General features: G+C 47.4%; 1 protein-coding gene across 1 annotated transcript; it reads left to right on the plus strand.

Moving 5' to 3' along the window:
* The first annotated feature begins 19,067 nt into the window (after positions 1 to 19,067).
* On the plus strand, positions 19,068 to 57,659 carry SFRP5 (secreted frizzled related protein 5). The gene is made up of 3 exons (XM_078855490.1): positions 19,068 to 20,270; positions 25,290 to 25,367; positions 56,718 to 57,659. Exons 1-3 carry the CDS (start codon positions 19,640 to 19,642, stop codon positions 57,041 to 57,043), a joined length of 1,035 nt encoding a protein of 344 aa, XP_078711616.1. The 5' UTR covers positions 19,068 to 19,639; the 3' UTR covers positions 57,044 to 57,659.
* Positions 57,660 to 72,089: the final 14,430 nt, after the last annotated feature.

Raw genomic sequence — 72,089 nt, forward strand, 5'->3', positions numbered from 1 at the left:
ACGCATTGTTAAATATATAAATGCACGCGAGTGCTGCAAATACCTCGGTGGGAGTAATTAACGGACAACCCTAATTTTGAATGCAAGTATACATTCAGATTACAGCGTGTAAACAGCTGACCTTTTACCCCCTGCGCTGGCTTTTGAGGAAGCATTTAAATCCAACGAATCAACAATTGTTTGGCAGCTTTATTGTTCCAACTTAAGCCCATCCTGAAAAGGGATTAATGCAGGCAATTAACCATTAGCGGGCCATTCTTATTAGCTGGGCCAGTAATTGAGTGCTAATTGCAAGGGGTGAATATGACAATTAAGTGCGAGCTTTGGGGGTTGGAACTCGGAAGAAACTGCCCGTGGACTTGCGTCTGGAGCGGAGGGGGCTGGGGGAGGTGGTTGGAGTGGTTGGTGGGGGGGTGGAGGGGATTGAGCGACCTCCTATCCACTACAAGCGATGGTGTTTTCACAAAACTGGTGGGAAGAGGTCTCATTCGCAGGGGGTGGGAGGGGGTCCTCCTAATCCCCCCGGCATCTTTGCCTCGCGGCTTCACACAGAAGCGCCATTCAAGCTCTCTCTCTCTCCCCTTCCCGCTGTTATTAATTTCCACCCCGGCTTTCTCCGTCTCACCTGTTCGGCTCCCCGCCGATGCCGCTAATCCCATTGTGCCATGTGGTCTCATCCTTTGTTTTTTGAGTTTCCACCCCCGGGCACTGCCAACGGTCGGCACAGGGCTCCCCCCCCCCCAACACCCCCCACCCCACTACCTCTCCCCCCCACCAGCACCCCCTCCCCCCACCCCACTACTTCCCCCCCGATCCCCCCCAACCCCGCCCAACACCCCCACCCCACTACCTCCCCCCCGAACCCCCCCCCCCACCCCCCATGACCCCCCCCCCACCAGCACCCCCCCACCCCACTACCTCCCCCCCGAGACCCCCCAACCCCCCCCCCACGACCCCCCCCCACCAGCACCCCCTCCCCCCACTCCACTACCTCCCCCCCGAACCCCCCCGACCCCCCCACCAGCACCCCCACCACCCGCGCCGTCACCTTACGTTGACCGTTTTAGCAGATTCATGCGGGATTTGACAATAGTTTTATTTTAACACGTCGGAGGCTTTCGCAACCAATATTATCCGCAATAAGGTTTTCTTTTGGATTAGATCGCGTAAATATAAAATGTGTCCTTAAACCCGCCACCACCCGACATAGACAATTAGTAAGGTTTGTCATGTAAACAAAACGTACCAATCAGTTACTTGTAACTAAAACGTACCAATCACGGAGGGTTGCTTGACCATACTTCACCACTCTGGTCTGTGCGGGCTGGTGGACGGGGCATATCTGTGACAGGCTGCTGCACGTCTACTCGATTGATGCGCGTTCAGTGTATACCTGCAGAAGACATCGTTTAATAAGGTCAACATGCAGCAGCTTGTCACATTAACGAATGGTAACTAATGGAATGGCAATCTTTCGTAACTGATGGAAAGATTTTGTTTTAATAGATGTAAGTCAACTTGGGAAATCTTTTAAATACGAATACATTTTATTGTTTTCTTTGCTCCTATGTTACAGTTCGTCGATAAACACCACTCTAAGTAGTTTTTTTTTATCGAGCAGGCTTAAGGAAATTTCATGATTAATTCACCTTCGTGTCGTGGGAAAGGAATGAAGTAACTTTTAAAACTACTCTCGTTATTACTGGCGAACAGCTAAGTCCAATCTATCTTACAGACAATATCACAATGACTCACAGTTGAATTACACGTGTTCCTACCCCGCACTGACGAATGTGGTGAAGCATGGTCTAATAATGCTCAATGACCCACGCGACATGAAGAAGCCTTCAAAAGAGCCGTTTATGTGCGTGTAAAAATATATACAATGTATAATAATAACAATTATTGAATATGACTTAAATTGTATAGCTGCTTTTCTGATTATTTTATGTAAATATACGTACAGATTTTCTCTGAATGGACATCCATAAATGTAATTGCACACCAGTGCATTGCTTACAGATATAAACTAAAACGAAGTCTTTAAATTTTATAAAACTAAACTAGGTAAGACCCACTGAGCGATATGACTCGTTTTCAGAAGCAACTTTGCCACAAATAATAGCTCAACGAAGTGGCTTATCGTGTGGAAATTTATAGCAACCAAATGCTCTTAAACGCGTGTTTCTAGATGTGGAGGGAAAACCCGGATGATCCGGAGAAAGATTCACGCGACCACGGGGAGAACACACAAACTCCAAATATACAGCAGGCGTCAGGGTCGGGATGGAACCCACGACCTCCTGTATACCAGGCGAGGTAGTTAACATCTCGCCACCGGAACGATAGCATGGCAAAATATTGTCAAACAAAAACAAGGATAAAGATCCCCCATATAGACTGAACAGACTTTTGGGGCAAGTGCTGTTAGCACCTATGAAGACCAGCACGGCACAAGGGGGTAGGTGACCAACACCACACCCGGCCACCTTTATCTCCCAAGCAGTGATGCTTACACAATGAGCCAGGTACTCAATAGAGGCTGAGTCAACCCAAGGGAGGCCCAGCACCGGTTCAGATAATTGTCATTGGTGTTGGCCGTGAACGGGAATCGAACTCCGGTCGTCGGGTTTGTAGTGCGGCGCATTGAACGCCTCTCGCTGCCGATCCCCACAACCTACAGCGCCAAGAGGAGGCCCTCCCTCATCCAGCAGTAGACTGACAAAGACCTGTAAAAAGAAAAAGTATCTGATTCATAAACAAAATAAATCAAACCATTTGTGACCAAACAAAAAAAAATGTCTGGAATACCACAATCACATACGATGTTTAAAACAACCCACTAACATTCTGACACCTAATTAATTGTGTTCACAGTCTTGTCAAATGTGTAAATAAAAAGGGGCTCAGGAAGAATCCCAGATCCTCTGGTGGTGGCTGAAGGACGCTTTAATGTCACGGTGTCTAAATCTGTACGGGGGTGGGGGGGGCAGCGTTGCGCCTTTGTTGCATTTAAAAGGGCTACCACCCCGGGTTCTTAATCACTGACCCTGTTTACTCCCCAAACTTTGCGTGGCACTGCTGGGAATGCAAAATGAGCAACCCACATGGATGTCCTGAGTCTAAACAAACGTCGGCTGTGCAGGGAAAATCACTCATCCACCCGGGGTCGTTTTCTCAGCCGAACCCCTCTCTCCGCTCTTTCTCTCTCTCGCGAACCCCGAGGAGAGCGGAATGGAATTTATTTCCCCCCCCCCCTGCCCTCCACTCACACCCACATCTGGGGCCTTTTATCTGTCGCGTTCGAGCGCCTGACCGCCTTGTGCGCGCGTTAAGCCTCGGCGCGCAAATCGGCGGCATTAGAGAGGCTTTGATTGTTGTTTATTTTGAGCAATTAAGTTAACCGGCGACGTTGCAGGGAGGGGAACGTGGGCGCGGTGGTTCACACACTGCGCTGTGAACCCGCGGCTATCTGAGTTTGATACCCGGTCATGGATAACAGTGGCGAGTGACATCCGAACCAGTCTGGACCTCTGCAACCCCGTTACCAACCTGCATTGACGATGGTGGCAAAGTATAGCAGCATAATTAAACCAAATGACTGACATGGGTGTGAGATTTTCATCCTGATAAAGAGCTTACAATCATTTCGATTTAAAGCTTTCGTGACTGCAGGGATTCATCTTCTTGGTTCTTTCGGTAAAGTCACGTAGAAGGGAAATAATAAAATAAATAAAATAAAACATAATACATTTTTTAAATTATGTTTTATTTAATAATAATAGAAAATTATTATGTTTTATTTGTATTAATTTATTATTTCCTTTCTACGTGACTTTACCGAAAGAACCAAGAAGCTTACAATCATGTTTCACCAATTATATTAAGCGGAGGAAATTTTATTGACTGCATTCTCATTCAATCATCCGACCCACCAACATTGTTATGAGCGTTGAACTAATAGTGCTTGTGGACTTGAATTTATGGCAAGCAGTCGTGCATGCAATCATTTCAACACTACAATGAAACATTGAAGAATATAGATAGAAATACACTTACACGAAGAATGTCTGCATGGAGTTTCGGGCGTAAACAAGTTATATATGCGTTTGTCAAACACTCGGGCTGGAGCGATTCAGCCCACAGGCCGTTTGTTGGATTTTTTCGCAACTTCGGTGCCACGATTCCACTCAACGATTGACCCACTTTGCCACATTGTGGTGAACAGCAGCAGCTACTCGAGGGCAGCGGCTCTCAGCCGATGCAAACATTTCCACGGGCCACCCAGCCCCCCTGGGAACACAGCGCATGCACTTCTCTCTCTCTCTAAATACCAGGAATATAAAATTATTCACTTTACCGAAATGTAAAAAAACTTTATTTTTAAACGCAGCGATTAGGTTTTCTTTTTTTGGGAGGGAATTTTAGAGCTTAGGATTATGGCAGTTGAGTAAGGGGAGTTAACACCTAACTTCATTTTTTTACAATTAACTATCATAAGTAAAATTAAAAAAAATCATTAATGTCCGAAACAAAATGTATAAACATTTTCTTGGTTCTTTCGGTAAAGTCACGTAGAAGGGAAATAATAAAATAATAAAAATAAAACATAATAAAATACAATTCTCACGACGTTTCGGCCACAACGCAAAGCAGCCGTCCTCAGGTGAAGAACAGGGCTGTCGGAAAGACAGCGTCTGAATGAAAGACAGCGTCTGAATTCAGACGCTGTCTTTCCGACAGCCCTGTTCTGCACCTGAGGACGGCTGCTTGCATTGTGGCCGAAACGTCGTGAGAATTATATTTGATTATGTTTTATTTGTATTATTTTATTATTTCCCTTCCACGTGACTTTACCGAAAGAACCGAGAAGATGAATCCCTGCAGTCACGAAAGCTTTAAATCGAAATGTATAAATATTGCCATTATTGTCAGCATTAACCTCCGCTTGCATCACAGCCCCGCGGAGCACCTGGAAGACCGTCGTGGATACCACCCCGTTGGGTACCGGGGTCCGCACTGCCCCAGAGGCTTCAGAGGAGACGTGAGTCTGTTACACAACACGTGCTCCAACCGTGAAACATTGATTCTTACACTCGTGATTCAATGCCTGTATCATGAGGATCCGAATTGATATTAATTGATGAATCATCGATGCGAACCCCCTGCAATAAGCCACTTTTACTGCACGATTCAACGGTGCTAAAAAAAATGTTTTACCAAATCGTGCGATGTTTACGTAATTCCACCGAGGCATCGCAATTCTGCTCGGCGCACAACACATTTGTTCACAATTTAAAGTGCAGGACTTTATTTTAACAAGTGGTCCAGAAAATAATAATAATTCACCTCTGGCAGGTCCTGTGAGCAATCATGAATCATTTTGTTTAAGATACTTTTTTTCAAACTTGCTCAGAAGGTTTTGTTTAAGAGTGGATACCATTCTTTGTTTCAGAGTGTATACCATTCTTTCCTTTCTTTCGAAACGTGGTCCCAGAACGCAATTTCAATTATTTAAAGTGGACGGAATGGCACGTCCGCAAATTGGGTTGTTTTTTTTATTTAGATTAACACGATTTAAATTGAAACACAAATATTTATAATCTGAAGAACATGGAGCCACACGTCAGGGCTTCATATTTAGTTTTAGGCCATGACATGGACCGAATTTTCAATACGAATTTTTTGTTCAAATAAGTGCCATTTATATATGTAACCTAAAACTAAACTAAAAGTTTGTAACATCAACAAGACAATTAGGAAGATACACATGCTTCCGAAAGAAGCTTGTCCTACTCACGCATACGATGACACAAACGATGTGATATTTATATATTTGTACGATACATTTATATAGGAATACACATTAATCTAATACAAATAAGCTCAAATCAATTACAGACAGTTCCAATCAGGATGCGACCATGAAAGCAAACGCATTAATCACAGCGCACAATGTCACTAGTGGCCGTTACCAAGATACTAAACTTGTTCAAATAAAAACATAGGCATTTAGATTCAAGATGTTTCTCTGGCTGAATGATGGCAACCACAAACTAAAAACTGAACCGCAGCCAATGGAGGCAGTTCGTTTTACGATCCGAGGACCTCATGAACCAGAAATAAAAATAAAAAATGTATAAACCCACAACGTTTATACGAATGATCTCAAACAACAATATTACCAAATGTTGGCTATGTAATGAAACAATAAAAAAAGTACGTATTATCCACGTAACAACTCATGCTAGTTCAGTATTTATCAAAATGTGCGTCGTCTGATGTTTGACCAACCACAATGAGGAGGATGTTTGCTGGGCAGTGGCTATGCTATGACCACCTGAGTTTGATTCCCCGGTCATGGCTAACATCAGTGGGTATTGGTATCTGAACTGGCCCCGAGCCCAACCCTCACCGCAATAAACATGCTTCGGTTGGGCCAACGTAGCCACGCGGTTGCATCGGCAGCCAACGTTGGAGCAACGATGACCCAGCGTTTGCACGTTTGCTGTTGCCAACTCGCACCGGCCACCACAGTCAAGTATAGCCAAACAACCCCCAGAACCCACAACGAGGAGGCCCTCGTCCAGTGGTGTATTGACAAAGATTTGTAATATTCTTGGTTCTTTCGGTAAAGTCACGTAAAAGGGAAGTAATAAAATAATAAAAATAAACATAATAAAATAATTTTCACGACGTTTCGGCCACAACGCAAGCAGCCGTCCTCAGGTGAAGAACAGGTCTGTCGGAAAGACAGCGTCTGAATGAACACCACCACGCTTGGCAGAGTATATTTAAGCTGGGTTGGTGGGAGAAGAGCGCCTTGACAAAGGAATTTGCATATCAAGAGGAATTTAGCATATTTATGGGAAATGCAGATATGGGATTAGTCACTACTTGTGGAATGTGTAGGCGGTGGGCGGGGGGTTTCAAAGTCATATTATGCCCGTGCATTATGCAGTATGCAGGATTATCAGTAACAAAGGGCGGGAGTAGGGTTAGCATTAATAAAGATGTGTAAATTACAATGCTCGTGCTTTAAATTTGACAGGATAGGCTCGTGCAAATGAAAGGCTTAGAACATCGCTGAACCGGGAAAGTTGTGAGGGGGACATCGCTTGTACTCAACCTCAAGTTGTTCCACAAAACCAGTCTGGGAACTGGTCTCCTAGGACAATTCCAAGCCACAGTCCAGAAGAAGTGAGCTAAGAACCCACAACTTTGTCTACTGCCTGATTGACGACATTGTGGGACCAGTTCTGGACACCAGCTTTAAATGATCAGCTACAAATGTAGATTTTTTTTTGGCAGAAACCAAAAAAACAAGTGTATTAATATTTTAATGTTACTGGTTGCATCATCATTTACACACAAAGTGCTTTCCGGCCGTCTGGAACGCTCTTCATTTCGATATCAGGAAGCCATTGGAGCTATGCACTTTTAAATCTAGATTGAAAACTAATTTCTTTAGAACTGCTTTTTTGCATTTAGTTTGTCCCCCCTCCACACCTCCGATTAGAGCGGTTGGCTATGTACAGTGCGAAAGAAGTTCAACAAACAAAAACATACGTACATCAAGTGTGCAAGAGAAGGCCAAATAACCCTCTCTTAGGTGATCTATAACCCACTGTAGCGGAGGCTCCTCTGTCAAAAGTAATGTGAGGAGGTGATTGCAGGGCTGTACCTTTACCCTTTGTGTCAACAAATGGAAAAGCGATATGTATTCTGACTTTTAAAAAATACATATTAATTATTCATTATTTTGTCAGTGTGCATCCGGTGATATTATTTACGTTCTGAATCATGCTTCAAATATTCTGGATGTTACAGCATGGAGGTCATATAATAAAATAATAATAAAAACAACAGAAATGTCATCAACAAAGCACTCAAGCACAATTCAATGACATTATTTATGAAAACCCACACAATGCCCTCCACAAAATAAATGTGCCATGCAACGTTAAAATGTCAGTTTGTATTGTATAAAAAATAAAACAATATAAATGTTCCAATATTCTTAGAACATCATATCCCATGGAATTTTAATGTCAGTGCCTTTTTCCCCCCTGGCGTATGCTCCCCATGACTTTTGCGCGCCCTGCATTTGAGAATCCACAACACATTCTTGTATGAAAATGATAGATTTGTGGGCAAGTTATTGGCATCCAGGCATCAAATCCAAGAGCACTGTTCGGTCCTAACATGTGGTCACAGGATTTCAGTGCCTTGTATAAACATGCTTAGCGGGTAGAGTTGAAGCCTAATGCTGTGGGTACTGAAATATTCCTGCAAAACATGATTCACTTCCAAATGTACACTCTGCTCACAAACACATGGTTCCGTTAATGGTGGACGGTAAATCAGTGTGTGGCGCTTCAAGGTTATTTAAGAGCCTCAACAGGTGGAAATTAACCCCATCAAAAATCACCGCATGCTTCGCGTGTATTGCTCAATATGATTAAGGTAATTGTTAACTAATTGTTCACAGACTGGAGCAAGTCTTTACATTACGGCTTTGCGAAATAGTTTTTTTTTTTACTCCTTCTAAAACTTGATTTAGGGTGAATTAACATGGCTCTTCCCTTTCCCATTTTCTTTCTCTCCAGACTGCGTGTGCGCACGCCTGTCTTTGTCAAGCCCAGTGGTTCTTCACCTGGAGCCTCGTGCTCCTTCGGTTCTTAATCGCTTACGAAAAAATGTATAACGTTAACAAATACATAGGGGAATTTAACACGTAGGCTTTCGCGACCAATATTATTAATAATAAAGGTTTTTGGGTCAGATCGCGTTATTTATAAATGTGTCATAACCCTCCACCACCCGACACGGCCAAACAGTAAAAACGAAAATGTGTCACGTTTTCAAAGGACAAATTAATTGACTTATTTAGCTCACCGGTGTGCTGAAGAGAGAATCAACAGCATTTAAACAATTTGAGTACGACGTTTCGCTGATAATTACAATCAGCTTCATCGGGCAAGAATGGTGAAGCTCTCCTGTTGCTTCCGGTCTTAAATAGAGCAGCATCAGGGTGACGTCATCATTTAATTCAATTCAAATACATAGGGGGTTTGATGAGACAAAGTAAGTTGTAACTTGCGTGTCCGTGCTTAATTTGTGTGCTTTCGATTATTTACCTTCTCAAACAGATCTGGCCACGTCTCGCGCCGCCAGAAAGGGCATCTCGCACCCCCAGGGAGTGCGTGCACCCCGGGTGAAGAAGAACCACTGGTCAAGCCGCTTCTGAACGAGGCCTGCGGGTCACGATGGCTGTTCCACCATAGACGCTGTCGCCTCGACAGACCTGGTCTTCACCTGAGGACGGCTGCTTGCGTTGTGGCCGAAACGTCGTGAGAATTATTTTATTATGTTTTATTTTTTATTATTGTATTACTTCCCTTCTAACGTGACTTTACCGAAAGAACCAAGAAGATGTTCCACCATACTTCACCACGCTGGCCGACACACGTCGGCGAAGGCGTGGAGCGTAGATATTCGCGCGTAGTACAGCACAACTGTGGGTTTTCTCCTGCGGTGCCTTCTGCTGACAACCATAGCCCGCAGCAGCCCGACAGCACCTGCCTTTTTATTTTAAATGCATGGTGGTCACCCGTGGCACAAATCCTGCTTGGCTTCTGAGATATGCCAAGATCCGGGGGTGCATTCCGGGTGATTTGTTCACAAAGCGAAACTTTGTTCATGTAACGAGATTTCCTCCCACACCCCTTTTGTGATTTCTTAGACGATTGCATCCTAGGCGAGCCTGTGGGAACGTGGGTGTGAAGGAGGAATGCAAAATCTTGATGGTACGCACCGATGCTAAAGTACTGTGAGGTGTAGTTTTTTTAAAGTTGGGATAACAACTTGTTCCGTAGCCATGGATACGACGTTTTCACTCTGCGAAGGTGCACGTTCAATTTGTGTGTACGGTGCAGCAATCGATCGCACTGTGCTGGCCCCTCAGCTATTCCGCACCTCCGATCGGCACGGTTGGCTACGTACGGGGCGAAAGAAGTTCAACATACACATTGATCTTATTTACAGCATAGGAAGATACAAGGAGGAAGTTAAAAGAACATTCCCTGTAAATTGTGGGAAGTGCACAACCTTTATAAGAAACTTAATTGAGCAGTCAGTCGCAGCGCTCGACTTATTTCATCCGTACAAAGATGATGAAGTTCTGACACTGATCAGAAGGAACCATTTTGAGCTATAATAGTCAGATCTACTTTCATCTTTGTCATCGTCAGCCATGATCTGTCCACTTCTGGATGAGATAATCCCCCGATGGGTTCAAAATCATTCGTGGACATGCAATGCGACAGTCCACCCAGTTCCTCCAGATGGAAGCTGCCCCGAGTATGATCCCTCCTTTGCCTGCCACTCCGTAATTAATCTCGACCACCGGCCATCATCCTGTTTAATCTTCTTCTTCTTTCTGTCTCTCGTCATGCCCATGTCTCCGATGCATACGCAATAGCAAAGGCCCATCCTACTACTAGTCAGGGGCATACTCTTTGGTTCATTCGGTAAAGTCACGTGACTTTACCGAAAGAACCAAAGAGTATGGATCCTTGCAGTCACGAAAACTTCAAATCTAGAATTAGTCAGGGGCAATTTGAACGCTGCTTCTGTAAACACATCTCAATGAACCTGTCAAAAATATGACGCAAGACAGAACCATATTATAAAAAGCCAACTATGTGCAGCATCGCGGACTCTATATTGATTTTAAAGATGGCATCCAATGCACATGCCTACAAGCGAACCACCTTGCAGGGGAGGTTGACAGGGGGGTTTGCGATCAACTCGTGGCGTTTCTTCCAGCACCAACCAGGACAGAACGAAAGGGCAGGGAATTAAAACTGGAAGTAACGTTACGAGCGTTTCAGTTTAAGCTGACCGGAGCGACACCCAACCGGTGCTATTGGAATCATTACACTGTCACCTTCCACTCGAGACTTTTTGAGTTCACGTTTTCCGAAGGCGCTTGAATGCAGGCTGAAATGGAGGAGAGCGTTGACCACGTCTCTTAACCTCTGTCTGAGGGTCTAAGTCGATACCTCAAGGCTGAGCCCTCGTGTGTCGTAATCTCATGGGTCACATGGACCGAGCTCTTATCGTCGTATTGACTTTTCCCGTCGAGTGGTCGGCCCAGGAATTTTTGGGGCAGCTTTGTGCCAGCTGATAAAGGGCGTGAGCCACAATATGGGGTGACAAATTGTTAAATATCCGTGACTAAGTGGAGGCAATGCAGACAACGTTTTGGGGAGTGTGTGTGGTGGGTTCGGGCGGGGCGAAGAGCAGATGGGGCATGGAGAAGCCAAAGGTCAGAGGTGAAAGAGCATGACTTGGCATGTACCGCTTTGACTTGTGGCTCCAGTGGTCTGTCTGCTGCCTGTCTCACGCTCATTCCTGTACCAGAGATAAACAAACACGGCAGTTTACGGTGAGTGTTCGTGATAAAAAAAAATTGCATTTTATTGAGGTTCCTTATTAGAACTTTGGTAGCAATCGCATTCTGTCGTGCCGTCGTCCGTGACCTTTGAATCTGCGTGAGCAGTGAAGGCTCCTTCTCAGCAAATCTTCAGACTAGCACACGCAAACTTTTATTACGATTCTTTTATCTACAAAATAAACGAGATCTCATCTGATCATTAAAAACATTTGAAGTGAACATCACAGTTAGATCCGCGCGCGCGCGCTCGCACGCACGCACACGCACACACACGTATTGCTCATGCATTCAAATCACGAGATAATAATCGACGGCCATGCCGCAATCATTCATGCAGTCTCCTGGTTTAAGATATAAACATCCACCCGGTGGGTTTTGTCTTTTTGTCTCTCTTCCATCTTTAGGGTTGCCCTTTGACCCCCGACAAAGTGCCACACAATCGCTTTCTTTAAGGGCCTCCTAACCTAACCCTCTGAAACGTGAGACCCCCCCCCCCCCCCCGGCTAAGGACTTGGGCAAACGTTATTTTGTTGTGTTCGTGCCCCAGCGCAACCATAAGTATCAGTGAAAGAAAAATAACGGCCCCCTTCCAGCCGATCTATAAAACAGTCCTGCCCTGTCTGCGGAAATCTGGTGAAACCGACTCTGCGGATCACTATTTAGCGCACGCAAAGCGACCGGCCGCCTTCCCCGTCGTGAAATATCGCTCGGCCGAGCAAAGGGCGTCTGGCACAACACGTGATCCAACCGAACGAGCGATTTATGAACGAGCAATATATCAATCTGAATGAGCGATTTATCAATTTGAATGAGCTATTTATCAATCACTCCTTCAGAATGTGTTAAAGGTTAAGGATAATAACTGACGGTCACACGTTTCGAGAATGCGCAATCGTGGTCAAAAACACCTCTTGCGCCTCTGCGTGGCCACGAGGTAACAGGTGAGTTTTAAGGTCCCGTTTCAATTTTAAAGGGAAAGACAGAGAGAGACGTCGTTTGTCTTGCAGTTGATTGGGCACGCGGGTCCTTGTGATGAGTCCAGCGACGGAGGAAGCACATGCCCAGGGGCCGGATTGTTTGTATGTTAAACTTATTTTGCACCGTACATAACCCACCGCGCTAATCGGAAGGCCAACGAACTAAACACAAAAAGCTATTTTAAAGAAATTCGTTTTCAATCGAGATTTAAAAGTGCATAGCTCCAGTGGCTTCCTAATGTCGAGAGGAAGAGCGTTCCAGACGGCCGCAGAAGCACACCTAAAAGCGCGCGATGCAGTGGCCGTCTTTGTTTGATGGCTAACCAAAAGTCGCGTGATGTAATAAGTGCGACCTTAAAATGATGATTGTGACATTGCTGGGGCCCAAAGCTACGTCAAGATTCGGGTTCGTAAATATCGGAATGAAAATAACCGCTTTAGAGAGTAGTTTTTCCCCATCTCCTTTATTTTTCAACCGATTATGTAAAACTTGAAGCTTTCTATTATGAATTTTTCGTGTTTAGAGGCCCCTTGTAATATGAGGCCCGAAGCTGTAGCTTACTTAGGCGATGCCTAAATCCGGCACTGCATGTGGTGACACGACTACACCTCGTGCTAAAGTTACACGACACAGGCAAGATGAAACGAGAGAGTTTCTAAGTTAATAAACAAATGAGGACAAAAAAATATGATTTCAGTCAATGTTCCAGTCTGGGTGTATGGTTTGTGAGAGCAAGGCGTCCATCAACAATGACAAAAGTAATTGCCCGTTGCCAAATATTCCAAAAACCTTTGACGTCTTTCCACTGCTTATCCTCAGCTGTCCGCGTGCTCATTTTGCAGACATCGTAACTTAAAGAAAAATGTCTACGTGGCAGAATTTACAACTATTCTTCCAACGCTTTCCAGAAACCGATGTAAATACGTCTTCCAACGGCGGGGTTAGTGTTCTCATATTCTCTCCCCGCTCTCTCTCTGTCTCTCTAACGCTCGTTTTTTTTTCTTTCAACATTTTGCTTCTACAATTACTAAAGAAATAATGACCAAACAGTGCTTTTCTGATCCACAGAAGCCGCTCACTCTCCCACCCCCTGACAACCGAGTCCCATTGTTTTTTTTGTGAATACAGCGCGCGTAGGTTCTTTTCTTTCTTCGTTCTCAAGTCTATCACGGGGCCTCTCGGAGTAGACTGACATTTCTCTGAGCTCCTGCCAGTCTCCCTTTTGTTTCCCTTCAATCTCCGCTGACAGCTTGTGTTAAGGTATGGTGGTGGTGGCGGTGGTGGTGGGGGGGGGAGCCACTGGGAAGGAGAGAGTAGGGGGAGCATTCAGAACCGAAGCACAGCTTTCAGCGGAAGACGACGCAGCCTTTTCCCGTCTCGAGACAGCGAGGCGAGCCTCCAAGCGTGAAAAAAAGCTGTACAAAGTGTAACGTGTGTATGGTGGTGGGTGTGTGTGTTGTGGTGGTGGGGGGGGGGTGTCTTTAACAAAGAGAGAGAGAAATCTCTCAAGGCTTGTCTCTTGCCGTGTGCACTCCGAGAGAGGCACCGATGTTCGGCGGAAGGGGCTCGGCGTGCGTGGTCACACGCCGTGCCGCGCGTCCCCGAGGTTTGAAGTTGAATAAAGTGTCAAAGCTGCGATGTCAATCAGCCTCGCCGACAGACGCGTATTATTCATTCCCAAACCGCCCCTCTTTTAACGATCGATAATAAAACGACAAACGTCTCTCGCGAGATGCGTTCTCATTTAGACGTCATGTAAATCACAGGTTGTTTTTTTTTTAATGAGGCATGCAAATGGTATAACTGCACGAGTAAATCTTTAGAATCAGGATTTTCTGTTAATTTCCTGTGGAAAAACCTTACAAAACAAACTTCCATCGGACACCCGATTCAAAACGTATGCTGCCCTATCAGATACGAGGACTTAATGCTCGGGGCAATTTCAAACGGCATTCGCTGGAATTTCAAATTCCTGAATCATCCTCAGAGGACGTTTCCTCTTAATTTTTGCAGGGATTTTTTTTCTCTCTTTCTCTCCGTCTCTCTCTGCCTCTCTTTAAAGAAAAAACATCTCCTCATGAGCGCAGAGAATAAGACAAGTCAATCACGGAGTGAATAATCGAGTCAATCGTTTCGTGGGTTTGGTCGTGCCTGAAATTGTATTGACAGCGAGGATTATCTGGAGTCGCAAACACCCCGTGATATCCTATTGCTTACCTAACACCAACCTCAAATAACCAGCCAATTTAAATTGCAGATTAAGCTCAGAGCAATGTTTACCGACAGCCACTCGTCTTTGCACATCATTACAGCAATTGGGATTGCACACAGATAAATAAATGGTTTCTGTAGTAGTAAGCTGGGCAGCGTGTGTGTGTGTGTAAGCTGCGCTACGCCGCGAATATCGTCAACCCGAGTTCAACTCTCGCTCACGACCAAGAATAGTGAAGAATATCTAAAGCGGTCATGGGCCTCCTCCTCCTCCTCCTCAAATGAGTATATACCTGGTGCGGTGTATAAACATCGCCGCCACTAGGGAGACAAAGGCGGCCGGCCGTGGTGCTGTCTGCAGTCTACACCCCTCGTGCGTCGTACGGCCGTCATAGGTGCTACTCGCTAACAGCACTTGCCCCAACAGTCTGTTAAGCCTACACGGGTGATGGGGGCAGGCGGATCTTTGTATGTTTTGACGTTCGCGGGTAACGCAGTGGGAAGGGATCGCGCATGGGCGGGAATCTCGTTTCATTGTGTACGTTTATTATTAAGTGAAAACAGCTGCGCGTCGAGTCATCAAAGTTACCTGATACGGGACCCCCCCCCCCGCCCCCCTCGCGGCTTTAAGAGAGCACAGATTAATCGGGAGAGACACGAAAATTGCGTGATTACTGTTCTACGCATGGCTGCTTTTATGTGCTTTGGACCAAGAGGTATTCATATTTTCTACTGTTAACTCCATGGCATGCCGTTGCTACCGCCATCTATAGAGTGGACGTACATTGCAGCAAAGCGCGTGTATTAAGTTGTATATGTAGGGTGAACTTCTTTCGCACCGTACGTAGCGAACCGTGCTCATCGGAGGTGCGGGATGGAGGCCTCTTCCTCGCGAAGTTCCATCACCATATGTCAAGATCCCGTGCTGCGATAATCCACCCGGCACTTGCCACGCGCTCACGTTGAAAGACGTTTTTAAAATAACAATGAATGCAAAAAAGCACGCGGCATCTAAGAGACAACAGACTGACAAGTTCGTGTTTTGTTTTGGTTGTGACACAGTGGGGACGATTTGACAACTACCATGTAGACTGCTGCCTGTCTGTGTGGGGTAGAGATTTCCTCGTTGACGCTAATGTCGATGCCATCAGGCCGCTATCAAAATCACGCCTCTCATTCGGAAATGACGAATCGGAAATGTCGCCCTAATCTGTCGGCGTTGTCTAAACATTACAACCTTCCTAAGCATCCACACCCCAGGTTGTTCTATCGCGATGTTTGGAAACATCGCGGATTGTATTTACGTTACAGGATTCTTCATTTACAATCGGACATAGGCGTTCGGATCTCATACTCATCGCTCATTTTTTCCGTTCAACGAAGCGTCCATTACCGTATTGTCCCGCATATAAACCGCGGGGTATTCCATTTTTTACAAATAAAACAAGACCCTGCGGGGTATATGGAGGTGCGGGCTATCTGAGATTTATTTTACACAAAACGCTATTTTTAGATCCTTTATATTAAGTTCGCTTGCTTGCTTAGGACCGTGCAAATCTTTCGGTCGTTTTTTAACCCACTTCCCGTGATCCAATCGAGCTGATATTTTGCACACAGACTCATTGTGCGTGACAATGCATTTTCGTGAAAAAACTTTTTTCCAAAATCTTACACTGTTTAGGGAAAATAATTTAAATATTTAATTACCAATTGTTTAATGCTGCCAGACAATCATCTGACCCATAGGTGGCAGCCATCTCAAGCCAGAGGACGAGAGGACTCTAGCCGCCCCGATGCCACGCATATTAAGGATTTATAGTGAAAAACTTTGTTTTTACGGGTTTACTTGTTGCGGGGTATATGCGTCTGCAGGTTTTATGTGTACGCGGGCTATATGCGGGGAAATACGGTATCTTGTACAGCCCACTTTGCCAATCCAGAATCAGCATTTGTATTTATCCTTGAGGAATCCGATGAGCCATGAAGCTCTTTATTCACACATGTCCAATCGTGGCGGGTAAGCGAGTTACATCAACAAACAAACATTACAAAACACGATATGAATGGAAGACAGAGATAAGGTAAGAAAGTCACACGCAAAAATAAATAAAGTATAGAAGTACTGTACACATTGCGCTCGTGGATAAATCCACTGCTGGATGAATGCCTCCAAATGCACGACCTGTCCAGTTACCCAGTAGCAGTGGTGAGCGTGAATGTATAAAGAGAAAATAATAAATTAAATACTAGCATACGACGTTTCGATTGCAACACAAGCAATCGTCATCAGGTATAAATGAAATAGAAACACAAATCTAGTATGCTTATTTCATGTGTTTCTATACTTATTTCTATTTCATTTATACCTGATGATGATTGCTTGTGTTGCAATCGAAACGTCGTATGCTCGTATTTAATTTATTATTTTCTCTTTATACGTGACTTTACCGAAAGAACCAAAGAGTAATTCCTGCAGTCACGAAAGCTCCAAATTAAGTATGAGCGTGAATGTGTTAATGCTTTAAAGGCAATTGGGCCTCGTGACGGTGGTGGTGATGGTGGTGGAGTGGTTTTTCGAGGGGTGGTGGCGGCGGTGGTGGTGGTGGAACCCGGGAGTGGGCAACAGTAAACGTGACGGTGGTGATGGTGGTGGAGTGGTTTTTCGAGGGGGGGTGGTGGTGGAACCCGGGAGTGGGCAACAGTAAACGCTCCAAACTGGCTCATAATTGAGAAGCGCGCTCGGCCCATCTGGGAGCTGGAGCTCATTTCCGAGTTCAAGGATCCCCCCCCCGTCACTCACTCGCCACCCCCACTGGCAGCTTTCGCGACCAACATTATTCATGATAAAGGTGTTTGGGTTAGATCGCGTTAAGTGTAAATGTGTCGCGAAACCCTCCACCACCCGACACATCCAATTAGCGAGGGATTTGTCACGTACACAAAACGCCAATTAGCTACCGCTTCAGCCCACCGGTGTGCTGGAGAGTAAATCCACAACATTTACAATCTGAGTAGTACGACGTTTCGCTGGTAATTACATCCAGAGTCGTCGGGCGTTCCCCCATCTCCCCCATCCCTTTGGCGTGGATGTGGGAACGCGATTCTCACCAGACATGGGGAGAGGAGGGAGCCGTCAAACCTTGCTGCTGCTGCTTGCTGCTGCTGGGTGATAGGTTGCTGGTGGTCATCGGTCCGATAAACGTGGCCGGCCAAGTTAGCAAGGTGCATGTCACGCGCAATCGGAGGAGGAAGAAGAAGGGAGGCGGACGGAGAGAGAGGGTGGAATGAATGGACACGCTGTCGTCACTGCCACCAAATTAAGCCATCTGCAATGGGCCACATGTCCGAGTCCAAACACGCGGGGTGTGCGCTGTTTTGCTCGATAGCGTCTGCCCTGTGTAAACATCTTCGAGGTGGGAGGTGGGGGGCGGGTTAAAACCCGCTGGGCATTTTGTTTTTGTAACGCACGAAAGGGAATGAGTGGCGAGGGATTGTGGATGGACGCTCGCCTGTCCGTTATGCGTACGTGCGTTACACGTGTGTGCGTTACACGTGTGTGCGTAGTGTGCGTAGTGCGTGCGGTGCGTGCAGGCGCTACGAACCTGGCGAACCAGAGTTCGATTCCCGCTCATGGCCAACAGCAGTCACAATTATCTGAACCGGTCCTGAGCCTCCCCTAGGTCGACTCAGCCTCAAGTCAGTACCGGGCGCGGTGTGTAGTAAACATCGCCACTGGAGAGACAAAGGCGGCCGGGCGTGGTGCTGGCCACCCACCCACTTCGTGTGCCGCGCCGGCTAGCATGCGTGCTCGCTAACAGCACTTTCCCCAACATTCTGTCAAGGCTATACGGGGGGTCTTTGTCTTTGGTCTTCGGTGGGACCAGGCGCACGCACCAATCGACCACCATAAGACATGAGGAGGAAGCAGAATGCGTCCCCGTCAGAGAGGCACAGCAACAGTGCCGGCCCGAGCCTCTTGGGGGCCCTAAGCAGAATTTGATTTGGGGGCCCCCCTCCCACAAAAAAAAAAAACGATTCGGGGGCCCCCTGGTGGCCAGGGGGCCCCAAGCAGCCGCTTAGTTCGCTTATGCCTCGGGCCGGCCCTGCACAGCAACATCAGCGCTTGGCTCCACGACCGTGGCCCAATAAGGGTTTATGACTGTGGATGGGCCAAAGATGCACTGCAGAGGGAGAGGTGAAGAGAGAGAGAGAGGTGGGTGAGAGAGTACGGATGATGGGTGAGGGTGGATGCGTGGTTTGGGGAGTAGGAGGAGGGGGAGTCATTAGGAGTGGGTGGTTGGGTGATGCAGCGGTGGGAGTTGGGTGGGAGTTGGGTGGGGGTGGGAGGACGGCGCAGAGATGGGAGGAGGCAGGAGAGCTCATGTGAGACGATTGGTGAAGGGATTAAAAGAGCGGCCAATCGGGGCGTACCGCCGGAGGTAGTAACAAGGCGTGCAGGCGCCGTCGTCTCCCTGCAGACTGCTGCTGCATTCAACCGCAACACGCGCGAACTGCTTTGCTTGCTTGCTGCCGGAGGGGCTTCTGAACAGAGCAGCAGGTTCGCTGCCGTCTTGGCCATGTAAAAACCTGCACAGCCAAAGAGCAGCAGCAGCATCGGCAAGCCCAAGGCCAGACACGGTCACTGCCAAGACGGGACAAAGAGAGCAGAGAGGGCTAAAACGAAACGAGCAAAACAGCGACAAATTCACAATCAATATCTTGCAGCTGACAACACTAAAATAGAGCAAAAAACTCGAGGGGGTTTCTTTTCTTCGTATTCAAACAACGGACTATCTTTCTTTTTTTGGGGGCGGCGGCGGCGGGGGGGTGGGAGGCCGGGGGAGGCTGTATATTATTCCAGCGGACTCATTGTCGCGACAGCCGCTCTCGTCCGAGAGTAGTTCAGCGGCGCGCTTCCAAGACTCGCAAGCAAGCCGGTCAAGCCCCACCCCGCACCGCACCGACGCGACCGACCGCTCGCTCCACGCGATGGAGCCACCGCGCCCCACGCTCTCGGCCACCCTCCTCCCGCTAGTCCTCACGCCGCCGCCACGGCTCCTGCTCCTCCTCCTGCTCGCGCTCTCCGCCTCGCCGGCTCAAGCCCACTACTACGACGACTACGGCTGGCAGTCGGACGCCTACCAGGGCAGCCAGCGCTTCTACGCCAAGCCGGCCGTGTGCGTCTCCATCCCCAACAACCTGCGGCTCTGCCAGAACATCGGCTACGCGCAAATGCGCTTGCCCAACCTGCTCGAGCACGAGTCTTTGCCCGAGGTGCAGCAGCAGGCGGGCAGCTGGGTTCCTCTGCTGGCCAAGCGCTGTCACCCGGACACGCAGCTTTTCCTGTGCTCGCTCTTCGCTCCCGTGTGCCTCGACCGCCCCATCTACCCGTGCCGCTCGCTGTGCCAGGCGGTGCGCGACTCGTGCGCGCCCGTCATGGAGTCGTTCGGCTTCCCGTGGCCCGACATGCTGCGCTGTGACAAGTTCCCCATCGACAACGACCTGTGCATCGCGGCGCAGTCGGCGAGGGGGGGAGGAGGTGGAGGAGGAGGCGGCGGTGTCGGCGGAGGTGCCGGGGTCGACGGAGAGGACGAAGGTGAAGGCGTCACTGCGCAGACAGGTGAGGGGGTGGGGGGTGGGGGGATTGATTGCGCCGAGGGGATATCGTGGCGATATGTTCGTGGACGATGAGAGTGTACGGTGGTGGTGGTGTTATTGAGGTGGTGGTGTTGTTTTCTCAGTCGAGCGTCAAGACGAAAGTCAAACGTTGCGTCGGGTGGGAATTGTTCCCAAGTGTCGCGACGGTGACTCGTGTTGTCATTGCAACGACGACGACAAAAAAAAAACAACAACAACAACAAACTCCCCCAACGCGTGACTTCGTTGACGAGATGGCGTTGTTCAGGAGTGTTACGAATGCAGACGACGCAGGCGCGCGCGTGGTTGTTATCGGAGTTTGTAGGCAGCTGACAAGGCCCAGCAAATGGCCCCGTTTGACTGTGTAATGAATATGAACAACAGATGTACTGCTGAGTTCACCCGTTTTACTGACCTAATATTACTGCGGGGAGGAGGGGAGGTGGTGGGGGGGACGGAAATTGTGCGCCCATCACCCCGATGTTTAACGACTAAAAGGTGGACTTCGCGTTGGACAGCTTGAATCACCCTAGAGAATGGCCCAACGGAATCCACGCAAGAGTGAGTAAGACTCGACTCAGAAACTCCCACTGGTTGCGGACCAAGAAAGCCTTCACAGCCAAAATAATAAAATCGCTGGTGACTAAATTAACACTGGCAGAACGCAAACCCAGGATGCCTTCACAATCCCCCCCCACCTCCTCACTTCCTTTTTCACCTTTCCCCCTCACTGATCCCTATCTCAGCCATAGGGGGAAGGAGGGAACTGGAGGAATGGGGGGGGGGGCTCCATCCAACAGGAGCAGGTAGATTGTTGTGAGAGAGCGAGTCTGGTGTTATCATCATAGCGACGCGGTTGAGATGGCTTTTTTTTGCGGCGCTAAAAGAAACGAGAGAGTGTGTGTGGGGTGGTTTTTTTTTAGAGAGAGAGAGGATTCCTTTTTTGCGGGTCGTTATGCAGGCCTCCCTTACCGAGTGGTGAGTGAAAGTTGTTTTAAATTGCCTCTCGTGCCTTCCGCGCGCGTGTGTGTGTGTTTTATGGGGGAGCTCTTTTGTGTTGCTGCCTTAAGCGAAATGGATTTAACACCGCCCCGTTTATCCACGCCGCGCGCGCGCCTATTTACGCCAAATCGGCGTTTTTTGTCCCGTGTTTTTGAGTCAATTTGGCCGAGGTTGCAGTGTCATTTGCAGTGCATTTATTTATTGATGTCATCCGTTTGTCACCATTCTCTCAACTCGTACGAAAAGAGAGCATTTGGCGATGCTGCTACTGCCATTGGTAGTGGTGCACACAAAACGAGAAGACTCAGGTTAGTCTTTGACACCGTGGCCTTCAAAGGAAACGTTTCAAGAGTAATAGGCGACCTTTCAGGCAATGAGCCATGTGTTATTAAGAAGTGCCATTGCCCGAAACGTCACCTAATATATATTTCTTACTTTTTAAGGCATCGACGAATGTGAGTACACACAAAAAAAACGTGGCATGTTGTGTTATAGAAAAGTAAAATCTCACTAGGAACGTGAAATATAGGTCCATCAAGAGACATTGCTTGTGTAGATGCCCTGCCTTGTGTGTGATCAAGGCCCTACCTTTAGTTCCGCCTCATTACCCACAGTTATACCATTGTTTTAGAATGAAGCAACGCCCTTTGCATAACGTTGGAAATATTCCAATGTCTTGTTACCATTTCTCTGCGATTCCTATTGAGCTTAAATGCTCTGTAAGGAAATACACTGCCGGTCTGTGTGCAACGGTCCTCCATATAATGGACCCGCTCGCTATATGTGTACACAAAAGGTTGTTTTATGTCCCCATAAAATGATGTTTGGGAAAAATGTAAATAGCAGGACATTTGAGTTCCACTTTATTTAATGTGTTCAATTGAGAGCGAATATTAAATGTGACACAGCTAAAAGTCAATCTTTAGTATAGAGCACGGGTTTAATAACGTTTATAAAGCTTCAATGTACAAACAGTGGTCATGGAATTTAATTGGTTGCCCCACACATCTAATCACCCCTTGGCCGTCCAGTGTTATCAACATAAGCCCAACCTGTAGCTTGCTGCCCTGAATTTAGACGGACAGACATTCTCAAAATTCGTCACTGCCCCCTTGTATTTTGCATGCAGAAGATATCAATGGGTTTTCGTGGTGAATTCTGATACGGCTCAGACACTGCGAGTGCTTTAATAATGATGAGTGACGGGACGGCGCAAGAGCGTGGTGAAGACGCTTGTGTGGTGGTGTGCTCATGGGTAAAGAAAAAAACGCACGCGCCTCACCATTAAATGGAACGCAGACAAAGCGCCGGGGTTTCCAACGACGATCGACGGAAGAGAAACGGGGAGGCAAAGTGAGGAGGAGGAGGAGGAGAGGCAAGTGTGTGCGTCTGTGACGGACGGGTTTGAGACAGTAGTCCTGTTATTTCTCCATAAATGGGCAACGCTGTTAGCAGTGGAAACAAGGAGAGAGAAAAAGAGCGAGCGAGCGAGCGAGAGAGACAAAAAAAAAATCCGCAGGAGACCCAAAAGTGAAAAGGCCAGTCTGAAATCAGGCTGTGGTCGTACAGGAGAGAGAAAGAGACGCAATAGAGCGAGGGGCCGGCGAGGGAGGAAGCAAGACAGGAGGGGGGGGGAGCATGAGGGTGGCATTGGGCAGAAGGCGGGGGTCGAGGTTGGACCCGTGAGTGTAATAATAAGAACGTCCTCTTAAAGTGCCCAACTCTTCGTCCCCCTCTCTGCCCGGCAGCTTCACGGTATGGCTGCCCCCCCACCACCTCACCTCCCTACTCCCCACCCACCACCCTGCCCCCAGCTCCCCCCCCAACATCCTACTTACCCCTCTAAGACCCAAAGTGGAATCTAATTAAACACGCAGACTGACAACCCTAATGAGCTGCAGACGAAGCGCAAATAGCTGAGAAAAACGCCGCGGCACAAATCGCCGGTTTTTTGTTTTGTTTTTCTCCCCGTGGCTTTTGTCTCCCTGCCCGCCTGCAGCACACAATGCAACGCGCAGGCCACGCTTTCTGAAGACTCTTCGGGAATTAGTAGGCGAAGTTCAGTTAAATTGGTTCGTAAAATCGCCGCTATTGTGCATTGTTAAGACAAATGCAGGATTGTGTTGTTCCCGGTCTATGGTAGCATTTGTAGTAAGAAGAATAATAATAAATCCATATTCTTAGGTTTTTTCGGTAAAGTCACGTAGGTAAAAAAATTAAAATTAATAAAAGTAAAATAAAAAATAAAATAAAAATCACGACGTTTCGGAGGCAACACAAGCTTCCGTCTTCAGGTGGAACCGTCACAGCACGATAGCTGTAATTTTAATTTTTTACCTACGTGACTACCTAAAAAACCTAAAAATATGAATCATTGCAGTCACGAAAGCTTCAAATCTAGAAATAATAAATCCATTTGCCTTGGGGGGGGGGGGGGAACGTATATAAATATATGTTGAACCTAAAAAGCAAACAATTGAAATGCGTACAGGAGAAATGTATACCTCCGTGTAAATAGTTTGTACTTTTTTGTTGAAATGCATGACAATGATTTCAATTTCGCGCGTGCGCCCGTTTTGAGCGTCGAGTTGGCGCTCGCAGAAATTGGTTACCGCTGGTCGGATCGTGAGCTTCCCTGGGGGGGAACTGGTGGGGAGGGGGGTATCGGGGAGGGGCGCATCAGGGGGGGCATCGGGGGGGGGGGGACTGGTGGGGGGGCATTGGGAGGGGGTGCCAGGGTACCGATGAGGGGAATCTTTTGCCTCCAATTTTTTAAAACATTGACTCTAATTAGGAAACAGAATTTGCCTTAACCATCTGGAAACCCCAAAAATATTGGCCTATTTTGTTTGTACAGTATGTGGGATTTTTTTTACGTTGAGCAGGCAATTCTTTACAATCACTGGCTCCTCACTGGCATCGCAGATGGACATTTAAAAAGCAGCGGTAATTTTTCTCACTGCGCGATGAGCCAACGACACGAGTTTGATTCCTTGCCGTGGCTGACATCAGTGGCAAGTGATATCCAATCCTGGGAGTGCACTCCTCCTCCTTCACCAATGCGCACCGATTAACGTGGTGGTGAGGTATGGTCAAACAATTATCACGCGCCAGATGGAGGCGGTCATCCAGCAGTGAATTTCTTAAAGGCTGTCATTTACTATCACTATTTACACACAGCGCATGCGACATCCTAACTTTTACTATCGGACTCGTTTGCCCCGTAACGCTTGTCCCTAATAAAGAATGTCACTCGTTGCTATTTTCTTCTATATATATTTGACGCTTGAAATAACGTTTGGGTAAGCAACAAAAAAAACACGCCAAACCTCAAAAAGCTAGAGCACACGAAACGCACGTGTGCGATTGTCTTGTTATGGCACGTAACAGCAGGTTGCAGTGATCGCAATCAGTGGTGTGACCATCGAGGGTGCGCCGGGGCCCATGGGTCAAAAGGATAAAAGCGCCAGGCCACAAACAGAGGGAAAATTCGACAGGAGACCTCCCCCCATTTCATTCCTTACACCAGGACTCGTGCCACCCCCGCCCCCCCACGCTCCACCACCGAACGAAATGTATGTTTTGTGTCAATGTGTCATGTATGTATGTATGTTGAACTTTTTTCGCACCGTACGTAGCCAACCTCGCTCATCGGAGGTGCGGGGAGAAGGACATCAAACCAAACACAAAAAGCAGTTCTAAAGAAATACGTTTTCAATCGAGATGATTTAAAAGTGCATATAGCTCCAGCGGCTTCCTAATATCGTAAGGAAGAGCGTTCCAGACGGCCGCAGAGGCGCATCTGAAAATGCGCGATGCGTTCGATGGGCCGCCAAAATAGCAAGCACTCAAGTGTGAGCACATATCAGAGTGGGACCATCAACGAATGCAGTCTTTACATGCTCTACGTTGAAACAAACCCATTCGCTGGCACCTGTTGCGCTAATGTGCTCCGAGCATCCGGCATAACCATCCCCAATGTGTTTGTTGTTGCCCACAGAGATGAAAGTGTGCCCTCCGTGCGACAACGAGATGAAGATCGAGTCTGTTCTGGAGCACTACTGTGCCAGCGAGTTTGGTGAGTTCAGCCCCCCATGAGTGGCGGTGCACCGGCCAGAGAAAAAGCCACGAAAAATGCCGTTTCATGGGAGTGTAAAAAAAAAAGTGAATTAATTGTAAAATGTGTGTGTTTGTGTGTCAATTCATGCTTCAAGGAGGACTTTTGAGGTAAGTGGCTAACACAAAACAGTGTTGCATTAGAGGCAGGTATGGTAACAAAGGGATTCATTCCAACAGTCTGTCTGGGTTGACGACCCAGAAAATATTTCCTCTCGCTACGGCTTTGGCTACTAAAAAGTCACGAGCCTACAGCAGTCTACCAGCGACAAAGAGAAAATGAAATTTTTCAACACGTAACAAACCTCGTTCAGAATGCTTCTCATCGCTACGGCTGTGGATACTAGACGCGTATCTGCCGCAGTCTATACCGGCGACCCGGAAAATATAAAAATGAGAACTTAAGCTCGGTGCGGCACGCGGAGAGGCCGTAATTAATAGGGCACGTCAACGATACACAACTCTCTTGCTCCCTCCTCCCCCTCGTGAAGCCGGGATGTTTTAGGGGAACCTTTTGACCCCGGCGGTTGTGGGTCGAGAAGCTGCCTGTCTGCCGCTGGCAGCGCTCACAAACCGGAGAGCCCAGAGTGGGCGGCTGTCCTCGTTTTACTTGCTACGAGACGCGAAAGAAATTCGTGGGTTTTTTTTGGTGAAAATTTAAACTAAACTTCGCGCACGCTCTTTCGCAACTTTGCTCCGAACGTGGTAGTCTTCTTTGGCGGAATCGGTGCACGATTGCACACGTCGGTTAACACATGGTCGCCACCGTTTAAATGGGTCAAGGTCTATAATTAGGTCTAATCAATTCGAAACATGATCCAATCCACACATTCTGTGTTACACACAGCGTATGTTTATGAGATGTGCGTTAAACATGGGCGTGGACTGGCGGTGCAGTGGTTAGCACACCGCGCTATGTTCCTGATGAACCAGGTTGGTAAGTATGTGTGTATGTTGAACTTTCGCACCGTACGTAGCCAACCATGATAATCGGAGTTGCGGGGGAAGAACAACAAACTGAACAGAAAAATCGGTTCTAAAGAAACGAGTTTTCAATCTAGATTTTAAAGTGCTACAGTGGCTTCCGAATATCGGAAGGAAGAACGTTCCAGACAGCCGCAGAGGCGCATCTGAAAGCGTGCCATGCAGTGACCGTCTTTGTTCGATGGCGAGCCAAAAGCCGCTGCGAGGATGACCGGAGTTTGCGTGGGCGTGGAGTGGGCGTGGAGTGGCGGTGCAGTGGTTAGCGCACGGCGCTATGTACCCGATGACCCGGGTTTGATTCCCAGCCGTGGCCAACGTCGGTGGTGAGTGATTTCTGAACCGATCCTGGGGATTCCACCTTTGACCAGCATGGTGAAACATGGTCAAACAAAGTGTGATGGCGGGCCTTTATCCAGCAGTGGATTGCCAGAGGGTTCTATTTATCTAATGTATGGAAAAAAATCTCACTCAATGTCAGGATAACAAAAACCTGACCTCCTTGAAACTCAGTTTCTCAAATTAAAAACATCTGATTTATCTGATAAATCAACGTTATCATGTAAAAAAATACATTGATCTCAGCACTAAAGTAACAACATATTAGCCTATAGTCTACAATGTAATTAATATCACGCTTTTGGTGTGAATATGCACTTAAAGGTATATACAAACTATAATATCACTTATCTTATTAACACAACACAAGTTTTAAGCTTGGTGAAAGAGAGAAATATAAAGCATTTAAAGTTATAAACAGGACCTGTCTAAATTTCGATTTAAAGCTTTCGTGACTGCAGGGATTCATCTTCTTGGTTCTTTCGGTAAAGTCACGTAGAAGGGAAATAATAAAATAATAACATTTTAACATAATAAAATAATTCTCACGACGTTTCGGCCCCAACAGCGTCTGAATTCAGACGCTGTCTTTTTCCGACAGCCCTGTTCTTCACCTGAGGACGGCTGCTTGCGTTGTGGCCAAAACGTCGTGAGAATTGTATTTTATTATGTTTTCTTTTTATTATTTTATTATTTCCCTTCTACGTGACTTTACCGAAAGAACCAAGAAGAGGAGCTGTCTAGTGACTTGCCTTCAGCGTCTCTCCCGTACCAGCAACACAACTGAACTTCAGTGACATCACTCGACAGCTCCTTATCGTTACTTGAAATGTTTCTTTTATACGATTCTCATTATTTGGAGTTTTTTTAGGCTCACGTCTTCCTTGGCCTCAATATGTGCCCCATACTGTAATTGAAACTCTCCGACAAAAACAACATTGTCGACTTATTATGCAGCGTACTGCACAAGCAATTGGAAAACCAATACAGAATGTATATTCATAGCAGACACAGTGCATTCATTCTGAAGTCGCTGTGTTCAATGTAACCCGCTGGATATAGACCACTCCTCACAAAATAGCGCTGCCTGAAGATCTGCATAGCCGCGTAACAGTTGACTCCCTCCTTCTGCATCACTCCATCTCCTCCTCAATCGCATACCGTGGCAACCCATACGGTTTACCCCGTATTTTTGTACAGGAAAATTGAGTTTTCAGGTCCATACGGCATACAGCCGTTTCAATACGGGCAAAAAACATGTTTTTTGTCTATTTCTTTGTGTTTTTCCTTGTGATGGGACTTTGTAGGATGAACGTTGAGATTTATAAGGGCACGGGGTGACCAATAAGGTCTGAATTTATAAGTAATAAAATAAGCACTGATAAAGGGTTGACAGGTATGCCATCACGTGTGAAGTCAAGCACAGATTTTATTTGTCATCATCTCTCCTTGAGACTAGATGCCTCCACGGTCTACTTGCTCCTCTTAATTACAGCAATTACTTTGTATAGTTTCTGTTGTTTTTGATACGGCGAAATGTATATTTGCACACGCGCGTACAGAAAATTACATATTGTAGTTTATCCCAGATCGCATGCAAAAGGACATAGGCCACCTATTTATAAAGACAAATGCCAATCTCTGAATGTAGACATGAATAAATAAAAATGTCACTACATTGACCTATGGCCCATAAAGACCGTGTTTAGCAGTGACATTTGTTGAAGCAATTAGACCCGTTAAACACGGCTTTTTGTTTCACATGGAGAAACAAGCATTTGTCTGTTTCGTTCAGCGCCCTCCATGGTGGCACGCATTGAATTTTGTAAAAGATAAGTCACCGTCTGAGCATGACGGCCTTGAGCAAGAAACTATTTTAAACAAGTTCGTTTAGGCGTAGCGGTGAGAGAGATCGCCCCAAAACGAACTGGCATCATCACCAAGTTCATTTCTCACCACTGACCGAAGGGTCCCCTGAAGGCTGGAGTGAGTTCACGTTAATGTACACAGTTTCACTTGCTGCAAATAGTGGTTGTGTAGCTTAAAAGGTAGCATGATTCAGCATGAAACTTTGCAATCACTAAAATGGCATGAGAAAGTAACATAGAGGTGTAATCAGCACTCTGCAAATAAGACGATAACATTAAATCTACACCGTTGGGTTGATAATTGCAATATGGTCACGAGAAAATCCACCATTGCTGTGGGTCCAAGGGTTACCGATTCAAGTTCATTTGATATCAAGTTCATCCTGATATCTAAAGTAATCATTTACATTTCAAGAACTGCATATCAAGATGGCCATACGTCGCCATGCTGGTCAGTGCCGTTTGGCGAAGGGGGTGACCAGCACCAATTGGGATATCACATGCCACTGGTATCAGAGGTGTGGACTCGAGTCATGTGACTTGGACTCGAGTCAGACTCGAGTCATGAATTTGATGACTTGCGACTCGACTTGGACTTGCATAACAATGACTTTGTCCCACCTATGAGATGTGGACTCGAGTCATGTGACTTGGACTCGAGTCAGACTCGAGTCATGAATTTGATGACTTGCGACTCGACTTGGACTTGCATAACAATGCCTTTGTCCCACCTATGAGATGTGGACTCGAGTCATGTGACTTGGACTCGAGTCAGACTCGAGTCATGAATTTGATGACTTGCGACTCGACTTGGACTTGCATAACAATGACTTTGTCCCACCTATGAGATGTGGACTCGAGTCATGTGACTTGGACTCGAGTCAGACTCGAGTCATGAATTTGATGACTTGCGACTCGACTTGGACTTGCATAACAATGACTTTGTCCCACCTCTGACTGGTATCGACTGTGGCTAGGATTTATAGCGCAGGGCATGACCGCTCCCCATAGCCATTATTATCCATGACCGGGAATAAAGCTCACGTGTTCGCAAAGTTGATTACAATTGCAACTATAATGAGCTACCAAGTAGAGTTCACGAGCATGGCTAATGATGATTGGACAGTGACCATAAAAAGGACACCGTGACATTCGTCGGTTCATTATGACCCTGCAGTCAATAGGAATTGCTATTCATTAGGCCTCTCTTCCTGATCACAAGGACTCTGGAGAGTGCGCACATGAGTAGTTCATTCAGTGTCTGCGCGTCAATGCTCGCAGCGCTGTGCTAAGCTGGATTGAGGTCAAAGCCAAATTCTCGTCTGGTTTTTTTTATGTGGGCAATCATTGGTGACTACTTTAAGGCCATCAACATCACCACTTGCACGTGAGAAGCTGTTATACCCTTGTGAGTCTACTCGGAGCTCACACTTAGGTTCTCAGCTCTGCTTGCTGGCTTACGGCTTTGACACGGTATTAGTTTTCAAAGCCACATCGCCCCGTTTCTCACCGTCGTTTAATAATCCCCCTCCGCTCTCTCTCTCTCGAGAGAGAGAGGATTCATGCGGCGCACTAACGTCATGGTCTCATGAATCGGCGGCAATAAATATGTAAAAATTCTCAAAACAAAGTTGGAGGCCCCAATGTAAGCAAGCAGAATGCAGCTTAATAAAAGCTGCACCAAGTTTCGCAAAAAATCCACTGAAACAATAAATAACCCCCCCCCCCCCGCTCCCCCACAGACGCACACAACACAACAAATGCATGGCTGTATCCCAGTAATGACCAGGAATTTATAAACATTAATAAAAGTCCGCTTTTGATATGATCGTTGCGAGAGGGGTCTTTAGAGACCTGTTTCATGGCTGTTGGCCAAACACTTTGAATAAACCGCCGCCCGTTTCCTAATCCTGTTTATATTTACGAGGAGATGAACCCCCAGGAAAGGGGTTCGTGTGACGTCCAGCTGCCGTTATTACCGGCGACTTTTCCAATGACGCCACAGCGGTGAAATTGCTCTCAGATGCATTTTTCAATGCAAGCATGAAAAACATAATAACGATATGAAGGCACGGCATGAGATGGCAAAACCCAAAAAAAAATTGGCATTTGCGTCATTATTTTATTTATACATTTTAATAGCAGTTCGTAATAGCCTCTTATTGGAACTTGCCATTTTTCTTTGAGATGCAACTGATATACTTGTTGGTCATAGTTTATTAAACTACACAATCAACCTTACATTCTCCTCATGTTACTTTTCGAAATGTAAAACAAAAATCTGCACATATGAGCAATCAGATTAATCAGATTCATCTTGGCTTTCACTTCGCAATCCATAGGAGACAAATTGCTTTGTTCACCGATGAGGATCGCACATTTGTGCGTTTGGCTTGAGACTCCAAGCATTGTCGAACTTTAGGCTGACACCTTGCCCTATGAGTGAAACAAATAAAACTCCAGGCTAAACATTTTTGGGACATTATTTGAAAATATTTGCCTTCAGATATTTCTAGTCGTAAGAACAGACCGGACTACGCATTCCACATTATTTTTTCCAGCTTTTTTCAAACCATCATTAGAATGTACATAACTCAGTTACGGTTATCCCTGCATTTAGTATTACATGCAGTCCTTCAGGATTAACAATCAGGTAAATTTTATGGACTATCCGTTAATAACCGGGATGCATCACTTAACATAACCTACCCTTTCTATTCATTTGTACTGCCCGAGTATACAAGACATGCACGCATACAGACTAATGTACGGTGTACACACGCACAACTAACTGAAGCAGAACAGGGTGCAGCGTGTTTATTATCTGGATGAGATGTTGAAAATTAGTGTCAGACTGCTGGGCACCTACATGAGCACAGGCCAGAGGAGAGCGTCTGTCTGGTGAGCCACCGCACGCACCGCACGCACCGCACGCACCGCACGCACCGCACGGGGCAAAGTGCCGCGGGGAAATATTCGGCACACTGTAGACGCTTTGGCATCTTACAGAACGGACTGAATCGGAATCAGAATCTTCGTTTAGATTGGACAATACAATCAAAAATAAAACCGATAGGTGTGCAAAATAAAGAAAACGGTATGCAAGTCACTAAATATTTGAAAAATACGTTTTGTAGCACTATACGTACACAGCCATTTAATATGCAGGTACATATACATTACACAGCTATATACCATGTCAAATCTATTTACATGATAGCCACATACCTTGTCAAATCTATTAACTTGCACAGCCAACACTATTTAAATCCATAACATGTACAGCCATGTATCATGTTACATGTAAACCTCCTATAGACATCCATGTACAATGCCACCCGACATATGCACAGCAGTGGCACAGCGTTCATGGCAAGGGCTCTGGTGAAAGGAATGACGCGGGGGGGGGGGCTGTCCAACTTCACCCCCCTCCCCCATATCCCCCCCACCCCCCCCCTTGGTGCAGGGCACCTGGGTTCCTCTGGCCAGTGGGTCCCGGTGCAATTGCACCGCCTGCACACTCGCCGCACACGTGACACCACCACCAAAGAAGGCAAAGGCCCCCCGTATAGCCTGAACAGGCTGTTGGGGCAAGTGCTGTTAGCGAGCTACCTATGAAGGTCGGCACGGCACACGAGGGGGGTGAGTGGCCAGCACCACGCCTGGCCGCCTTTGTCTCCCTAGTGGCGATTTTTACCCCTCGTACTGTGTACTCATTTGAGGCCGAGTCAATCTAGGAGAGACACAGGACCGGTTCGGATATAAAATCGCCACTGGTGTTGGCCGTCAGTTGGAATCCAACCCGGATCTGTAACCGCTGCACTACGGCTCCCCATGACACCACCACCACCACTCGCACCAGGCGGCTCGGTGCTGCGTCTGGGCAAGCCCGTGCCTGCCCCGGCGGCTTCTCCGTCTGTCACGGTGACGCCGGCCACTCGCCGTCCGCTCCTGCCCATCTCCTGTCGATTCGCTCGTCTCAACAGACTCCCTCCTCCTGCTCCTTCTCCTCCTCCGTCCTCTCACGAAATCTTCCCCCCACCCCAAGCCCCCCCCCCCCCCCCCGTGCTACCTCCCCCGGCGAGACGTTTGCGTTTGAGACGTCCATGTCCCGTGACCGGCCAAGTGTTTAACATTCTGCTGACCAGAGCGGGCTGAAAGCCATGCCCAAAGCTAAGCGCCCTCCGACAGGTCCTCATTGTAAACGGTAATCTGCTTTCAGGGGCGGCTGTCAAGAGAGATTTCCACATCGGGTCTGCGTATACTTTTTTCAGCACTCGCCACCATGCTGCCCGTAGCGGACGTTCAGTGGACGTGCGACGCTCACGTGCTTGGCCACGCTGGTCGGTTGCGGGTGGGAGCACAGTACAATACAACAAATGGATTTTGGTCCACTGACCTCTGCTGCCTGCCACGTTAGCCCCGTAGCAGCACGTGTTGGTATTGCCCTTCCGAGCACTATCCAGGTTCGATTCTGCTTCGCTTCTGAGGTCGGTATAGATTGGGCACATTCCGTGTGATTTGATCACAGGCAACGTTGCTTTATATAAAACCAAAATTAACTAAATGTAGGGAACTATTAGAATGTATTTAAATAGTTATCAGTGAACCGTCTGGAAAGCAATCATCCCCTGCATGTGTTGTAGCAATCCCTGATACGTGTGTATCTTAAATCAACCATTATTCTTTACCCATTTTCATTATAGCAATGATACTGAACAGAAAAGGGTTGTTCTGTGGATGGACTGCTCCTGACAGAGTAATGTGGCTTTTCTACATTCCTATGGTGAAGGCCATAAAAGTGTGTATAAATAATTAACAGTAAACATTGGAGTAGGTCCACTTCATTATCTTGGGTGAACAATAATAGTTATGTCTAACCACGTTACATCTCCATGTATTCCCCCGAGGCTCTGTCTTGGAGGCTAGATTTGAGGCTGTAAACTAAGTGTGTGTACAGCCGTACAGATATAGGCAGACACATCCTTTATTGCCGAACCAGGTAAGAACAATTTCGATTTAAAGCTTTCGTGACTGCAGGGATTCATCTTCTTGGTTCTTTCGGTAAAGTCACGTAGAAGGGAAGTAATACAATAATAAAAATAAAACATAATAAAACAATTCCCTTCTAAGTGACTTTACCAAAAGAACCAAGAAGACAGGTAAGAACACCTTTGCGATTTCAAGGACGATCTGGGTTACAAGATCGGTTGCAGGGAATCTAAAGTTGCAAACGTTTGCACGAAACGTTAAATGACACAACTCAAGATGAGTTTTACAAACACAATTTCGCAATATTACACACCAAGAAAACTTTCAACAATACATAACGTAAAGTGACAAAATAAGAGGAAATCCACCTGATCTCGTCACACTATCAGGAAACAAACAGGCTTGGGCCTGAACTGTTCTTATGCTCTTAACGTCTATGCTCCCCGCCTTTTCCAACTCGCACTGAGCAGTGCGGTGAAGTATGGTCCGATAACCCCCAGGCCCTACATGGGGGAGGATCCCACCCAGCATTCGATTCACATATGGGCGGCACACGCACACGGTGAAAACCAAATTATCCGAGAGGTATAAATAGGTAGAGGATTCCAGAAGCATCTGCTCGTAGTATCACGGGTGTAGGCAGACAAAGAGTTAACCATCTCTCTATTATATTACGTTTAATAAAAGCTCATTTAAAGCACGCTCTCAATTCATGGGAGAGTCCACAAAGTATTGCAAGAAAAAAAAAGAGCTCGGGCTTAGCCATTACTGTTGGCATGAAGTTTGAATGACATTTATTTGGAGGCTGGTATGATGTGGGTAATTTCCACTATGACCATGCACTCTTTGATTAGCCAGCTTCTCGGCAGTAATAGGGGGGGGGCACCCCACAGCGCATTGTTCTTAGTGTGTAGATTGCCAAAGATCCGGTTAATTCTGCACTGTCTTTTAAAATAAAGTCCTGTCTTTCAAAAAAATCAAGGCGGTCATAACTTTTCCGTCTCTCATCTCGGCGCATCTCCGCAGTGCGCGGTGGGGGGGTGGGGGTTTCGGGGGGTGGGGGTTTGCGGGGGTGAGGGTCTGGGGGGTGGGGGGGCGGACACGCTACGTTGAGCCCCCCAACGCTGTGCCCATCGGCGGTCATTTGTCAAGTTTGAGCAGGCGAGTGAAAGCTCGCCATTCTTTCGCAAAAAACGCGCGGCCGCCGGGCTCTTTGTGAACGGGGGGGGGGGGGGGTCTACCTTACGTTGTGGTCAGCTCGTATGTCTTAATCTTGTTGCGTTGACTCGCCGCCGCCCATGCCAAGTGAATTGTAAGAGTAGAGAGGGGCGGCGGTCCGGCCGGGTCAGTTGGCGCGGTGTCTCAGAGCCAGCGCGCACAGCGGTGGCGGGGGGGGGAGCGTTCGAGCCGTGTAGCCGACCGACATTTGCAGCGGGACAATGCCGCACGTCTCGTCGGCTACGGAGGGAATGTTAAAGATTCCTATGACGTGATTTTTGTTTTTTAACCCGACCGCCAATTTTATTAACCCCCCCCCCCCCCCCTTGTGCTATCGGCATCACGTCGTGAGGTGGAAGTATCCGTTCGGATCTGGCGCAGAGCAGCGGCCACCCTCTTTGTGTGAGGCAAGGGCCAGCAGAGGCAAAGATCTCGGAGCGAGCTCTTGAGATCCCTTCAAGTGTGACCTCTAGGCCACACACTAAGGGGGGTGGCGCATTCCTACCTGCCCTGCCACCCAAGAGTAATATATGTTACCTGACAACCAAAACAATATTTATTTTATTCTCAGAGTTGGAATTTTGCCAAATTAATTGCAGAATCAACTTTATTGTGATGGTTTCCGCCCCCCCCTCCCGTCCCTTCTCTGTGTTCGTCATTGAGCTGAGACCATCACATCTCACTGCGCTCGAGATGCCGGTTTAATCACAGGAAGCTGCTTGGATTCAAACCCAAGAACTCGGCGGTGCCATCTCAGTGCTTTGACCTCTGAACCACCTGGCTCATGTTTTGTCAAGTTAAAGTGGTTTCCCACTGTGCGGGTGTTGCGCTGTGCTAATATCCCAATTCACAGACCTAAACCAGTGCCGGAAATTCCACACTCCGATGGCAGGGGACAAGCTTTCCCGACAGCACAACCACCGTGGACTTCCCCCACAAAAGGGGCACTAATTTTATTGACCCCCAGAATGTTGGAGGGCGGATTCGACCCCTGACTGGGATTTGAACTTACATCCTTCCGATTGCAAGACGAGCTCTCGACCGCTGAGCCACCCAGCTGGGTCTCTATGGCTTAGTAACAAAAGCTACGGCTCGTAGCTACGGCTCGTAGCTTTTGGTCAGAATCGGGAGAATAGCCCTGTGAGACTACAATTTAATATTTTCGCAAGAGGCCTGGGTCAAACGTCCAAACGTAACGATTTCAGATTTCTGCAATAGAACAAAATAGGGAAAATTACATAATGTGGACTCGATTTAAGGAAAATGCAGGTCAAGAAAAGAGATTAAAATGGAGTTTTTAAAGAAAATATTGCATGCGTGCAAATATCACGGTATTAGAATATGTCAAAGATGAATCCCCAAGTGTAAACGCCCGACAAGCACAATTCAAAACCCCTAAATTGCTCAATAAAAAATGTATCTAATAATAAGTTGAAAGCTGCTTTGGTTGGCATTGTTTCTGACTTTGAAGCAGAGACAATGTCATTTTGTCTACGAAGAGCGTGTGATATAAAACAGGATCTAACAAAAATATTGTTGATTTTTTTGGGGAACGTTATGGCTTACGTACAAGATCTTTCTGTTGCATGATGGCATGAACTTAAACTTCAAACTCAATTATCGGCCTCATTAAAAATGTGATCGTTGATAATAGCGTCACTTGCATGCCTGGCTACTCAAGCCTTCTTTTGATGGATCTTGTAGCTCACGGGCCTGTCACCCGATTTGTAAATGTGATGCGATTAGCAGGAGCGCAGCCACGCCATTCAAGCTGGAGGGAGCGCGACCAGCGAATGGGTTCTCAGTGGTTATTGGTTAAATTACAGATGCACAGTGACCCATTATTTGCCAATGCCATCGTTAATTATTCTGTCAGTGCTGACCAGTGGGCACAACATTTTGTAGGTGTCTCTTAACCTTTTGTAACAAATGTTAGGGGGGATGGGGGGGTGGTCGCTTGGCCATATCTAAAACTATCGCGGATGTCCAGAGACCCAAAGTGGCTGCTGCTCCGCCCGCCCGTACACTCGTGTAATGACGACTTGACACACTTGTCTTGAGATGGTTTCTTTATTGAAGAGACACGTTCACTCGAACAGGCGGAGACCCCCACTACAACAGCCTCGAGTCTCCCGCGCATCTCCCCCTTTTATACCGACCGAGGGCACGCCCCCATTCCCGAACCTTCTCGCTGGCTCTAGATCGCTCGCTCTACCAGCTGAATCCACCGTCCTCTTCCGTCACCTGACCACGCTCCTATTCTTGATCTTTCCCGTAGCCACCAGTCCCTTCGTACTGCAGGCTGACTCCCCTGCCGTTACTTCCCGTGGCCACTACTAGTCCATTCACACTGTAGCCTGACTCGTTGGCAACCATGGTAATCCGAGGTGCGGGGGGGGGGAACAAACTAAACATAAAAAGCAGTTCTAAAGAAAAAGGTTTTCAATCTGGATTATTTAAAAGTGCGTAGCTCCAGTGGCTTCATAATATCGGAAAGAAGAGCGTTCCAGACGGCCGCAGAAGCGCGCATCTGAAAGCGCCGCGCGATGCGGTGGCCGTCTTTCGGAAGTGCTCTGCGCACAAAAAGGCCTCGATTGCGCACCTCGACAAAACTTTCATTTTCATCAGAACTTTGGCAGAAGACCGCTTCGACCTCTCCATTACAAACAACTGGGCAAAATCAACAAGGCCACGACTTTTTTTTCTTCCGGTTATTTCGTCAAGATGGGAATCTGGTCGGATAAACAAAAGATCCTTTAAAAAAGAAAAAACTTTAAAATTTAAAAAACTCCCGAAGTATGGCAAGCGTTTCATTATTACAGTTGAAACGACAGGGTATAAACGTTAATAAACATTTTGACTTGTTTCGAGCGTGATTGCTTTACAGCAGTTGAAGTGCGTCAATGCTGTGCTTGTTGTGCACAGAAAATGTCAAAACACGCGCAGCACCCTTGGGTTAGGAACATCACTGCAAATGCAATGTTTCATAACAAATCACAACATTGAGGGTTAAACTTGCTCGCACGGAAGAGCTATTTTAAAATGGTACAAGTTCCAAATAATGATAACAATAATTATTATAATTAACATCCCTTCATGAATCCACTGCTAGATGAAGGCCTCTCCCCCACACTGTCTCGGCCATGGGGGTAGTTTAACCATACTTCACCACGCTAAACACGTTGCCGTGGTGATGCCTGCTGCCACGGTTGCAGTGGTGGATGAGCAGAATGAACGAAAATAACTCAACACGTTCGTCAAGAAGACTGTGGCCTTAAAATGAAACATAATACGTATATGGCTGATGTTTCGAGCAATGGCCCTTTTTCATAGCACACATTCTGGTCGGTGCAGGTCGGGTAAGATATTGGCATTCGAAATGTTTTGCTACGGAAGGATGCTGCGTCTAAGCTGGACCCAAAGAGTGACCAACGTAGACGTGAGAAAAAAGTTGTGCATGGAAGAAGGGAACCTGATGATGCAGGCGGGGATGAGAAGGAAACTGGCAACGACAGTAAAATTAAAAGTGTGTTGTTGGGAAAAATGTAAGGAACTGGAAAGAGAGGAAGACCTCAGAGAATGGCTTGACGACGACGTAAGACATTGGTGCGATACTACTTGAGCATATTGGCACAAGACAGAGGAAAGTGAAAACAAATGACGAAATATGCAGTGGACACGTAGGGGGCTATCTGCGCATGGACCGTGATGATGATGATGATGCAGGTTGGTGAAGGGTGGGTGAGGGACCTAGGACTGATTCGGAGATCACTTTCCACTGAGGTTTTCCTTGGCGGGGAATAAAATGCAATTGACCAGTTTAATGGCATTGTACGCTAACCACTTTGTGACCACTCCACCCCACAGCACGTTTAACTCCAAATTCCTTGATGATTAAATAAAAAAAAAACTCAAATTGTCAGTTTGTATAACTTGATATGAAAACACTTATCGTGATACTCTCAGTCCATTACAGTCGGAGTAATAACGATGCGTGCTGCCAAGGAATGGAGCACGTCCCAGGCAGAGTCGCGACCACCAAGGAAATGGAGTGATGAAATCAGTTCGCGTGCAGGCGGATTGTTATAACATCGAAGGATTGCGTTGGATGGTGGTAGCTTGGAGAGGCCTTGACTCAGCAGCGGATTGACCATGGCTGACGATGATAGGATGTTTAGATAAAACAAATTTTACACAAGGGTCAAACCCATGTGCCTTGTTAGCACATACCACGGAAGCACATTTTTTACGCATAATTACCAACGGTAAACACACAAGCAGAATCACTTCCAGGGATAGCCCCGTTTAAAGTATAATTTGCCAAACACATTTGCTTATTGCAGCGGAAGAGTGTAGTATACGGAACCGCGCAGAGATGAACAGAGGAGATAATGCGTGAAGAACAGGATGAGGATGAATGAGAAAATGAAAGAAGAGGGTTTTTAGGAGGAGACGGGAGGATGGAGATGCAACCATGCACCTCTGATTAGCACGCTTGGCTGCCGCTTAAGCGTACTAAGCGTTTGCATTTTGTCCGGTACGCTTTGCCCACTGGAGACCGTCCGTTTAGCATCAAATGAAGCTTCGAGAGAGGTCGCAGGATGCCGCAACAGGATCAGTCATCGTGTGTGTGTGTGAACAGTCACTACAGCTGTTTGACTAAAATAAGAACACGTGTTAATTATCGGGCCTGCTGGCACGGCTGTGAACGGCTCCCGGCTCGCGACTCGCAATGGGAAGTGTTCCGAGATCAAATCGTGACTGGTGGCTGAGTCGGCCTCACCATCGCTCGCGTGCCTGTGGAATGAGCACCGCTTTGCGGGAAAGACAACAGTGATTATCCTCGCGGGGGAACAAAAACTCGCCGCGGAAATGTGGAATTTCCATCGCTGTCCTCACGGCTGGAAACGGACACTGGGCAACGCCTCTCTGTATGTCCGACCATCTGAGCAGGAAATCACGGTGACTTTGATAAGAATGTGTACGGGAGACTGAGCCTCTATGAGTGGGGAGATCAGCCCCCCCCCCTCCACAACAGCACCCCCCATAACAGCCCCCCCTCTACAACCGTAGGCGGCCCTACAGACACAATGCTGCATGCAGTGAGAGACCGAAACAACAACAGAAAGAGAATTGGACTTGTAGAGTGGGGGAAAATAAGCGGTGAAGGAATGAGTGAGTGAGCGGAGATAAAGAATACGTTTGTGTTTGTTTGTATAAAAGGACTGACACTGTTTAACCCTGGGGCATCAACTTCTCCGGTCATGTGTCTGCGTTTGTTTTTGCTGGGGAGGGGAATTATAGATGCATAAATTAAATTGTGTTTGTACAGAAATCAGCGTGAGGCTGCTAAACATGCAAGCAAAGCAGCATGGGAGCAGAAAAACTCTCAAAGTCTAAAACTTGAGCCCTTATGTGCACAATGTCTCGTGTAAACACTCCTAAACGACTATGTGTACCATTCATTACGTGACAAACAGCCAAAGGGGGCTCAACTGGTGCCCACATTTAAAAAATCTAAAACGAAGAAAAAAACGTTTATTTTAAATCGGTTCTTATTTATCAAACACCTGCGCCCGCATTTTTAGCTGTGCATTATTGCGATAATGAAAGTCATCTGTCCCGTTTAAATGGTTTGTTTAAAGTTACCAAAAGGGTAATTTCAAATAAGGTCAGCTTGGAGTTAAACACGTGCTATTGCAAGGAGAATGTTTTAATTCGGAGGACGTTAGCTCATACGTTAAACATGCCAAGTTCAAAATACACATCAGCGTTGCTTATTGAATATATGCACTTTTCTTAACAAATAAAATAAAACACGCAGCACCAAATGTATATATTTTTTTTTACTAAATTTACTGCAATTACGTTTTTACAATCGCTGCAGTTTTGAAGGAAGATTCCACTTTTTCAAAAAGTACATTCAAATTTCTTATTGGCAAATACTTATTTTTCAGGGGGGCAAGAGACTGTGCCTTTTTAAATCCTTTATATTAAGTTCACTTGCTTGCTTGCTTGCGTGCTTACGACCGTGCAAATCTTTCGGTCGTTTTATAACCCACTTCCCGTGATCCAATCGAGCTGACATTTTGCACAGACTCGTTGTGCGTGACAATTTATTTTCGTGAAAAAAAAATTCTAAAATTTTCCACTTTTTAGGAAAACATTTTTTTCATATTTAATTTAAAATACCAATGTGATCAAAATGAAACTCTTACTCAAGAAAAACAGAAATGAATAATAAAATAAAACCGATGCCACGCATATAGAGGATTTATAGTGAAAAACTTAGTTTTTACGGGTTAATTTTTTATCAGGCCAAACGGAGGACAATTAAGCATGCATTGGGAATTCGTTAATTTGTGTGATAATTGCTGAGAAACGCCTTGGGGATCTCTCTCTCTCTCTTCCCCTCCACCTCCCGCCCGCTTTCCCCAAGAGATCTTAAAAGTCTGTCTGGCGTGGCTGCTTTGCTTGGGTTCACAGATGGGCCTCTCCCATCTCAGCGCTTACCCCCTGCCGCCACCATCACAACCGACGCTGCCCATCCACCACTAACTTTGTGTGCACCAATCCCAAACCCTCTTCCTTCCCTTAGCCACCTGGCAAGGGGTCAGGGGGAAATTATCTTCAGAAAAAAAAAGTCAAGAATGGCGTGCCACTGCGACCACATTTTCATGAACACCTTTTGAGAAAACTCTTCGCAACTGCTCCACTCAGCAAACCAACCCAGCAAGCCACTCACCAATCCAGCCACCCACTCCATCAGCTACTGCTCACCTTTCCACCAACCCAATGAGCCACCCACTCGTCAACCCAGCCAACAACCACCCACCCAACTTCCCCAGCCAGCCACCAACGTTGCCACCAACTAGTCAACCCAGCCACCCACTCACCAACCCAGCAACTTCCTGTGCCCAGGGTGAAAGAAAGAAAATAAAGCCTCTGCTAATCCTATTTTCCCAGTCCCAGTTGTCCTGCATTAGTTTAATCCTCTTGGTTGGCCTTTTAGAGCAAAATGTGGCCTGTTTTTTTTTTACTTTGGGAAGGGCCGTCTAGCCATACCTTCACAACAGGGCCTTCTGGGAAACATAACTTAGAGGGAGATGTGTTGTATCATTAGGAAGGGCTGTCTTTGACACATCTTTTGGAAAGGTCCTTCTGAGTCGCACTTTAACAAGGGGCCTGTTTGGTATTACTTTAAGAAAGGGCTTTCTGGTGGCCAACTGCTGAAGGGTTTATGAGCTACATATTTAAAAAATATACTTTTTACCTCCAGATTTCGAAAAAATATATTTATAGCAGCCAGATTTCCCCTCTTCAATCGGCAAAGTGTACCCCCTCTACTCAAATTGGTGTGGGGTGGTGTCCACCTCTGTTGTTATTGACCCTGAGCCAGTGATGGAAATTCCACATGCCTATGGTAGAGGGGATACACTTGGCCGATTGATTAAAGGGGAAATGTGGCTGTTATCATAAACAACTGAGTGGACAATCATGGCAATTTGTCGGGGCCCGAGACATTGCGGACATTTCTTTGACAAATGGCAGTTTTTTACATGTTTTTCGAAAACCTTCCTGTTACCAATTTTACGGTTAAATTGTATTTTTATACCCTGGTCAGACTAACATTTGACATTTATCTGGCAAATAAAAAAAAAATCCTTAGAGGCATGTTGAAACTGTACATAATTTAATTGAGCTGCAACGGTGAGGGGTTTACATTTTAATTCTCTACACTGATAATATTTGTACAGCATGATCTCTACACACACAACCCTGGCATGTGCCTTAAAAAAAATACACAGGGTAAATTTTAAACACGTGCCTCAACATATTCTTTTAAGCATCTCCCCCACTAAAGCTGTACGTAACTATAAAGTACGGCCCTTCCATGTTTACTCACCGCAGAGACATCTGCTGTTGATAGAAGGTTTTTATTGCAGTATTTTTTTTCTTCGCGTTGCTTCAGATCATCCTCACGGCCATCGAGCAGAGAACCCGTGGCGCAAGTGTTCCCCCTTGTTCCGTCTGTTCAGGGGCGTCGTGGTGGCGAGATGTTAACTCCCTCGCCTGGTATACAGGAGGTCGCAGTTTGGATCCCGACGTCTCTCTCCCCGTGGTCGCGTGGATTTTATCTCCAGATCCTCCGGTTTTTCCCTCCACATTTTAGAAACGTGCGTTTAGAGTATTCGGCCGCTGTAAATGTCCACGTGATAAGCCACTGCGTTGAGCTATCATTTGTGGCCAGGTCACTTCTGAAGAAGAGCTACTTAGCTGAGTGGACCTTACCTGCTAAAAAAAAAAATTTGCAGTGGGCACCGCTGTGTCGTTGCTCGTCCTGTGTTGGTATCGCGACGATTCCAACGACGCACGGCATCCCTCCCCGTGAGCCAACGGGAACATCTTTTTGTAAATTAATGGGAGAATTTCTGAGCGGTCAGTTATCGCGAGCATTGTCGCAATGTTTAGCAAGGGGTCCGACCACCTAAAACAGTTTAACACGTAGGCTTTCGCGACCAATATCATCCATAATACAGGTTTTTTTGTGTTAAATCGCGTAAATGTATAAATGTGTCGTTAAACCCGCCACCACCCGACACAGCCAATTAGTAAGGTTTGTCACGTAAACAGAACATTCCAATTCGTTACTAGTACAGAACACTGACTGTCGCCTGATGAAGCTAGTTGTAATTACTGCCGAAACGTCGTACTCAGATTGTAAATGTTGTGCCTTGGCTCTCCAACACACCGGTGTGCTGTACTAGTGACGAATTGGCACGTTCTCTTCACGTGACAACCCTTACTAGTTGGCTGTGTCGGGTGGTGGCAGGTTTAACGACACTTTTATATATATATTTTTTTTTAAGCGCACGCAGTATTGTGCTCCTGTCCGTACACAGACAAACCTTGCCTACCACCTCCTGGGCATGGTATTATTTAAACGCCAATTGAATGCGAATTCTGTGACAGTTACACTATTTCCAACAAGGCGTTTTTACCATGACCGCAGGCGCGGAGCTATTATTTTCCACCGCTCTTGTCAGGTTAACACACGCGCGGAGCCGAGAGCAATGAAGTATAGGTTCCCTACGCTGGGTGGCTAACTGTTCCATGCATTACACGTCAGCGCAGAAGGCCCAGGAGGGGAAATTCCATGCAAAGGACGCAGATTCACCCCGTGCGGCTACGTTTAAGTGATTCTGATCGACGGCACAACTCACGATCCTGAACATCGTTGCCATGGCGTGTACCGTACGTTGTTTTTTTTTAGGATTGCGACTGTGCGGAGGGTAGTGCGAGCCCAAGGTGGGGCTTTGAGCCATCGCCGCGTCTTTACTTTGCCGTGACGCAACAGGCGCTTTCGGCCATGAAGAATCGGAAAGAGAATCGTGGGCAACAAGTGCATGATCCCCACGCATCTCTGGCTGGGAATAACTTTTCATCATCATCATCGTCCGTGAGTCGTGATCAGTCCGCTGCTGCATGAAGGCCTCCCTAAGCCGTCACAATCCATCGTGGTCCTACGATGCAATAATTACCCAAGCATCCGCACACGAGCTAATTACATCGCTCAAACCCCTTTTCTGCCCGTTAATAATATAAACAAACGCACATCCATACGAATTTTCACCACCATAAGCGTTATCACCCGCACTATTGTCATCACCGCCTGTATTGGCGTCACCCCCGCCAGCATCATCAGTATCATCACCATCGCGTGCAGCACAAGCGTCACGAACGGGGACAGACACCCGGCCAAGTGGTGCGGTGGAGATGTACAAATATTAGCAGCCATCTGTATCACCGTACACAAGTGACAGCGTATATATATTTCTGCCCGATGACCGATCGTTTATCTGTGTGCTGCACACCGGGGGGAATCCGCTAAAGCACAAACCACACAACTTCCTTCCAGCTCCGCCCAGCGTTCTTCTGCTCGTTTGTGACAATCTTGGATCATTGTCCTAAAGGGACCCTGCGCACGGCACTGACGCAGAGGGAGGGATCGCGAGAGCGAGCGCAGACGTCCTTAGTGGAAACCGCGCTGCGTAAACAGATGCTAAGCGGTGCGTTTAACAACGCCGGGGCAGTGGTGGTGGTGGTGGATCGGCGCTGGCCGAGTGCCGCCGCCGCCATTCTCGGGGGCTAATGGAGCGTGGCCGGAAATACGAGCATGTCAACAACGCCACGGCGACGCTACGATGAGGACGGCGACGGCCAGGCCCTCCTCGTTTGGTTGCCGCGGTGACGAGGTGTTAACTACCTCGCCTGGTAACACGGGAGGTCGTGGGTTCGATCCCGACCCTGACGCCAGTATATGTGGCGTTGGCATGTCTCTCTCCCCGTGGTCGTGTGGATTTTTTTCCGGGCCCTCTAGAATAGCCCTGACAGAACCAGATGGACAAAGACAAAGTGTTTATAATCACGAGGGCTCTGGGCAAGCAGCTCCGCGCAGTGTGCAATGAGTTCTGGGTCAGCTTGGCCCCCTCGTTAACGTCATAAATGCCCTCGGCGTGGTTCACGGCATTTGTCCGTCATGCCGTCATTCTCGCCGTAGCAATCAAAGTATGTCACGTGTCGCGCTGAAGATGCAGCCACTCTTTGGGACAAAAAATTACATTTGCTCGTGTTTGGCATTAGTCCCACCTTCCAACGCTCAATTTAAAGGATAATGTAAAAACGTCAATGTTACTTTGTTGCATGATATATACAGCAATTATATATATAGAACAAGTACATAATACAGTCCACTGCTGGATGAGGGATTTCTCCATGCCGTGCGGGTCATGGGGATTATTTGACCGTGACGTTACAGCGCTGGTCATCGCGGGGTGGTGTAGGCAGGTAGCACAGACATTGGAGCATAGTACAGTACAACAATGATTTGTTTCATGCACTGCCTTCTGCTGACAACGTAGCCTCCGTAGCAGCCTATAGCAATCTGTTCATGCACGGTGGTCGCCCATTCAAGCACAATCCAGGTTCAAATATACCTGCTTAGCTTCCGAGATCTGATTTTTTGGCCGGGCGTATTGCAGGCCATTTGTCCATTCGGCGTGATCGTGGCAGAGAGTACATAATTATAAAGTAAATGACAGATTCCTTCCTAATGCGGTAGTAATTACTTTAGAGCCTCCGTACAATTAATCTATGCCCTAAATCTCCAAGTCCTACACCTTAAGCATTCTCAGGCGATGCGAATGATGTATCTTTATTACCGATTAATGCTGAGAAGCGTGGCCAAACGCACATCACAATATGACACGAATGTATATAACATGTGCTGAATTGATGTAAGTTTTTTTCGTTTAAATATTCACCATATGTTGGGTCTTTGTCGTGCATTTCCAGCGAAACTCGCGAGAGACAATTGTATTAGAGCAGTGCTTTCCTGTGCCAAAGTAATCACTGCCTATTTTAATGCTTGTTTTAAGTTGGACAAGCTTCCAAAATCAATCTTTGCATTTGAATCCCGGCCATGTTCATTGCAGCTCCTGCTCTTGTTGTTGGGCGAACTCTGCGGTAAAAATGTAGACAAATTCTTCGAAGCCAAAGTGTCACGGAGACAGAAGTGACTTTTGGGTTGTTGTTGTTGTTATATTCTTCTTCTTCTTCTATACAAGGCAAAAGAGTGCTGCAACTCATGGCAGACGAGCACGAGTTGATGTTACAGACTCTCAAACTTGGAGGTTGTTGAGAGATTTCGGGAGATGGCTGAGGAAACAATCAGACGGTGCTTCGAATTTGCATATCGTAACCAGGGGGTTGTGAAGCCATCCATTAAAAACAATAATGGCAAGGAAAAGTGCGCGCGCGCACGCGCGCACCCGCGCAAGCACGCGTACACAAACCCAGCCGATTCACTGCAGCCGTGAAATTGGGTAGAGTTGGAATAACAGCACGGAGCTTTGGCAGCTTACTCGGGTTTCCACTAATGGGAGCCAGATGACCGCACTAGGACCCACTAGGGGGCTTCTCCCTACCGGAGAGCTGTCCTCTGTGTGTGTCTGAATAAGCTTGGCCAATGCACAAACTATCGAGCACAGAGAAACAAAAAAAACGAGGGGGATTGGAGTTGGGCCGGGGTAATCGGAGCGAACCGATCGGCGCTAATGGCCGAGCGCATGACACGGACGCAAAGAAAAAGAGTCGTCGTCGTCATCGTCGTCATTATCGTCATCATCGTCGTCATCGTCAGCAGCCATGATCTATCCACTGCTGGACGAAGGCCTCCCCGAGCTGTCGGCTGTACGACGCGACAACCGAAAGATGAGTGTGGAAGAATTTAATTTTCCAACACAATAGCTCGGCTGGTGATAACAATGCAAGTCGATGATTTTTACAGCCCTTCGTCAATCAGCCGCTGGATGAAGGCCTGGCCATGACATGTCGGTCGTGCAGGTTTGTTTCACTATACTTCACCATGCTGGTCAATGCGGGTTAATGGGCGAGGTGGCGGGACGGGTGGTCAGGACTAGATTTGATATCGCTCGCCACTGAAGTTAACCTTGGCTAGGAATTTAACTCAGTTGCCAGTTCACCATGCAGCGCACGCACGAACTACTGTGCCGCTGCTCCAGTAAAATCATTTGATGAGCTGATCAAGATTGGCCACGGAAAAATCAAAAAGAGGGATGAACAGCTATATCGTGCAGTTTTTTCAAACTATATTACAAGACGTCTCTTTTTGCAAATTTGTTCAGTAGGGTCATCTCCTAGGCAAACATCATTAATCTGGACCAAGGGCCATGGGTTTCATCCCCAGTGAAAGCAGCTCAAGCCTCGGGCGAGTTTCTTTGTTTGAATGAATTGCCACCCACTGAGAAGTCGGATGCAGTCGGCGTTGACTCAGCCAGTGGGCACGCTCGCTGGGGGTAAAGTACGGATACCTACAACTCTGTATGAGCAGGGCCCCCCCCCCCGCAGTAGGGAGTGCTCTTGCCAATTGTTTAACAAAGCCTGATTCTGCCGATGAATCCCACAAGGTCGATACCGATCCAGTGCTCGCTCGCTCGCTTGCTTACAAAAAACGGTGCCGGATAATATTTCTAGGCAATCCAATTGGCCGTTGGACCAAAACAAATTGGTTGACTGAATACCAATGGCGCGTTACAGGGACCTCCTCTGCTTGGCACGGCACCACTTCAGGGACACAGTCCGTTATCTCCGTCCTTACCCCGGGGCTTATCTTCCGCCCTTTAAAAAAGCACAAAAGCGTGCGAGACAGTTCCGCACGACTCACGCCTGTGCACAAACACAGGCAGCGGGACGTGAGCTGCCGCCGTACCGGACTGGGGTCACGACACCGTCACTAATATGTAACAAGCTCCATTGTGCTGCTCCCCACCAAGGGCCGTCGTCGTCGTCCCAGCGTTTACCAACTGGAGATCCCAATCCTCCTTTGGGCATTTCCAGTCTTTTCGGACAACAAGTGGGGGGGGGGGCGGGGGGGGGCACTTTGACGTGAGGGAGAATACAGTGGGAAGTAAAGAGCGAGGGCAGAAGGTCCCAGAGGGCTGCCCGACCGCCCGCCCTCTAGTGAAGGCGTTTTTTTTTTATAACTCACTTCTGTTCACAGTTTTTTGTTTCTTTCGAATTTCAGCTCAAAGTGCTTTTATTATCGCCGGCTTTGCTGTCCAGTCACAATGGGCCACCCACGTGCCCTGCTGGGCTGTTTCACTCCCAACGTGGCCCACGTTCTGTTGTGCCCCCTTTGTCACGTGCCCCCCCAGCCCCCCCCCTCCCTCCTCAAACCCCCCCCCCACCCCTTCTGCAGTTTGCCGCAAATCTCGCCCAGATTCTGATCGATATTGAAACAGGCCGATAGTGACTTTAGCATAAGGATAGATTCATGTATGAGATGTAATAATATCTTCATTCTGCTCACTGGAAATGGCAATTGATCTATATATATACAATGCAGTAGTTGGGGCGCTGTGCTCAAAAACCGTCAAACTGAGTGATATTCCTGGCTATGGCTAAGTGATATCTGAGCCCCCCTTCACCAACCCTCACTGACCAGCATGGCAATCTATGGTCAAACAACCCCCTTCATTGTCAGTGTCGGGAGGCATTCATCCTTTAGTGGACTAACAAAGGTCCATGCGGTCCATTGTTATTATTTAGTATAATATTTAACTGTCACAAGAGCTACCACTCGCATCCATTCCTCGCGTAGTACGATTCCATCTTGTTTGCCTCTTGCTCTTACTCTGTCGTCTCTTACTTCGTTGTCTTAGAGTCGCTCACGGGAATCGATGCTCAGTTCAGTCCCTCTCGCCAAAGAGGCAACTGTTTAACCCCCGGCCTTCGAGCAGACACACACAGCGGATCAGAGTTACATTCAATCCCTCCGAAGTTGCCGACTCGGCGCAAGTTAATTAGAGTTCACCGCCCGTACCTATCTTGGTGTCAACGGTTTCCCCCGTATATTGTCTCCTTCACACAGAGTCGCCATCTCCATTGAGAGACTCCACGTGACACATTGGACGAGTTGAACAACTCTTTGCTATCGAATACCCAGAGCGTGGACGAGTCACATGACTCCCGCTTTTGCCTCGATAGTTTCTGTCAATTGGCGTTGACCGAAAATTCAACCGGCGGCCAGAATTCTCCGGGGCAGATTCTTCGTCGTGGGTTTCGCCTGAATTCCCTCGCCCTAACCCCTCCTCCTGTCGGAACTGTAGCCGAGCATCAATAACGCCACCAAGCACGTTATACATGTAAATTGTTGTCGGCGGTCGCCACAATTACCCTTTTTAGATTTCGTTTAACATTCGACAATCGGCGTTTATTTTTGTCGGAAAGCCGGTCGTGACGTTTGACTTGCCCAAGTATTTCTGCAAGTCGACTCGGTTCAATTGCGGGAACCGCCACTGTTCCGGGCAACTCCAATTGTCCTTCAAATGCAACTCGGACCAACTCGCGCAAGCCGACTCGAGTCAACTGACCTACGGAAACCGTACACATTCGGTAGTCGACTTCGGGGGGGACGGGGGGACGTAATGTCACATCTGGATCGGGAAACCCGACACTCTCTTTGGATTCGTAATGCACACGGGGGGGTGTGGGGGTGTGGGGGTGTTGGGGGAACTGGGGTCACCCCCATTTCGCTACCGATCTGGGCCCGCAAATCGCTGCGCGTAGATCACGCTGCATTGTCGCGGTGAAAGTGGTTTTTACAGCCCCGTCGGTTTAACCATTGACGCTGTAAACGCACGCACCGCCGCCGCCGTTGGGAAGCCCGGCAGTCGTCGTCAGCGGTGGTGGGAGAGTGTCGGGGTGGTTGGGGTGGGTGGGGGGAGGTGGCCGATTGTGTGTCACGGACGCGGAGAAGGCGTTGTACATTAACTTGTTCACAACGAGCCATCATCGCGGAGACCGTGCGGTGACCCCGGGGTCAGCGAGGACGCCGCCGCGCGTAGCGCCCACCACCACCACCACGGTGAAGCGCTCCCCTTTCACGGCTCCTTGCCCCTCCCCACCCTCCTCCCCCCCATCATTAACACGTCGCTCATTCCGGGCGGGGCGGTGGGGGGGGCTATAGGGGGGTCGAACGGACCGCCGCTATCTTGTGCGCGAACGCGACGTGCGCGCGCGTCGACGAGACGACGCAGACGCCGATTGGAAGTCGTCAAGGGACGTAACGCGGGGGGGCGGGGGGGGGGGGGCGAGCGAGGCAACCAGAAGAGACGTTGACCCTTTTTGGAATAAATAAAATAAAAAATATTGGGGGCGTTTGGCCAAATGGGCAGTGTGTGTGCTGTGTGTGTACTGTGTGTGCGTGTGCTGTGTGCTGTGTGTGTGCGCGCGTGTGTGCTGTGTGTGTGTGCTGTGTGCGTGTGCTGTGTGTGTGCTGTGTGTGTGTGTGCTGTGTGTGTGTGCTGTGTGTGTGTGCTGTGTGTGAAATGTCACAAAAGACAGCAATTCAGCGGATTTTGGCTGGCCGCTGAACAAAAGACGGTCGCCACATGGCGCGCTTTCAGATGCGCTTCTGCGTCCGTCTGGAACGCTCTTCCTTCCGATATGAGGAAGCCACTGGAGCTATGCACTTATAAATCTCGATTGAAAACTCATTCCTTTAGAACTGCTTTTTGTGTTCAGTTTGTTGCCCTTCCCCCGCACCTCCGATTAGCACGGCTGACTACGTACGGTGCGATAGAAGTTCAACATGCATACATACGTACAATTTGGCATCAAGATCTCAGGCTTGCATTTTAAAAAAAACGCGCTGGGGTGCGTAGCAGCAGCGAGGGAAGAGTTGTTTAAGTGCTCGGAAACATAGCGTGCTCGTAAACCGGTACGCAAACAGACGTTAAAACGTTTATTCGTGTTTTATTTTCTGAGTAACGCGTTACGGTGCTGATAACGAGAGACTAACTACGATTTATATTGGTGCTCGAGTGGGTGTACACGCTCGTGCACACTTCGCGTACAGTAGTTTATCAAACAAACTATTAACTCTTTTCTAAACAAAGACGAGTTTGGAAAGCTCTGAAATAAACCTTATATATATAACAAGATATGGTATGCGAGTCGCAGGGAGTGTGCCTTACACGAACAGTTAATCTTCTCAACACCGGCATGAAAACAAAACTGTTTGAAATAATCATAAAATAAATCTTGTCGCCGGCGAAAACTCTCAGGTTTTAGCAATCGGCAGTTCTACACACGCCACCATCCGGGGGAATTACCTACGACGTGTGCAGCCTGTGCTGTAAAGTGCGTGTTTAAAGGCCACGCGAAATCATCCTCTCGGCCGTAAGCCACACAAGTGCCGTCGTTATTACTCAGAGTCTAAAATATCCCCGCGCCCTGTAACTTGTAGGTGCGACGATTACATAACCGCACCTATTAGCTTGTTGTAGGGGGACACAACTGGGAAAGGCAAACAGGAATTTGTATACATCGGGCAGTTGTTGAAGGTGGCGTTGGATCAAAATGGTAAAAAAAAAACGGAGCGGCTGCCAAAGGAGGCAACGCAGCTGACTTCACAACGACTGTGGAGACGGAGGGGATGAAGATCAACTCGTGCGTGAGTGTCAGATGGATTGTGGCATCGTGGGGACCACGAATATTGTGTTGACCGTGTCGGGGAGGCCTTCATCCATAAATGGATAGAACATGGATGATGATGATGATGATAATGATAAAAGTATGAAAAGTTAAATTCAAAGAGTTTATCTGCACAAATGAACACGGGGTCACATTAACTTCTTACTGGTGGCCCTGAAACAGTGGTGTTAATGACACATTCCTATGGTTGGAGCCAGTCTTTCCCGAGGAAAACCCCTGTGGACTTCCCACAGAGAGGGATTCATTGACTCCAGTCCGGGTGTGAAGCTTTAATTGCGAGTCAAATGCTCTAACCAAATACCACCCCGTCAGATTATGAAGATAGAATCTGTGAATCTGCGTTTTCTTCTGCCGCTATGTACGTACAGAACTATTTCTCAACTCGAGAACGACTGCATTACATATATATGAATATATCCGTGGTCGGTTTTTGTTACTTTGGTTTTGGGCGAGCGGTCTGCGTTGGACTGGAGCCGGGGGCCCACTGAACTCGATGCCCTTTGAGAGGAGCCCCGTCCCATCTCGGCATTCTGGGAGACGAAGCTGCGCTGAGACCCCCCACCCCCCCTCTCAGGTTTAGCGCTGGATCCTTGGCAGCGCCTCATTACCTTGACATTGAGAGTTAGACCAAGTCACGCGGCCAATGTGTCTTTAAAATGTGATTATGGTTTTACTCCCATTGTATTTATTCCAGGAATTTCTGCAGTACACATATATATACATAAGCATCTGGGCAAAAGCCATTCATAATACTGTAATTTCTAATGGGAAAAAAAAGTTTGCCTCCAAAAATATAATTTGCGTTCCAAGGCCCGTTTAGATTTTCCGCAAGTTTATTGGGTTTGGACTAAATTTAACCATCGTGTCGCCTGTTTTATTTCCAAGGTGTCATTTACAACTTAATTCACGGAACTCTTTGTTCTATTCCAATGAGCCTTCCCATCGGCAAAATCTCGCAGATAGTTGCGAACGAAATGGAGTGAAACGTGAATGGCAAAACATTAAACGGTTTAGGGGAAATTGCATTTTAAAAGATAAAAACGTACGTTACTCCTTTTTTTTCCTGAACATTTTAACGGCTCGACAACTGCTCACACCTAACGGTTCAACGTTTTCAGAAATATGGCATGCGTGCACGTCACGATATAAAATAAACACTTGTCTGCATTACGGAACACTCACTCCATAAAATTCTCTAATATTTACGGGCAGATTTTGAGATTGGAACATGCGAGTTCGTTCGAGATGGGGAACAGAATGTTTATCACGCTGGTGCTTTTAAAGACCTTGTCGGAAGAAATGGAGCAAAGTTTGGAATCTCATTTTAAACACAACTTGCGCATGACAGATTTTAAATTACATAAACGCAAAGCTGTTTAGTTTTCAATGGAGAACAAACCGCTCGCATTACTTTAGTATCTTAAGCCTGCACTTTTGTTCCCATTATGTCCGTTCAAAAAGTGTTTGATTAAAAACTGATATGCGGGAGTTATGGCACGGCCTGCCATGGCTTAATGGTTAGCACACTGATACTTGCAATCCAGAAGTCATCCTTTGATCTCCCGGCACGGCAATGGCCACATTTCTTAACTCCCCCACACTTCTGTCCACCTAGCGGTCGTCATGATTTTATCACAGCTCATCCGCACGTTGTGCGTGGTGAGGTAAAGTGTGGGTACACCCACCTCTTCCTAGGCGTCTGCGCAGCGTGATAGAATAGGCCAAAATACCCTCTCGTTGGGGGGGGGGGGGTCGAGAGCTCCCTTGGAGTGGGAAGCCCTTCTGCCAGCAGTGGCATGAGCCAGCAGTGGCATGAGCCAGCAATTGCAGGGCTGCGCCGGTAACTGTTATAGACAACTATGTATCTCCTATTAAGAAGGACCATTGCCCAAAACGTCGAAACACCACCTGCCATCTGTAGTTTGTTTCCTTTCAAGGCCACAGTTTTGTACGTATGTATGTTGAACTTCTTTCGCACCGTACGTAGCCAACCTTGCTAATCGGATGTATTGAATTGTTGTCATGTGTTTGTGCCTGTGCACCACCGCCATCGCAGCAGCAGCAGCCGCATCACCAAATAATTTGTTGCATTTTACGTTAATCACGCATAGACGCTCACCTTAAACGAGTGAACGTTTTCTGATTTCATGAGTTTCCGATGTGGCTACAATGTTTGGCTTGGAGGAAATCAATATCCTCTCCCCCTCCTTCCCTACCCAATATATTTGCCCCCCCCTTCCCCTCCCCTCTCTCTTTCTCATCGTCTCTCAGAACTAGCCAAGTCCACTCTCCGATAATTTCCAACAGTTATAAATGTCAGCTTAGCACAAATGTTGGTTACGCGTAACGACTTAACAAAAAAACTTTTTGCAGAAAATTAATTGAAACTTAACCAGCGGAAATGTTCCCGCTCAGCCTGAGAAATTAAATACCCTATACACTTTTTTTTTTATATATTTACGAAGCCCTTCATAGCATTTGCTACATATAGCATGTGTGTGTGTGTGCAAAAACGTCAAGTAATATTACGTTTTAAAAAGGATGTAAAAACATTTCAGGATGTGAACCATCTGGTTGGTTAAAAACTGTAGCAAATATGTCAATTAGATTTTATTTCTATACTGGAAGGGAATTTTGTGAGCAACGGAAATGGCTTAAGAGCACTCGCACAAGCAAGAAAGTCTTCTGTAGGTTGCAGTACTAAAACTATAAACGATTGAACAGATTTTTGTTAAATTATTTGACCAAGTAAAGGCCCACCGAGCTATGTAGCGACCTGGCCACAAATGACCGCTCAGCGAAGTGGCTTATCACGTGGAAATGTATCGCAGCCAAATACTCTAAACGCGTGATGTTGATTCTAAATGTGGGGGGGAAACCCGGACGACCCGGAGAAAAATCCCCACGACCACGGGGAGAGAGGAGATGCAAACTCCAAAATACAGACATCAGTTCTAGATTTGAAGCTTTCGTGACTGCAAGGATTCATACTCTTAGTTCTTTCGGTAAAGTCACGTAGGTAAAAAATGAAATTAAAATTAATAAAAATAAAACAATAAAAATCACGACGTTTCGGAGATAACACCTGATGACGGAGACTTGTGTTGCCTCCGAAACGTCGTGATTTTTATTGTTTTATTTTTATTAATTTTTATTTCATTTTTTACCTACGTGACTTTACCGAAATAACTAAGAGTAAAGACATCAGTGTCAGGATCGAACCCACGACCTCCTGTATGAAATCGTTTTCAGTTTAGTGTGCTTCTGAGTGGTCCACTTGCTATTGTAGGTTTGAGGCAAATTGTTGAAGAAGGCATTTGTAAAGTTTTCCTTAAAGCCCTGTACAGTAATTGCTTCGCTTTCATATCCCACACCCCCACGCCACCCCACCCTGCCCGCCCTTAACCCCTGAGGACATTTAGAAAGGAAAAGGAGGAAAGAGCTATGAAAGAAATGAATCGTTAATGAGGCATGGGATGGAAGTCCTACACTTCCCAAAAAAATATATGAAGCAGCCAGTAGGAGACGATTAAATAGGCAGGCTGTCAAGTTCACAAAGAGGTCTCAGCCGCAGCGGCAGCAAGCGGCATTGGCTACTTTAGCGGCGAAGTGCTCGTGCTTGTTTTGAATGAACGCAACACCAAATATCGGGCTGCGCGCGCGCACGGCAATTCAACGTTGCCACGAACACAATCGCACGTGGTTTATTCACATTTTCTTGCATTTTCCTTTCGCTTCCCTTAATTCTCCTTAATCTTGTCGAGTATCTGGCTGTGTGTTTTTCTTTTACATAAACCAATGCAACAGTTGCCATTGCCGCAAGGAACGGAGGAGGGTGAGGAGGGGGGGGGCATCGCTGCCAATGCTGCAGATTCCACCGCCATCGCTCGCTTCGCTTTCGGTCGGATGTCGCAAATGAAATGGGAAGTCAAAACGATTGACGTCACCACAACCCACGTGTCTAGGTCTTAGCTCGAGACCCCCCCCCTTCCCCCCCCTTCCCCCCCTTCAGCCACGGCGCCCAGCATGGGCACGATCTTGCCAGATAAATAATTTAAACTAAACTTTTTTTTTTATCCTACCAGGTAAAGGCCCACTTAGATATTGATCTCTTTTTCAGAAGCGAGCTGGCTACAAATGATAGCTCGGCGAAGTTGCTTATCGCGTGGAAATGTATATCAGCCAAATACTCTGAACGCGTGATGTCGATTCTAAATGTGGAGGGAAAATCCAGACGACCCGGAGATGAATCCCCGCGACCACGGGGAGAGAGAGAGATTGAGACATGCAAACTACAAATACACAGGCGTCAGGGTCGGGATCGAACTCATGACCTGTGTACCAGGCGAGGTAGTTGACATCTTGCCACCGTGGCACCCCAATCTCAGGAGCTCAGCAACGTGCCTCGGCCTGGATAGTGCGTGGGGCGGTCGACTACCGTGCACATGTAACGTATGTATGTTGAACTACTTTTGCACCGTACGTAACCAACCACGCTAATCGGAGGTGTCCGGGAAGGGCAACAAACTTAACAGGACAAACAGTTTCAAAAGAAAATGGGGTTTTCAGTCAAAATTTTAAAGTGCGTAGCTCCAGTGGCTTCCTAATATCAGAAGGAAGAGCGGTCCAGACGGCCGTAGAAGCGCATCTGAAAGCGCGCGATGCGGTTGACCATCTTAATCCGGGCTGCTGGATTGTGTCGTGGACAGCACAACAAATGTAATTGTCACAAAAACACCTTCTGTGCTGCACATGCACTTATTACTATTATTATCGCTACTGCTACGGCTACGTACGTGCTCATCTGTGATCCCTCCGCGCATTGTTTTCCGCAGCGATAAAGATGAAGATCAAGGAGGTGAAGCAGGCAGGTGGGGACAAACTGATCATGGCCCAGCAGAAGAAGAGGAAGGTGCTCAAGCCAGGCCCGCTGGCCAAGAAGGACCTCAAGAAGCTCGCGCTCCACATCAAGAACGGGGGCGGCTGCCCCTGCCAGCAGCTCGACAGCCTCGCCGGCAACTTCCTCATCATGGGGCGCAAGCTTGAGCAGCAGCTGCTGCTCACGGCCATCTACCGCCTGGACAAGAAGAACAGGGAGCTCAAGAACATCATCAAGAAGCTCAAGAACCACAAATGCCCGGCGTTCCACTCCACATTCTGACGCGGGCAGGGCGAGATGCGGGGTCGCCCCAAAAAGACGGGGTCCGGCGTTTCCGGCAAACGTCACGGCGGCGTGGCCCCCAAAGCGGACAATCAAATGTTGAAGACCGACAGCAAAGCGTCTCCCGAGTTTCCACGGTCCGTGTTGTACAACGCAGTTAGAAAATGCCGCGCGTCCTTTTTTAGGCTGAACGGAGAGAGGGGAGAGAGAGGGGAGAGAGAGAGAGGTGCGTTGGCACGGCTGCAGTCACCCGGAGTCACATTCATCCCTCGTAGAGACATTCCGGAAAGCTGCATTCGAAAAGGGTTCTCTAATTCGGTCACTTCTTAACTTTTTCTTCTCTCCCAAAATGTTGCCTTTTTTGAGTATGCAATACCCTGCTGCCTTACGACCTCCATATGTGAAGATCAATTAATGCAGTCTTGTTGTACCAGCAATCATGAAGCCAGATTGGAACAACTTTTTTTAAATAATAAACTGAGAGGAGATGTACTGCCAGCAGAGTTGCTGTGAAGCTATAGAAAAAAAAAATTATATTTTGTTGTATGTGACAGTTTTATAAGAGACAGTTTTTTTTGTGATTGTTATAATAAAGTTGCATGTCTATGAAAAAAAAGAAATGAGATACAGGATTACTCACAAAAGAGAGAAAAGTTGATAACAACAGCCGAGACAGATATTCCCTAAGATTGGAATTGAAAGCACAAAGCAACGAGTCTTATCTGCGGAAATTGTTGTCGGTGTCTGTAACTCCGAGGAAAGAAGATGAATCGGAAAGATAACGAGGAATGCGCGACAAGCAAGAGCGACATGAGATCCGAGCGCGCATCGCCGAGACGCACGCTCATCGCCGCCGCTGTGCCCGCGTTGCTCCATTTCATTTTGCTTTCGGCTTTTGCCAAAATAATGATCAATTTCTATTTCGCTGTGGGTTTCTTGAGATTTACTGTCCTCAAGGCAACAAAAAAATTCCACAATTGTTTCCGTATGTTTTTTATTTTATTTTTCTCTGGATATTGCTCTGTGGAGTTGAAAAGAAGGGTGGGATAGAGGGGGGTGGGGGGGGAGAGCGCAAAACAGAGAAAACATCACGAAGCAATCCAGCCTCTGGCATTCCCATTTCTTCGGTTGCATTGAGGCAGCTACTCATTCCCGCCACACGCGCGGCACCGCAAAAAAAAAAATGACAGCACAGATTTACTTTAACAAAGGTCATAAAACACAACACATGGAAACGAAAGCGACGGTAAACCAGACACACAGACGAAGAGCAAAGCAAACGCGAAAGGCTTTCCTAACTTTGCTTGCAAAATTACGGTTTCATTCCCTTCCCTCCACAACTCTCCTCGATCCTTTTGGGAATTTTTCCAGCCGAGTCCAATCATTTGAGGGATTTGATGTTGTATCCCTGAAATAAAGGGGGAGGGAGGGAGGTGAAGGAGGGAGAATTCCATGCGGACACTCGGTCAGAATTAAACGTTCACTTTGCCCGCGTTTGTACACTCGCAGCCAGCGTCGGCACGAAACTTCCACTCTCCACACCACGTGGACATCAACGCCAGCCCTGGAAACACGACTTGTTGTGGCGGAACGAACGCAAAGAGCAAGAACTTTGTTTTTAAAAGGCATCATTTTATAATCTAGCAATAGTCCTGTAGTTACCAGTTTGTTATTCTGTTTTTATTTTACAAGCGTTATTTGTTGGTAGAGATTTCAAGTAGGTATTACTGATGTTCTAATAGGATTTTGTCTTGATACAATGCACTATTCACTTCTACACAGCTTCCTCAATAACTGACCACATTAGATGATTGTATGGTTGTTATACTTGTTACTGATCATTTATAGTACACTATGTTAACCACGATCATTTTGATAACAGCATTAATCTACTGGTTAGCCCATCTTACAATATAGGTAGAAGAGCTATGTAACGTTTCCTTGGTCCACAGTATGTTTATACACCGCGTGCATTTTTTTGTTATCAGCATACATTTACTGGGTTTAATAAACAACTCGCTGTTATTCAAGCTCAGACCCGTTGTGTTATGCATCCCTTTTTGCTTTTATATTCACGATGTTTTATCTGCCAAGGAAACAAATTCCATACGTAATCTACATTCTGTTGGTGGAGCGACGGCGTGGTGAATGGTTGGCGCACCGCTCTACGACCCCCCCCCCCCCCCGTTACCTGATCATTATTCCCGGCCACGCCTAAGGTCAGTGGCTAAGCGAATATGTAAAGAAGCAATCCCCTGGGCATCCCTTTCACGAATTTGCACTGGACCATTGTGGTGAAGTATGGTTGAAAGAAAAAAAAACCCACCAAGACTGACACTGACCCACGATGCCTTTCATCGATGTAGTGCTACAACACTATAACTTCTTTTTTATACGCATGCATTTTTTTTTATCAAAGTGTCTTCTTGCTTAAACAAGTGTGGGAGCAGTGCTCGGCTCTGTGCGAATTGTGGAAATTCCACATTCCAATAGCGGGGAGAGGGGGGGAAACAATTTATGACCTTTATATAAAGGTACGTGCAAGTGACAGCTATGTTTTCAAGAAGATAAGAGCGCGCAATATTAATATAGAGCTAAAGGTAGGGTCCACTTAGCTACATAGCTCTTTTTCAGAAGCGAACTGACCGCAAATAATAGCTCAACGAGGTGGCGTATGTGGAAATGTATTGCAGCCTGACACTCGAAACGCATGTTGATTCAAAATGTGGAGGACCCGGAGAAAAATCGACGCGACTACGGGAAGAGAGACATTTCAAACTCCAAATATACAGGCATTGTTAGGGTCGGGATCGAACCCACGACCTCCTGTATACCAGGCGAGGTAGTTAACATCTCACCACGGCAGCGCCTCGTATGATAAAAAAAAAACAATAGATTAATACAGTAAAAATAATTGCATTCAAATTATAGAGTAAATAGTTTCCATTACGAATTTGATACATTTTATTGGAAGGTATAATGTAATTAAAATCATTTTCGGTGTACAAGCAGTGCATACAAATGACAGCAGTAACCAGTTACAATTGTAAAATAAAATGTTTATATACACACACACATACAGTGCATACTATTTTACGAGGTGGTGATAGGAGGGGAGCCCAGGGACTGAGCGGACACCGACGACAGCCTGGGGGTGTGAATCTGCGCACACGGCCGCGATTCAACCGGGTTCCCAAGTGCGGCGAGTCGATTGCCTCGGCCTGGTTACCATTGACGACAAACACAAAATAATGAATAAAAAATAATTTACTTTATTTGCCAAAATTTCAGGGCTTAGATTTTTCATTTCTTATTTCATTGCCACGCGATGAACATTTCTTCGTGACTGGGCGTGTTGTAAATTGCGCTTCCTAGCCGTGCAAAGAGACACCTATCGTTCGATGGGCTCTCAGTAGTAGCTCTGTGAGATCTCCTTCTGCTGCAGCTCGTTCTCTAACCACGGGGGTTGCGCGCCGCTCTGCGAGAGTTGCGATACGATCCTTCATCTAGTGGCAACAACGCCGGCAACATGCGCGCAACATCGCCCACCCCTCTCTCGTAAGTCCACTGCTGGATGAGGGCCTCGCAACGCCGATACGGATTTATATTTGACCACACTTCACAATCGGAACAACATTTTGAATTGAGAGAAGAAGAAAAAAAAAACCCCACCTACGTTTCGAACGCAATTATCTGGTGTTCAACACAACTCTTAACGTATAGGCTTGTAAATGTTGTGGCTTGGCTCTCCAACACACCGGCGTGCTGTACTAGTGACGAATTGGCATGTTCTGTTTACGTGACAACCCTTACTAGTTGGGCTGTGTCGGGTGGTGGCGGGTTTTAACGACACATAGACCTTTATTATGAACGTATAGGCTGTTAAGTGCGCTGCTGCTGTAGCTGGGGGGGGGGGGGCTCTCGCTGGCTCTGCGAGCCTCCCTCTCCGCCTGCCTCCTCCGCTTCTCCTCTTGCCGGGCAGAGCGGGGGTGGGCATGCAGCGCCTCGTGGCCTGGACTCGCTCCGAAGCACACATTTCCAGGGTCGTTCATGAGAGAGCCAACTATCCCCGCAGCGGCCTGGCGACTTGCTCGTTTCTTTAAATAAAAAAATTGCCAAAAAAAATCCAACCCGCAAGGCTAAAGAACAAACCTAAGCCTTGTTGTTGTTTAATTAAGTGATGCGTGGCCAAAGAGGCGGCGGTGGGGTAGAGGGGGGGGAAGGCTGCTTGTCAAGGGTGCATTGATGGTGGCTACCCGGTAAGTTTCCCCGGCTTCACGGTGGGCGTCCTTGCGACATGTCAATCGTGCTGGACGCTGAGGAATTCCGGGGTCTTCCGAAAACGGGGCTCCGATGACGGCCGATGCGGGCTCGAGGTCTCGGCCCGGTGGTGAAGGTGACTCGTGCAAAATCGCCGTGTTGGTGCACTGCAGGCAGTACCGATGAGAATCCTGGGTTTAAGAGCTGGGTTTAAGAGCTGGGTTTAAGAGCTGGGTTTAAGAGCTGGGTTTAAGAGCTGGTTTAAGAGCTGGGTTTAAGAGCTGGGTTTAAGAGCTGGGTTTAAGAGCTGGGTTTAAGATCTGGGTTTAAGAGCTGGGTTTAAGAGCTGGGTTTAAGAGCTGGGTTAAAGAGCTGGTTTTAAGAGCTGGGCTTAAGATCTGGGTTTAAGAGCTGGGTTTAAGAGCTGGGTTTAAGACCTGGGTTTAAGAGCTGGGTTTTAAGATCTGGGTTTAAGAGCTGGGTTTAAGACCTGGGTTTAAGAGCTGGGTTTAAGAGCTGGGTTTAAGAGCTAGGTTTAAGAGCTGGGTTTAAGACCTGGGTTTAAGACCTGGGTTTAAGAGCTGGGTTTAAGAGCTGGGTTTAAGAGCTGGGTTTAAGAGCTGGGTTTAAGAGCTGGGTTTAAGACCTGGGTTTAACACCTGAGTTTGAGAGCTGGGTTTAAGAGCTGGGTTTAAGAGCTAGGTTTAAGACCTGACAGTGTCAGCCCGGTGAGTGTCGAATTCACAAAAAGAAACTTTATTATTTGTGAATGTATTTTGGCATTTTTAAAGCGATGAATGGTAAAAAAGCATCCTCCTGTTACGAATTCTCGTTGCAAGGCGCAAGGACGATAAAAAAAAAGCACGAACAGTGTTTTCCCCTTGTGGGGGACATTGGATGATGCACGCCTCTCACTGCGAGAGTTCCAGGACATCTGTTTGTCTCAAGACCTGATGCCAATAGCACAGCAGAATACTCAAGTACAAAGCAAAAGAAAAGGGCTCAACCACAGCAATCCACCTTCGCATTTTTTCTCCCGTGCCAAGGAAATCAACAGCCATCCCCGCATGACAAAGCCAAAAACCACGAAACAAAAGTCCTACAGAACATTTTTCAACGACAAAAAAAATTCGAATTAACTTCAGTTAAGATAACAATCAATACATTGTTGGCCCCAGGTTCTCAGCGTATTTAAACTTAAAAATCTATCAGTTAAATATAAAGTAATGTTTTAAACTCAAGCGATTTATTTCCGCGGCGTGATTTGTAGAGTTTAGGCACGCTTTCAAAATTCAATAACATCCTAACGTTGCATTTTACTTCGACCGACACTCGACCGCAATTGCTAAAGCAATCATCAGCCACGATCGATCCAATGCCGCCATATCTCACGATCCTGTGATGCAACAGGATCGTAAGATATGGCGCGCGCCGTTACTCGGGACCGAATTCATAATTCCATCTCCGCGTTGGACATCGTCTAGGGCGCGTTTTCCTGGCTTCGACCGCCACTCCATCACTGTTCTTGACCAGAGGTCATCGTCCCTTAAAGCCATCACCGAAAGCCTGCCCAGTCACAAGCCACCTTCTGGCCATGCTCCCTCCAACGTGGAAAAACGCAATCTCACACAAACACAACGCACAATGCACAAAGTACCGGGGCACTTTCAGCGGTGGAAAGCTTGTAGCGTTATTGATATGCGTTGTGTGTTGTAAACGTGTACTAAATACATAAATAAGGACGTTTAAACAAAAAAAACACCAATGGCACTACCGAAAATCGAAAGACGTTTTTTTTTTCTGAATCGTCCTATCCAATACTACGGCAGCAGGACAGGGTGGTCCAAATTTCCTGTGATCCCCAATTAATTGACCCCTTACATTTTTTTTTATCGTGTACATATTCATTTCTTCGTGAAATAAACTTTACTTAAAAAAATATATATTACGTGTTCGAGAATGAAATGTGGGTCACAATACATCTGGACCACCTTGAAGACGCAGGATACGGTCCGTGGCCCAGCCTGGAGATGCGTATGATGGTTACACGTCAGCATGACAATTCTTGGGCTTAATAATAATACATCTATTGATAACTCATAAAAAAATTTCCAACGAAACGGAAATGTCCAGTCGCGACGGCCGACCAACCAGAGCTTTGGGAGTGCGATTTGAAAAAAATTTCTCCCAAAATTTGCATTCTTATTCATATATTACTAAATACTTATTTATACTGGAAAGGCACACTTGTTATAGGAGACATTTTTTTCAGGAGGATCATGAGGCATTGGCGTTGTTTTCATTTTAAGATCTTTTCGGACAACTAATGATGACTCTTCTTGGTTCTTTCGGTAAAGTCACGTAGAAGGGAAGTAATAAAATAATAAAAATAAAACATAGACGTGACTTAACCGAAAGAAACAAATAATAATTCCTGCAGTCACGAAAGTTCTAAAATTAAGATAATAAAAACAATTCTCACGACGTTTTATTATGTTTTATTTTTATTATTTTATTACTTCCCTTCTACGTGACTTTACCGAAAGAACCAAGAAGATGAATCCCTGCAGTCACGAAAGCTTTAAATCGAAATTTAATGATGACTCGTTTATTATACGCGTCAGAAGGAACCTTAGCACCCGGCGGTAACTCACACGCTCGCGTGAGGAGGCAACACCCGTACAGATGGAAACAGACGGTGATTAGTCCACTTGCTGCACTGCCTTCTCACGGCGAGCCAGGGTTATGGCACATCCTCGGCGCACATGGGAAGGGAGTTTCACAACGTTCGTCGGATCCGCCAACCGTCACCAACTCCACAGTGCTGGATGATTGCAGGCCACATGCATCGCTCCCGTATACAGGACACGGTATACCCCGCCCCTTCACGTGGTTTCGAGGACACAGCGATTTCCATAAACGTCAACAGTCACAGCCGACGGGGCAGGTGAGCCTTGGTGCAGTGGGTTTGTGTCGCGTGGCAGAGGCTCGGCGTGCGTCTATGTGGTCGAGCATTGATTGGGCAGCGATCGAGCTTCGATCAAGCATTGATCGACCTTAGGTTCATTTACTGCTGAGAAATCGGTATCGTTTCTGACCATTCCTCTTCCACTTTTCCTTATTTGGGCAAGAAAACCCCCTCCGCCCCCCCCCCCCTTATATGGAACAATCCACGCCCAAGTCCTCCATGTATAGGCCTGGAAATGTAACATAATTTATCATGAATTTTGTCGCAGGATTCACATTGTCCGATTTACAGCGCCAACGCAGAAGATCCCTCTGGATTTGATCTTCCACGAAGATCATGGTCCACCCTAAAGCGCATCCGCAACAAACCATCGCAGTAGATGCGCATAACTGATACACAAATGATTTATTAAAAACCGTCCAGTGTGCCACTGTGGTCATCCAGAACAGACACCATATAACGACGCAACGCCCGATCCACAAACACGAAGGAGACATCTACAGCGACACAACTCCGCTTGCTCCTGACGCGGTTATCTCGGCTTGACCACCTGGATGTCGTGACGTTGTGGCCGTTGCTCTGCATCTAACACATCATCAGCCCGTTTACGAAAGGAAGAAAGAAGAAGAAGCGCCACTCTGCCACGGGGTTCGTTGCGAGACCGCGAACTTCCCCGGCCGAGCGAGGCAGGGAGGGAGCGAGGCAGAGAGGCAGGGAGGGAGCGAGGCAGGGAGGGAGCGAGGCAGGGAGCGAGCGAGGCAGGGAGGGAACGAGGCAGGGAGCGAGCGAGGCAGGGAGGGAGCGAGGGAGCGAGGCAGGGAGGGAGCGAGGGAGCGAGGCAGGGAGGGAGCGAGGGAGCGAGGCAGGGAGGGAGCGAGGGAGCGAGGCAGGGAGGGAGCGAGGCAGGGAGCGAGCGAGGCAGGGAGGGAACGAGGCAGAGAGGCAGGGAGGGAGCGAGGCAGGGAGCGAGCGAGGCAGGGAGGGAGCGAGGGAGCGAGGCAGGGAGGGAGCGAGGGAGCGAGGGAGCGAGGCAGGGAGGGAGCGAGGGAGCGAGGCAGGGAGGGAGCGAGGCAGGGAGGGAGCGAGGCAGGGAGCGAGCGAGGGAGCGAGGCAGGCAGGGAGCGAGGCAGGGAGCGAGCGAGGGAGCGAGGCAGGCAGGGAGCGAGCCAGAGAGCGAGCGAGGGAGCGAGGCAGAGAGGCAGGGAGGGAGCGAGACAGGGAGCGAGCGAGGCAGGGAGGGAGCGAGGGAGCGAGGCAGGGAGGGAGCGAGGCAGGGAGGCAGGGAGGGAGCGAGGCAGGGAGGGAGCGAGGCAGGGAGCGAGCGAGGCAGGGAGGGAACGAGGCAGGGAGCGAGCGAGGCAGGGAGGGAGCGAGGGAGCGAGGCAGGGAGGGAGCGAGGGAGCGAGGCAGGGAGGGAGCGAGGGAGCGAGGCAGGGAGGGAGCGAGGGAGCGAGGCAGGGAGGGAGCGAGGCAGGGAGCGAGCGAGGCAGGGAGGGAACGAGGCAGAGAGGCAGGGAGGGAGCGAGGCAGGGAGCGAGCGAGGCAGGGAGGGAGCGAGGGAGCGAGGCAGGGAGGGAGCGAGGGAGCGAGGCAGGGAGGGAGCGAGGGAGCGAGGCAGGGAGGGAGCGAGGCAGGGAGGGAGCGAGGCAGGGAGCGAGCGAGGGAGCGAGGCAGGCAGGGAGCGAGGCAGGGAGCGAGCGAGGGAGCGAGGCAGGCAGGGAGCGAGCCAGAGAGCGAGCGAGGGAGCGAGGCAGAGAGGCAGGGAGGGAGCGAGACAGGGAGCGAGCGAGGCAGGGAGGGAGCGAGGGAGCGAGGCAGGGAGGGAGCGAGGCAGGGAGGCAGGGAGGGAGCGAGCGAGGCAGGGAGCGAGCGAGGCAGGGAGGGAGCGAGGCAGGGAGGGAGCGAGGCAGGGAGCGAGCGAGGGAGCGATCGAGTTCGCGAGCGGCGTTCGCCACCGTTGCCGAGATTTACGCGCGGCTCCATCGCTGCGTCGGCGCGGAGGGAGGAGGGGGACTCCACGCTGAGCGGCGACCTCACAGCGCCTGGCCCCGTGCCAGCCCCATCATCACCACCACCACCGGTTGTCTAATTACTTAACGGGCTGGCACGCTGGCCAGCTGGCTCATGGCTCACACACTTACGCACGCGTATGTATATTTTCGTACGTACACACACAAAGATCCCCGTATAGCATTTAGCTGGTTGTTGGGGCAAGCGCTATTAGCGAGCAGCTATTACGAAGGCCGACACGACGCACGAGGGGGGTTATTGGTCAGCACCACGCCCGGCCGCCTTTGTCTCCCCAGTAGCAATGTTTACAAGGAGAGGCTTCATATAATCGTCAATGGTATTGGCCATCAGCTGCTTTGTGGACCGTATGCGGCGCGTAAAAGCTGCTGCTGTTCTCCATTCTGATCGCGACATTTCGTTAGACGCCACTCATTATATTCCACAAGCATAAGGAGCGGTGGCGCCGTGGTTCGCGCACTGCGCTATGAGCCCGTCGACTCGAGTTCCAAACCGTTCCTGCCTCCTTCACCAAACCCGCAATTGACCAGCATAGTAAAGTATGGTCAAATATCCCCCCTGACCAACACGGCAATGGGAGGCCTTCAACCAGCGGGGAGGCTTGTTGAGTGCCTGTCAATATTATTATAATTATTATGATCGGGTCTCTACGCCTTTGATCGGCAGTGTAGTTCGGGGGACAATGTCCGTAAATTCCAAGCACGCTCACGATGCGTGCCCAGTGTTTAAGCTCAAGAGCGCACTGTGAATTGTTGTGATCACGCTGTCAAGCGGTGTAAATGCTGTGTTTTATTTATTTAAACCAGGTGCGAGCCCCAAGAGGGAGACCTGGGCACAAGGGTAATACAGTGAATATGTAAATAAACAGCGAAGCACGTGTGACATCATACATCTGACATTGTTCCACGCGGTAGGAGTGGCGGCGCAGTGGTTCGTAAACTTGGCGATGAACCTGACGACCTTAGCTGGATTCCCAAGCACGGCGATCACCAGGTAGCCAGTCTTGACCAACAAAGTGAAAAAGTGCTGTATGGTCAAACATTCCCCGTGAGTGGCACACCATGCGGAGGCCTCTATCCAGCAAGTGGGTCGACAACGTGATTCAAATTGCAAATTACTGAATGTTGCTGGCTATATGTGCAAATAAAAGTAAAGTTAATCAACCTAAACTGGCAAATGATGGCTGTGAACTCAACAGAGCAACATTGGCATGGGTGAAGGGAGGCCACAGCGCCACCGATTTGAACTCAAAATCACGGCGAGGTCACCATGAGGTGTGTGTGGTGTGTTATGAAGAAGCTTCGTGATTAAACTGGCTCCCCCCCTCCCCCCCTCTACTTTCCTCCCACTTGCCCCCCACACACACAGAGGCATAAAGAAACTGGAGCAAAGTCGCAGCTTTCCTACCGCACAATGACAGCGAAGAGAGAATTAAAAAAAAATTCCGCACAACGTCAATTGGAAAATAATGTGTTCTCGACAGGGGGCTGATATTCTCGTGACTGGGAATAGGATTTATGAAGGACATTCTGTGTACTACATGAGGCATATCAGCGCAAGCCGGCATGTTTAAGAGATTTTACGGCTTCGCTAGGCAGCATCCGCGAAGCCATTTGGGGATGTACGGCAATCGTGCGGGATAATGAACTTTCCTTGCAATTTCCACACAGCCACTTCAAAGGGCAAGAGTGAGCGCCGGAGAGCGGAGCCAGGTTTTTGACTCTCGGCGATAAATTCGACAAAGCCACATGTCCAGGCACAGAGCGGCGCTGCGCCCCAGAAATTATCGCTCCTTTAAATACGCGTCGTACTTCGCCGCTGATATACTGCCGCCGTTGGCTCACGGTCCATCTCGCTCGCGCGCACCGGCTGTTCGGACCGCGCGATCCCCACGTGGCGGTCGTCACTCGTCGGTGATTTCTTTGCAACTCCTTTGGCTGCCCCGTTCCTTCTCCAGCCTCGTCCATCGGTTATCGCCCTTCCTCGCGATGTGCTCTGCACAAGTCCGTTTACATCTTCTTGGTTGATAATTGTTTTTTTAACGCTTCTACCTGGCAACAAAACTGACACCTTTTTTTTTTACAAGGAGTCATGTTTGCATAGACCACAGTCGTAAATGCAAACAAAAAACATAACTATGATAATGTATGCACTGTTATGTTTTTTGTTTGCATTTACGACTGGAGGTATTGTGGTCTATGCAAACAAGACAGAGTCTGAATTCAGACGCTGTCTTCCCGACAGACCTGTTCTTCACCTGAGGACGGCTGCTTGCGTTGTGGCCGAAACGTCGTGAGAATTATTCTATTATGTTTTATTTGTATTATTTTATTATTTACCTTCTACGTGACTTTACCGAAAGAACCAAGAAGATGCAGTCACGAAAGCTTTAAATCGAAATTTAAGTCCGTTTACGTTTGTGTCCAGTCAACAAGGCGTCTCTAATCTGCATTCAGCCGGTGCTCCGAATATGCCTCGTTTTGTTTGTTAGTGGAATTCCCAGCATGCATGGCTTACGTGCTTATTTGTATGCTTTAAAGCTTTTGTTAAATGCCATATGTCTTTGCCCATGTTTCCAATCCATTAGTCATAGAAAACACGATGCACCAATTAGAAACGTTGTTCTTTTGGCATATTGGTATGTTGCTTTTCGTTACGAAATGTAATTTTATAAAAGGCACTCCAACCTGATCTGGCTCACCATGCTAATTCTATTCAAGCTTGAAATTATATGGCCTGGTTATACTAACTCTCTTGTGCTTTCCACTTGTATTGCTCCAGCATTTATTTCCTGCCCAGTGGTCAAGAATTTTTCTAAAAGTTAAAATTTGGAAATATTTCCTCGAGTTCATTACCGGTCGTTATAGTAACGAAGCGATCGGAAAATCTGAGAATGGTTAAAACAGTCACCCTTCATCTGTTTGTCTTTATTTCTACAATTCAGTTTCCATAACACTATCTCCGAGTGTCACTGCGCCATAGCTTTTAGTTTCTGAGCCACGGCCAGATATTTTGTTTGTCGGTACCGCATCAGGTGACATAACTTTCAGTGGTTCTAAGTCTGTGTGTGGCCAACAACAATTCATTGTACACCATTGGAACCTCATTTGCCAGTAAAAAATATGATAATTGTTTTTTTACCCTTCTATCTGGCAACAAAACTGCGCCTTTTGGCATCATCTGGTCCAACCCATGTGAGACTAGGCTCTAAGGAAAGCTGTCTCGGGTGTGGACCAATCAACTTCAAGGACAGTGCATACATCATCAGAGTTATGTTTTTTGTTTGCATTATGACTGCAGGTATTGTGGTCTATGCAAACATGACTCCTTGTAAAAAAAAGGTGTCAGTTTTGTTGCCAGATAGAAGGGTAAAAAAACTATTATAATATTCATTGTGTCAAACAAATCATTCACTCTTATTCGCCATGTAAATTAATCCATGACTAAACTTGTGCTACCTAACGTTGGTACCAATTTCAACTCCGGCGCACGGATCGTTTTGCGTAAGAATAACTCCTCGCCTGACTCTCTCATAATTATTGGCTTACTTTCCTTATACAATCTTAGCTGTTGCAGCTCGATGAATGATTGTGATCATTTCTGTATATAATTGTTTTATCGAGGCTTTGTGATAGCGGTGAATGTCTTCTTCAGTTTCCACTTAATCCTTTTTCATAAGCAGACATTAATAATCAGTTTCTATATCGCGTGATTCACAACGCTGCACAATCCGCAACACGTGGAGACAGTTTCTATGTTTTCAGCCAATTAAAGACGAGTGCTTGTGTGGGAGGAAACTGGAGCACCCAGACAAATCCGCTTACTGCATCGCGCGCTTCCAGATGCGCTTCCGCGGCCGTCTGGAACGTTCTTCATTCCGATATTAGGAAGCCACGTTAGCTATGCACTTTTAAATCATCTCCATTTAAAACTAATTTCTCTAGAACTGCTTTTTGTGTTCAGTTTGTTGCCCCCCCCCCGCACCTACAATTAGCTGGGTTGGCTACGTATGGTGCGAAAGAAGTTCAACATAAGTACGTACAAAACTGCACGTGTGCGAGGGGGGAACATTCTATCCCATCTAGATGGAATTAGCTACTCAATAAATAGTCCCTCGGTTAACAGCGACATCGGTTAACGGTTTTTCGGTTAACGCTTTGCCTCCCATCGGACCCCATTGCTTCGACCAAGTTAACAGGTCCCTGCGGGGTGGGCTGGTAGGAACGAACAAATGAATGGCTATAATAAAATGAAATGGCGGGGGTACGATACGAAGGGAGAGTTTGAGGCCTAGTTCTAGGCTTTAGGCCTAGCTGTAGGCTTTAGGCCACTGTGAGTTAATTTTTAATTTAAATATTTTAATTAAAAACTATCTCAGGGAATTATAAGGGAATGTTACACTTGTTTAGCCAGGAAAGCCTCACTGAGTCTAAAGGTTTTTGTAGGGTCCTGCCAAGTGTTTGCAGTAGGGGACGATGTTGCTACACCTAATCGGACATCGGACGGACGGACGATATAATCTATTGTAGGCTGGTTCACTTCGTTCCTACCAGTAACATCTTGATTAACGGCAATGTTGACGTTTTGCACGCGGCCGCCAATTTCGACCAATCCGACCACTCATAAGTGGGCTGAGCCATTGACCTCCCCCAATCACGTAATTGCTACATTCGATTAACAGTGATTTCGGTTAACAGTAGTTTCCGTGGAACGGATTAAAAACGTTAACCGATGGAACTACTGTCGTCTATTGCAATATCTAATCAATCGTTTGTATGTGGTGAGTGGTAAAAATATATATTTTTTATAAATCCAGCTAGCTCTCCTGGTTGATTGGCCTCTAGATGGACGAGCGTTTGGATTTATCTGACGACCGTGAACCGTTGAAGAATGTGTGATCAGATGTGAATGTGTTTGCGAACTTTCATACCAGTGTTGTCTCCCTATTCGAATGCAAGAGCGTTCGAGGCATCGTTCTTCAAGGGAGACGTTTAATTTCGGAAGTTTTTCCTATTTTCATCCTGTAAAAGGCAGCTCTTACCTCTTCAGGTGTGACATCTGGAACCTCTTCCCTCCTCAACTGAAAAAAATGTTTCCTCCGATAAAATAGATTTTTTTTTTGTCTATGAAGATCTGCGTAAAATTCCTCTACTAGTTTTACGATTCTGTCTCTATTATGCATGCATTATATATGGTTCCATTGAACAGGTCCTGGGTCTCCCCTAGGTCTACTCAGTCTCAAATGAGTACCTGGTGCGATGTGTAAAAACATTGCCACTAGGGAGACAAAGGTGGCCGGGCGTGGTGCTGGCCACACACACTATCATGTGCCGTGCCGGCCTTCATAAACTAAACTATTTTGTATTTGACCAGGTAAAGCCCACTAAGCTGTATAGCTATTTTCAGAAGCTACCTGGCCACAAATGATAGCTCAACGAAGTGGCTTATCACGTGGAAATTTATATCAGCCAAATACTTTAAACGCATGTTTCTAAATGTTGTGGAGGGGAAAAAACTGGAGGACCCCGAGAAAAATCCACGCGACCACGGGGAAAACATACAAACTCCAAATAGACAGGCGTCGGGATCGGGATCGGGATCGAACCCACAACCTCCTGTATACCAGGCGAGGTAGTTAACATTTCGCCACCTCGGCACCAACAGAACTTGCCCCAACAGTCTGTTAAGGCTATACGGGAGACCTTTGTCTTTGTCCATCTGATTCTGTCAGGGCTACTTTGGTGCAATGTATCAATCACCAACTTCCTTTGTTGCTGCTTCCATTCCCCT

This window comes from Lampetra fluviatilis, chromosome 4 (assembly GCF_964198595.1).
Source record: "Lampetra fluviatilis chromosome 4, kcLamFluv1.1, whole genome shotgun sequence".
Classification (NCBI taxonomy): Eukaryota; Metazoa; Chordata; class Hyperoartia; order Petromyzontiformes; family Petromyzontidae; genus Lampetra; species Lampetra fluviatilis.

Excerpts from the sequence above, each read along its gene's own strand:
- SFRP5 (XM_078855490.1), top strand. The coding sequence starts at position 19,640 with ATGGAGCCACCGCGCCCCACGCTCTCGGCCACCCTCCTCCCGCTAGTC. Across the intron at positions 20,271-25,289 it reads AGGCGTCACTGCGCAGACAG|AGATGAAAGTGTGCCCTCCG; the intron begins GTGAGGGGGTGG and ends TGTTGCCCACAG. Across the intron at positions 25,368-56,717 it reads CTACTGTGCCAGCGAGTTTG|CGATAAAGATGAAGATCAAG; the intron begins GTGAGTTCAGCC and ends TGTTTTCCGCAG.